At 54.1% G+C, this 60,948-nt stretch overlaps 1 protein-coding gene across 1 annotated transcript; it reads right to left on the bottom strand.

The window, feature by feature from the left end:
* Positions 1-12,013: 12,013 nt before the first annotated feature.
* Positions 12,014-53,805, bottom strand: LOC128901564 (neuronal acetylcholine receptor subunit alpha-10-like). The gene is made up of 6 exons (XM_054183647.1): positions 53,782-53,805; positions 20,693-20,844; positions 20,070-20,328; positions 14,567-14,662; positions 12,655-12,832; positions 12,014-12,498 (listed from the first exon to the last, which is right to left on the bottom strand). Exons 1-6 carry the CDS (start codon positions 53,803-53,805, stop codon positions 12,014-12,016), a joined length of 1,194 nt encoding a protein of 397 aa, XP_054039622.1.
* Positions 53,806-60,948: the final 7,143 nt, after the last annotated feature.

The raw sequence follows: 60,948 nt of genomic DNA, 5'->3' as shown, positions 1-60,948 counted from the left end.
ATGAGGAAGAGCAAGAGAAGGAGGGCTCTTGCCCCAAGCTGCCAACAGGACTATTTCATAGCATGAACATCACGTTCAATATAAATTATAAAGTCTGCTGTGTAGTTCGACTCTCCCTTGATGGCGGTGGTCCAGAGAACTCCTTGCTGTAGTCTCGGAGCCCTGAGCCCTTCCCTTCCTCGTGAAGCCGCAGCGCTCGCAGTGTCCCCCATTGGCTGTCCCCTGCTGGGAGTGCACGGCTTCCTGCTGATGGAATGGGCTGGGTGTAGTCCTTGGGTATTTTATATTGATATCGGGATCGACACTGCTTCTTTAGCATTATTAATGTTAATTCTTTAGTTTTATCCTATTAAATCTATTTCTATTGCAACCCTCCTGTTTCCTTGTTTTTCCCCAATTCCCCTTCCCGGGTGGGGAGGGGTCATCAGGTGAGAGAGTAATTGTCTAAAGGATAAGAAATTGTGGTGGGTTTCTCAAACCATAACAAGAAGGGAGGGAGAAGGAGAAGGGGAAAAGGAGAAGGAGAAGGGCCCCACCCCTTCCGGGCATGGTTTGGGTGGGAAGGGACCTCTAAAGGCCACCCAGTGCCACCCCCTGCCCTGGGCAGGGACACCTCCCACCAGCCCACCTTGCTCCAAGCCCCGTCCAACCTGGCCTTGAACCCCTCCAGGGATGGGGCAGCCACAGCTTCTCTGGGCAACCTGGGCCAGGGGCTCACCGCCCTCACAGCCAAGAATTTCTGCCCGAGATCTCAGTTCAATCTCCCCTCTTGCAGTGGATACCCCTTCCCCCTCGTCCTGTGGCTCCCCTCCCTCATCCAGAGTCCCTCCCCAGCTTTCCTTGAGCCCCCTGACGGACTGGAAGGGGCTCCAAGGTCTCCTCAGAGCCTTCTCTTCTCCAGACTGAACTTTTATAGATATTATTCAGTATTCCTGCTGAAAAATGAGAACCCCTGTCTGACCGTCTGGTTTCATTTCAGTCAGTATCTGGGAATGATTTCCCACAAAAGTGCTTTGACCATTCCTGGGGGATCAGCTTTCCTGGTAGGAAAAGCTTCTACTCCTCCTGAGGGTTGATCCATGATTACCAGCAGGTGCTTAACACCTTCCACAGGAGGCATGTCAGCATAAACGATCTGCAGCCTTTGGAATGTGTTTCTTTCCCATCTACAAGAAGGGTCGGAAGGAGGATCCGGGGAACCACAGGCCTGTGAGCCTGACGTCGGTACCAGGGAAGATCGTGGAGAGGATCATCTTGAGTGAGCTCTCACGGCAAGTGCAGGGCAGCCACGGAATCAGGGCCAGCCAGCATGGGTTTAGGAAAGGGAGGTCCTGCTTAACCAACCTGATCTCTTTCTATGACCATGTGAGCCGCCTGCTGGATGCGGGGAAGGCTGTGGACGTTGTCTCTCTGGACTTTGGTAAGGCCTTTGACACCGTCCCCCACAGCATTGTCCTGGAGAAGCTGGCGAATCCTGGCATAGACAAGTGTACTCTTTGCTGGGTTAAAAACTGGCTGGATGGCCGTGCCCAGAGAGTTGTGATTAGTGGGGTGAAATCCTCTTGGCGGCCGGTCACCAGTGGTGTCCCTCAGGGCTCAGTTTTGGGGCCAGTTTTGTTTAAAATCTTTATCAATGATCTGGATGAGGGGATTGAGTGCACCCTCGGTAGGTTTGCAGATGACACCAAGCTAGGTGGGAGTGTTGATCTGCTTGAGGGAAGGAAGGCTCTCCAGAGGGCCCTGGACAGGCTGGATGGATGGGCCAAGGCCAATTGGATGAGGTTTAATAAGGCCAAGGGCCGGGTCCTGCATTTCGGTCACAACAACCCCAAGCAACGCTAGGGGCTTGGGGAAGAGTGGCTGGAAAGCTGCCCCGCAGAAAAGGACCTGGGGGTGCTGGTGGCCGGCCAGCTTACCATGAGCCAGCAGTGTGCCCAGGTGGCCAAGAAGGCCAACAGCATTCTGGCTTGTATGAGGAATAGCGTGGCCAGCAGGAGCAGGGAAGTGACCGTGCCTCTGTACTCGGCACTGGTGAGGCCTCACCTGGAGTGCTGTGTTCAGTTCTGGGCCCCTCTGTACAAGAGGGACCTTGAAGTGCTGGAGCGTGTCCAGAGGAGAGCTACCAGGCTGGTGAGGGGTCTGGAGACCAAGTCCTATGAGGAGAGGCTGAGGGAGCTGGGCATGTTTAGCTTGGAGAAGAGGAGGCTGAGGGGAGACCTCATTGCCCTCCACAAGTCCCTGAAAGGAGGTTGGAGAGAGGTGGGTGTTGGCCTCTTCTCCCAGGTGAATAATGACAGGACCAGAGGAAATGGTCTGAAGCTGCGGCAGGGGAGGTTTAGATTAGATAGTAGGAAGAATTACTTCACTGAAAGAGTGGTCAGGCACTGGAATGACCTGCCCAGGGAGGTGGTGGAGTCACCATCCCTAGAGGTGTTTAAAAAACATCTAGATTTGGCACTTCAGGGCATGCTCTAGTGGCAGAGATTGCAGGTTGTTTGTTTGTGGGTTTTTTGGTTGTTTGGTTTTGGTTTTGGGTTTTTTTGGTGCGTGTATGGTTGGACTCGATGATCTCAAAGGTCCTTTCTAGCCATGAAGAGTCTCTGATTCTATGATTCCCAGTTAGGCTTACTTCCGCCTCCAGTACAGTCAACTCTTGGGATCCCCCTGTGACCCCAGAAATACAAATGGGTTCTGATCCTCTATAGCTTGATGGTATTAGAGTGCACTGTGCACCTGTGTCCGCTAGAGCCTTATACTCCTGAGGGTCTGATGTGCCAGGCCATCGAGCCCACACCGTCCAATAAACCCGGTTGTCCCTTTCTTCCACCTGGCCGGAGGCAGGGCCCCTCTAATACCAGTCATAGTATCCATTACTCACTCACTTCTTGCAGAAATGACTTGGAAGTTCCTTCAAGAGGATCAGAAGCAAGATCAGGCCTTCTGCTCTGTCTGGGGAACTGCCCGCTGGAAAGTGGGGCGGCACTTTTCCTGGAGGGATCCCCTTTTGTGGTTGTCCTTCCTTGCAACTCCTGTACCCGTGTCCGCAGGATCCAAGTAGGTTGTTGTCGTGGTTTAGCCTCAGACGGCAACAAAGAACCACGTGCCGCTCGCTCGTGCCTTCCAAATACAGGAAGAATCATAAGAAAAGGCAAGACTCTTGGGTTGAGACAAAGGCAGTTTAACAGAACAGCAAAGGGAACAGGCAAACAACAACAACACGGATAGGGGAATATACAAATGCGATTACGGAACCGCCGTTCCCCCCGCCGCTCGCTGCTCGCCGGCCGGACCCAGGCCGCCCCAGCCCGCTTTTAAGCAGCTACTTCCTGCCCCCTCCCCCGGCAGCTCAGGGTGGGCGTGGCTCACATGGCATGGAATACCAGGAAAAGTTAACCCTATCCCCACCGGAACCAGGACATTATCCACCCCTTATTCCATACCATCTATGCCATGCCCAGCAGGTTCCAATGAATTGCCACCACTTTCCCCTGTTATATATATATATATATACACACATATAATGCCCTTAGTTTATGGGTCATCCCTCCAAAGTGTCCGTTGAGTTCTTTTAATCCACGGCTTTGGGCTCCATCTGTTAGAACAGTCTCTCAGGGCAGGTGAGATGCTGGGTGGTGCTGGTCTGTTGCATGCTGTATTTTTTTTCGGAGCTTGTGACTGGTGCACCTGGTGTGGCTCATGCACGCAGTCCGTGGGCTGAAGATGTAGATCTTGAGGAAACTGCTGGGCGCCGGCTGCTGAGATCAGTTCTTATCCCATCATCCCTGTGCCTTACTTGTAGTACAACTGATAGCAATTATAGCAATGAGGACATACAGTGACGGTGTTACTTAGCAATTAACAGCACACAATCTGATTCATTGGCTATTCTCACCCAAAATCAGATCTCCATGAGGTACACATTGGACTTCCCCATCCTTCCGCATCACCCACCAAGTGCACCCAGGTCCTTGGGCAAAAGCAATCCCACGGATGGGTTTGCCTTTGCCTGAGGCAGGACTAACCCAGACTGTCTTCCCTAGCATATTCTTCATGTGCACTACGGGGACTTTATCCCCTTCTACAGTACGTGGAAGTTTTGATTGGGCAGGGCCAGCCCGATTGTTAGATCCCCTGGTGTTAACTAGCCAGGTAGCTTTTGCTAAATGCGTATCCCAGTGTTTGAAAGTCCCACCACCCATTGCTCTCAGTGTAGTTTTTAACAGTCCATTGTATCGTTCTATCTTCCCAGAGGCTGGGGCGTGATAGGGGATGTGATACACCCACTCGATACCATGCTCTTTGGCCCAGGTGTCTATGAGGCTGTTTCGGAAATGAGTCCCATTGTCCGACTCAATTCTCTCTGGGGTACCATGTCGCCACAGGACTTGCTTTTCAAGGCCCAGGATAGTGTTCCGGGCAGTGGCATGGGGCACAGGGTATGTTTCCAGCCATCCAGTGGTTGCTTCCACCATTGTGAGCACATAGCGCTTGCCTTGACGGGTTTGTGGCAGCGTGATATAATCAATCTGCCAGGCCTCCCCATATTTGTATTTCAGCCATCGCCCTCCATACCAAAGAGGCTTCAAACGCTTGGCTTGTTTGATCGCAGCGCATGTCTCACATTCATGGATGACCTGTGCAATAGTGTCCATGGTCAAGTCCACCCCTCGGTCACGAGCCCATCTATATGTCGCATCTCTCCCTTGATGGCCTGAGGAGTCATGGGCCCACCGAGCTATGAATAGTTCACCCTTATGTTGCCAGTCCAGATCCACCTGAGCCACTTCAATCCTAGCGGCCCGATCCACCTGCTGGTTGTTCTGATGTTCCTCCGTGGCCCGATTCTTCGGTACGTGGGCATCTACATGGCGTACTTTCACAACCAGATTCTCTATCCGGGCAGCAATATCTTGCCATAGGTCAGCAGCCCAGATGGGTTTGCCTCTGCGCTGCCAGTTGCCCTGCTTCCACTGCTGTAACCACCCCCACAGAGCATTTGCCACCATCCATGAGTCAGTGTAGAGATAAAGTACTGGCCATTTTTCTCGCTCAGCAATGTCCAAAGCCAGCTGAATAGCCTTCACCTCTGCAAACTGGCTCGATTCACCCTGTCCCTCACTGGCTTCTGCAACCTGTCGTGTAGGACTCCACACAGCAGCCTTCCACTTTCGATGCTTTCCCACAATACGGCAGGACCCATCAGTGAACAGGGCATATTTCTTCTCATTTTCTGGCAGTTTATTATATGGTGGGGCCTCTTCTGCACGCGTCACCTCCTCCTCTGGTGACATTCCGAAATCCTTGCCCTCTGGCCAGTCCATGATCACTTCCAGAATTCCTGGGCGACTGGGGTTTCCCATTCGAGTTCGCTGCGTGATCAGTGCAATCCACTTACTCCATGTAGCATCGGTTGCATGATGTGTGGTGGGGACACTTTCTTTGAACATCCAACCCAGCACCGGCAGTCGAGGTGCTAAGAGGAGCTGTGCTTCTGTACCAACTACTTCCGAAGCAGCTCGAACCCCTTCATATGCTGCCAATATCTCTTTTTCTGTTGGAGTGTAGCGGGCTTCGGATCCTCTGTATCCACGACTCCAAAACCCTAGGGGTCAACCTCGAGTCTCCCCTGGTGCTTTCTGCCAGAGGCTCCAGGTAGGGCCGTTCTCCCCGGCTGCGGTGTAGAGCACATTTTTAACATCTTGTCCTGCCCGGACTGGCCCCAGGGCCACTGCATGGACTATTTCCTGTTTGATTTGTTCAAAAGCTTGTCGTTGCTCAGGACCCCATTTAAAATCATTCTTCTTCCGGGTTACTTGATACAGAGGGCTTACAATTTGACTGTAATCTGGGATATGCATTCTCCAAAAACCCACAATACCTAAGAAAGCCTGTGTTTCCTTTTTACTAGTTGGTGGAGACATAGCTGCTATTTTGTTGATCACATCCATTGGAATCTGACGGCGTCCATCTTGCCATTTTATTCCTAAAAACTGGATCTCCTGCGCAGGTCCCTTGACCTTACTTCGCTTTATAGCAAAACCAGCGTTCAGAAGGATTTGGACTATTTTACTCCCTTTCTCAAAAACTTCTTCTGCTGTGTTTCCCCATACAATGATGTCATCAATGTACTGCAGATGTTCTGGAGCTTCACCCTGTTCCAGTGCAGTCTGGATCAGTCCATGGCAAATGGTGGGGCTGTGTTTCCACCCCTGGGGCAGTCGATTCCAGGTGTATTGGATGCCCCTCCAAGTGAAAGCAAACTGTGGCCTGCACTCTGCTGCCAAAGGGATTGAGAAGAATGCATTCGCTATATCAATCGTGGCATACCACTTGGCTGCCTTGGACTCCAGTTCGTACTGGAGTTCTAGCATGTCCGGCACAGCAGCACTCAACGGTGGCGTGACTTCATTCAGACCACGATAGTCTACAGTTAGCCTCCACTCTCCATTAGATTTTCGCACCGGCCATATGGGACTGTTAAAGGGTGAGCGAGTCTTGCTGATCACTCCTTGAACCTCTAGTTGACGAATCAGCTCATGGATGGGAATCAGAGAGTCTCGGTTAGTGCGATACTGCCGCCGATGCACCGTTGTGGTAGCAATCGGCACCTGTTGTTCTTTGACCCTCAACAACCCCACAACAGAAGAATCCTCCGAGAGACCAGGCAAGGCAGACAACTGTTTAACTTCCTCTGTCTCCAAAGCAGCTATGCCAAAGGCCCAGCGGTACCCTTTTGGGTCCTTAAAATACCCTCTCCTGAGGTAATCTATACCAAGGATGCATGGAGCCTCTGGGCCAGTCACAATGGGATGCTTTTGCCACTCATTCCCAGTTAGGCTCACTTCTGCCTCCAGTACAGTCAACTCTTGGGATCCCCCTGTCACCCCAGAAATACAAATGGGTTCTGCCCCTCTATAGCTTGATGGTATTAAAGTACACTGCGCACCCGTGTCCACTAGAGCCTTATACTCCTGTGGGTCTGATGTGCCAGGCCATCGAATCCACACCGTCCAATAAACCCGGTTGTCCCTTTCCTCCACCTGGCCGGAGGCAGGGCCCCCCTAATACTGGTCATAGTATCCATTACTCACTTCTTGCATAAATGACTTGGAAGTTCCTTCAAGAGGATCAGAAGCAAGATCAGGCCTTCTGCTTTGTCTGGGGAACGGCCCACTGGAAACTGGGGCGGCACTTTTCCTGGAGGGATCCCCTTTTGTGGTTGTCCTTCCTTGCAACTCCTGTACCCGTGTCCGGCGGATCGAAGTAGGTTGTCCATCCCACTTCCTCATGTCCTCTCCGTGGTCCGGCAGGTAGAACCACAGGGTGCCTCGTGGTGTGTACCCTCCGTACTCTCTCTCTTGAGTGGGGAAGTGCCTGCTTCTAATAGCTGAGATGCTGGCCCGTGCAGGTGGGGAGTAGGACATATTCTCTTCAAGTTGCTGGACCTTCCGCGACAGTTTCTCCACAGCTGAGACAAGGGGGGAAGAGAGACTTTCTTCATATCGCCGGAGCCGGCCAGCCACCTCATCCACCGTTGGTCCCTCTTCACCTTTCCATTCCATTACTGCCAGGGAGTTGGCATATGACGATGGTGCGCTCCGTACAAACTTCCGCCATATGGGCCTTGTGCATCGCACCTCATCAGGGTCTGTGGGTAAGTCTGCATTGTCCAAGTCATAATAAATCATCTCCCGCACGGCTAATTCTCTCAGGTACTGGATACCTCTTTCCATGGTAGTCCACTTGCTTGGCTGACATACAACATCCTCGCTGAAGGGGTACCTCTCCCTCACGCCTAACAGGAGTCGTTTCCAGAGGCTGAGGGCTTGGGTCTTTTTCCTGATCGCCTTGTCAATGCCGCCTTCCCTAGACAGGGATCCCAGCTGCCTGGCTTCCCTACCCTCTAATTCCAGGCTACTGGCCCCATTATCCCAGCACCGGAGCAGCCAGGTGACAATGTGCTCGCCTGAAAGTCGGCTAAAATCTTTTCGCATATCCCGCAGCTCACTCAAGGATAGGGATCGAGTAATTATCTCTGGTTCTGCCTCTTCCTCCTGCTCTCGTGATGGCCCTGGTTCATCATCATCTCTTACTAAGCGAACTGATTTCTTTGTGTACTTCTTCTTCTGTATGGGGGCAACTGATACTGGCATGGGTTGGTTCCCTGGTTCAGTGGCAGTGGCTACCACGGGGGTTGCAGTAGCCGCAGTGTCTGTCGCAAGGATTGCAGTAGCCGCAGTGTCCGTCGCAAGGATTGCAGTAGCCGCAGGGGCTGCCGCAGGGGCTGCAGCAGCCGCAGGGGCTGCAGCAGCCGCAGGGGCCGCCGCAGGGGCTGCAGCAGCCACAGGGGCCGCAGGTCTGGTTTCCATCTCTTCCCCTTGAGGGTGCTGCATAATTCTGAGCAGTGCCTGGTAGATACTGGCCAGGGCCCAGCACAGCGCGGTGAGTTGTGCCTCTCTAGAATAGCCACAGCATTTTCCCTTCAAATATTCTACCACTTTATCAGGGTCCTGTAATTGTTCAGGGGTGAAGTCCCAGACCATTGGAGGTGAGTAGTTCTCTAGGTACCTGCCCATGCTCTCCCACATGCCATGCCACCCCTGACTATCCAGCCTCGGAGCAGATCTCCGGGTGGTAGTCTTAAATAGTCGCTTAACCCTAAACAAGACCTGGAACGTATTCAGGAGACATAGCACTACGAACACGCTAGTTTGAGTATCCCAAGGATATTCAAAATTCTCAAAAGCTGTCATACCTGACCCGAAGGAGAAAAGGGAGGCAAAAGGGCTGGGGAAATTATTAACAAATTCTGAGAGACGGTGTCCAATGTACGGACAGGACAGCAAAACCACATAAACACCCCAAAATAGCCGTCTGAACAGTGATGTTATCATATCATAAACAGATATCGCACAGGACAGCAGAATGATAATCCTCATCCCTGTTCCAGACATGGTAAACAGCATCGCAGGGAGTACATAAGCCATATAGGAATTTATGTAACACAGCCATGAGAACAAACCAAGCAACATGATGACCAGTGACTACTTACCTAATAAAATAAATGCATACAAAAAAAAACCCAAAACCGTTTTTTCCACGTTCTAGTTGGATTCTGTCGTTATCTCAACCCTTCGAGCCCCACGTTGGGCGCCAAAAAAGGACTGTCGTGGTTTAGCCTCAGACGGCAACAAAGAACCACGTGCCGCTCGCTCGTGCCTTCCAAATACAGGAAGAATCGTAAGAAAAGGCAAGACTCTTGGGTTGAGACAAAGGCAGTTTAACAGAACAGCAAAGGGAACAGGCAAACAACAACAACAACAACAACAACAACACGGATAGGGGAATATACAAACGCAATTACGGAACTGCCGCTCCCCCGCTGCTCGCTGCTCGCCGGCCGGACCCGGGCCGCCCCAGCCCGCTTTTAAGCAGCTACTTCCTGCCCCCTCCCCCGGCAGCTCAGGGTGGGCGTGGCTCACATGGCATGGAATACCAGGAAAAGTTAACCCTATCCCCACCGGAACCAGGACAGTTGTCCATCCCACTTCCTCATGTCCTCCCCGTGGTCACGCAGGTAGAAGCACCACAGGGTGCCTCGTGGTGTGTACCTGAGATGCTGGCCCGTATAGGTGGGGAGTAGGACATATTCTCTTCAAGTTGCTGGACCTTTCGGGATAGTTTCTCCACAGCTGGGACAAGGCGGGAAGAGAGACTTTCTTCATATCGCCGGAGCCGGCCAGCCACCTCATCCACCGTTGGTCCCTCTTCGCCTTTCCATTCCGTTACTGCCAGTGAGTTGGCATATGACGATGGTGCGCTTCGTACAAACTTCCGCCACATGGGCCTTGTGCATTGCACCTCATCAGGGTCTGTGGGTAAGTCTGCATTGTCCGAGTCATAATAAATCATCTCCCGCACGGCTAATTCTCTCAGGTACTGGATACCTCTTTCCATGGTAGTCCTCTTGCTTGGTTGACATACAACATCTTCACTGAAGGGGTACCTCTCCCTCACGCCTGACAGGAGTCGTTGCCAGAGGCTGAGGGCTTGGGTCTTCTTTCCAATTGCCTTGTCAATGCCGCCTTCCCTAGACAGGGATCCCAGCTGCCTGGCTTCCCTACCCTCTAATTCCAGGCTACTGGCCCCGTTATCCCAACACCGAAGCAGCCAGGTGACAATGTGCTCGCCTGAAAGTGGGCTAAAATCTTCTCGCATATCCCACGGCTCACTCAAGGATAGGGATCAGGTAATTATCTCTGGTTCTGCCCCTTCCTCCTCTTCTCATGATGGCCCTGGTTCATCATCATCTCTTACTAAGCGAACTGATTTCTTCGTGTACTTCTTCTGTATGGGGGCAACTGATACTGGCACGGGTTGGTTCCCTGGTTCAGTGGCAGTGTCTGCCACAGGGCTTGCAGTAGCCGCAGTGTCTGCCACAGGGCTTACAGTAGCCGCAGTGTCTGTCACGGAATCACGGAATCTTCAGAGTTGGAAGGGACCTCTAGAGATCATCTAGTCCAACTCCCCTGCTAGAGCAGGATTGCCTAAAGCACATCCCTCAGGGCTGCATCCAGGCGGGTCTTGAAAATCTCCAGAGAAGGGGACTCCACAACCTCCCTGGGCAGCCTGTTCCAGTGCTCTGTCACCCTCACCGTGAAGAAGTTTTTCCGTGTATTTGAACGGAACTTCCTATGTTCTAGCTTGTGCCCATTGCCCCTTGTCCTGTCACTGGGAACCATTGAAAAGAGCCTGGCTCCGTCCTCCTTAAACCCACCCTTTAGGTACTTGTAAACATTAATCAGGTCCCCCCTCAACCTTCTCTTCTCCAGGCTAAAGAGTCCCAGCTCTTTCAGCCTTTCCTCGTAAGGGAGATGCTCCAGTCCCATAATCATCTTGGTTGCCCTTCGCTGGACTCGCTCCGGTAGTTCCCTGTCCCTCTTGAACTGGGGAGCCCAAAACTGGACACAATACTCCAGTTGTGGCCTCCCCAGTGCAGAGTAGAGGGGGAGAATGACCTCCCTCGACCTACTGGCCACAGTCTTCAATATGCAGCCCAGGATGCCATTGGCCTTCTTGGCGACAAGGGCACACTGCTGGCTCATGGATAGTTTGCTGTCTACTAGGACCCCCAGGTCCTTCTCCTCAGAGCTGCTTCCCAGCATGTCCGCCCCTAACCTATACTGGTGCTGTCGGTCTGGTCTCCATCTCTTTCCCCTGAGGGTGCTGCATAACACTGAGCAGTGCCTGGTAGATAGTGGCCAGGGCCCAGCACAGTGCGGTGAGTTGTGCCTCTCTGGAAGAGCCCCAGTATTTCCCCTGCAGATATTCTACTCCTCTCTCAGGGTCCTGTAATTGTTCAGGGGTGAAGTCCCAGAGCATTGGAGGCGAGAAGTTCTCTAGGTACCTGCCCCTGTTCTCCCACATGCCATGCCACCCCTGCCTGTCCAGCCTCAGAGCCTCAGAGCTGGGGAGGGACTCTGGATGAGGGAGGGGAGCCATGGGACGAGGGGGAAGGGGTTTCCACTGCAAGAGGGGAGATCGAGCTGAGATCTGAGGCAGAAATTCTTGGCTGTGGGGGCGGTGAGCCCCTGGCCCAGGTTGCCCAGAGAAGCTGTGGCTGCCCCATCCCTGGAGGGGTTCAAGGCCAGGTTGGCCGGGGCTTGGAGCAAGCTGGGCTGGTGGGAGGTGTGCCTGCCCAGGGCAGGGGGGTGGAATGAGATGATCTTTAAGGTCCCTTCCCACCCAAACCATTCTGTGGTTCTGTGATTCTATATCTATATTTCTCTACGTCACAACCCAGACAACTGCTTGGGGGGCCGTGACCCCTCAACCCTGCAGCTTTGGCAGCCCCAGCCGAGTCAGGTTCCCGCTCTCAGGCTCCTCTTCCCTGGCGCTGGTGGATCTTCCACCCTGCAGGTCCATGAAGGGCCAAGGGGGGCTCAGGACGAGCCACCCCCATGGGGCACCCGTGGCCACCACTTTCCCTGGGGGCAGTGAGTCCACAGGGCCATCAGGCAGCATTGCCCAGGACCAGCACACTCATGAGGAAGACCATGAGGAAGAAGACCCACATGAAGAAGCGGTCCATCACCTTGGCCACCTTCTTCCACTCGCCGGTCCGGCGCTGGGAGGCTTGGTGATGCCGGCAGCAGCCGGCGACGTAGCCCACGTTCCTCAGCAGGCCATCGTGGTGGCACAGGCAGCAGTCCCGGGGACAGCCCCCTGCCTCGGCACCCACCTCCCCCTCCATGGGGCTCTCCCCCGGCCCCCCAGTGTCCTCCCTGCCCGCCCGCCTGCCTGGCACCCGCCGGGGGCTCTTGCAGCTCTCGCCCACCTCGTAGACACAGCAGAGCCAGGCCATGTGGTGGAGGATGAGCCACCTGGCCCAGGGGGGCACGGGCCGGGCCCCCGGGCCGCAGTGGTGGACGTTCATGATGAAGATGGTCAGCGCGGTGGAGGCCGTGATCATGGTCATGGTGGCGATGTAGTACTTCCCTGCGTGGGTAATGGGTGGTGATGCCGCAGCGGGGTGGGGAGAGACCTGTGCCCACCTCCCCCCATCGAAACCCCCCCTGGCATGGGGGGGTGCCCACCACCCCGGTGCAGACGCCCTGGTCCCATGGGAGGGTCCTGGGTGCCATCAAGGCTCACCAATGAGCGGGACGCTCTCCGAGGGCTGCATGCTCTCCGCCACCAGCAGCTGGAAGACGGTGAGGGCCAGCAGCACTGTCACCCCCAGTGAGACCTTCTCCCCGGAGTCGGCCGGCAGGTAGAAGCCAAGGGGTGCCAGGAAGGAGACCATGATGCAGGGCAGGAGCAGGCTGAAGATGTGAACATAGTGACCAAGGATGAGGAAAAGGCTGAGGTACTTAATGCAGTCTTTGCCTCAGTCTTCAGCAGTAGGACCAGTTGTTCCCTGAGTACCCAGACCCCTGAGCTAGAAGACAGGGATGGGGAGCAGAATGAAGCCCCTGTAATCCAAAGGGAAACGGTGAGGGACCTGCTTCAGCACCTGGAGCTGCACAAATCTATGGGGCTGGATGGGATCCACCCAAGGGTATTGAAAGAGCTGGCGGAAGTGCTTGCCAGGCCACTTTGCATCATTTATGAGCAGTCCTGGACAACCGGGGAGGTCCCAGCTGACTGGAGGTTAGCAAATGTGACACCCATCCACAAGAAGGGTCGGAAGGAGGATCCGGGGAACTACAGGCCAGTCAGTCTGACCTCGGTGCCTGGGAAGGTCATGGAACAGATCCTCCTCAGTGCCATTACACGGCACATGCAGGAGAACAGGGTGATCAGGCCCAGTCAGCATGGGTTTGTGAAGGGCAGGTCATGCCTATCAAACCTAATATCCTTCTACGATAAGGTGACCCACTTAGTGGATGAGGGAAAAGCTGTGGATGTTATCTACTTGGATTTTTGCAAAGCTTTTGACACCGTTTCCCACAGCATTCTCCTGGAGAAACTGGCTGCTCATGGCCTGGACAGGTGTACTCTTCGCTGGGTAAAAAACTGGCTGGATGGCCGTGCCCAGAGAGTGGTGGTAAATGGAGTTAAATCCAGTTGGTGTCCGGTCACAAGTGGTGTCCCCCAGGGCTCGGTGCTGGGGCCGGTTCTCTTTAATATCTTTATCAATGATCTGGATGAGGGGATCGAATGCACCCTCCGTAAGTTTGCAGATGACACTAAGCTGGGCGGGCGTGTTGATCTGCTTGAGGGGAGGTTGGCTCTGCAGAGGGATGTGGACAGGCTGGACCGATGGGCTGAGACCAATGGTATGAGGTTCAACAAGGCCAAGTGCCGGGTCCTGCACTTGGGTCACAACAACCCCATGCAGCGCTACAGGATTGGGGCGGAGTGGCTCGAAAGCAGCCCGTCAAAAAAGGACCTGGGGGTGTTGGTTGACAGCCGGTTGAATAGGAGCCAGCAGTGTGCCCAGGTGGCCAAGAAGGCCAACAGCATCCTAGCCTGTATCAGGAATAGCGTGGTGAGCCGGACTAGGGAAGTGATCATCCCCCTGTACTCGGCACTGGTGAGGCCCCACCTCGAGTACTGCGTTCAGTTTTGGGCCCCTCGCTACAAGAGGGACATTGAGGTGTTGGAGCGTGTCCAGAGAAGGGCTACAAAGCTGGTGAGGGGTCTGGAGGACAAACCTTATGAAGAACGACTGAGGGAGCTGGGGTTGTTTAGCCTGGAGAAGAGGAGGCTGAGGGGAGACCTTCTCGCTCTCTGCAACTCCCTGAAAGGAGGTTGGAGAGAGATGGGGGCTGACCTCTTCTCCCTGGTGACAAGTGATAGGATGAGAGGAAACGGGTTCAAGTTATGTCAGGGGAGGTTTAGATTGGATATTAGGAAACATTTTTTCACTGAAAGGGTTATTAAACATTGGAATAGGCTGCCCAGGGAGGTGGTGGATTCACCATCCCAGGAGGTGTTTAAAAAAAAGGGTAGATGGGGCACTTAGGGACATGTTTAGAAGTGGCTTTTGTCAGGGTAGGTTAAAGGTTGGACTTGATGATCTTAAAGGTCCCTTCCAACCTCAGCGATTCTATGATTCTATGTAGAAGGAGGCGCGGCGGCGGAGGAGCAGCGTGTAGGTGACATCAGGGTAGGGCTCAGAGCAGCAGCCATAGGTGATGACGTTCCTCGTGGCCGGTGTTATAGATTGTGGCCCAATAATTGACAGGAACCAGTCCGATTAATCAAATTAGTTTATTAAGCAAGCGGCAGCAAGCAAAACAGCGCTGGGCGGCCGGGGAGTCTTTGCTCCGCCAACGGCGCACAGCCACTTCCCGAAAGTAGTTGATTATATACTCTTCTGGTTCCCGTATATGTGTCAATCCTGGTATATTCTGTGTCTGAGCGACGTGTTGCTAGGGGGTCGGTCTTGTCCCGCCTCCTGATGGTGGTGGGGCTGAAGGCTCCTCATCTTTATCAGTGTCCTTGGGGAGACTCTTTTCAGCTTATCTCACAACTTAGCTCTTCCCTTTGAAGTGTTAAAACACACCAGATGCCTGTGATTTAGGCCTTGAGGTATCAAAGTGCCCCAGACAGCACACCGGATGCCTGTGATTTAGGCCTTGAGGTGTCAAAGTGCACCAGATAGCACGCTGGATGCCTGCGATTTAAGTATGTGAAGAGTCGAAACAGTGTAAGTTTTCACCAGCCTTTAAGAAAGCCTGATTTGATTAACAAACATGATTCTATTTATTACAATCCCCCCCCCCCTTTTTTTTTTTTTTTTATTTACCATTTTGTTCATCAAATCTTTGGAGTTCAGCGTGACTTAAAGCTAATGTTTCTTCTATTGCTGGTTCCTGATCTAATGACTCGTATTTAGCCCTGAGAAGCATTAAATGGGCAGCTTCCAGTCTGCCCTTTACAATTTCAATTACTCTGTTCAATATACAAGGGCCAAATGTTAATCCCAAAATTAATAGTAGCATAGGTCCCGCAATGGTAGACAATAGCGTAGTCATCCATGGGGAATAATTGAACCAGGATTCATACCAACTTTGCTGTGCTTCTCTTTCTTTCTTTCTTTTTTCTAATCCTTCTCGTAGTTTTGTCATGGTGTCTCTAACTACTCCAGTGTGATCTGCATATACGCAGCATTCCTCATCCAGAGCAACACACAACCCCCCTTGCTGTGCAAACAATAAGACACCTACAAGATTTAGTAAAATTAAAATTAGAGTGTGGCGAGAAGGGTGGAAACCCGGCCGGCTAATAAGTTTAGTTTGAACACTCACTCCAATTACCCAGTCCTTTTCAGTGCTATCACTCCTCCCGGGGCATTTCGTGCGATTCCCTTGGTTAACACTGAGGCAGTCCTCCCAGTGTCTTTGTACAGTCCCACTCTTTGGGTTCTGTTCTCCACAGCTTTGTACTCCTCTGCCTCGCTCGTCAACTCGGTTGCTTTGAGCCACGAGGGGTATCATCTTCTCGGCAGCAGGGGTAGTCTTCAGGGACTGCATCGATTCCAAAATCCTTCCAACACTCATAACATGGGAATTCGTCTGATTCCTTTCCACAAGTTATACAGTCCTCCCGAGTTCTTTTAGTCTGGATCACCATTAATGCCGCTCTTTTTGCTTCTTGATCAGCAAGATTGTTTCCTCTGACTAATGGGCTTAATCCTTTTTGGTGTCCTTTTAAATGTACTACGGCTATTCCCGCTGGTCCTCGTAATGCTTGTAAGACCTGGATTATTAATTCCTGGTGTATTAATCCTTTTCCTTGAGAATTTATTAAACCCCTTTCTTCCCAAATTTTTCCAAAAGTATGCACTACGCCAAAGGCATATTTTGAATCCGTATATATGGTTCCAATTTTACCTTTTAAAAGTTGCAAGGCTCTTAATACAGCATGTAGTTCACAAGCCTGTGCAGACCAACTAGGACTCAGAGGTCCTGATTCTATTACACTAAATGTTTTCCCATCAATGATTGCAAATGCTGATTTTCTCTTTCCTTCAACTACCCGGGATGATCCATCTACAAATAGCTTTTCTCCTTCTCCAAGTTCTTCCTCATCTAAATCTGGTCTGATTTTTGTTTGCTCCTCAATGTTGTAAAGACAATCACGAGTTATTTTGTCACTCGGCTCCCCATACAAAAACTGTGCTGGATTCTGCACGCTTGTTACCTCGAGTTCCAGTTTGGGAGAGGAAATTAGGATGCCTTTATATTTTAGGAGCCGGGGCATCTGTTATCCATTTGTCAGCTTTTTGTTGCAAAATTCCCCTGATGTTGTGAGGTGATAATACCCTCAATTCTCCTCCAAAGGTAATTTTATGGGCTTCCTCTACCAAAAGGGCTGCGGCTACTACCACTTGAAGGCAGGTAGGCCAACCCCTACTTACAGGGTCCAGGAGTTTAGATAAGTATCCCACAGGTTTCTTTCTTCCTGCCCATTCTTGTGCTAATACCCCAAATGCGGTCCCTTCATCAACATTGATAAATAGATAAAATGGTTTCTTTACATCTGGCAGGCTCAAAACTGGGGCATTTACTAAATCAGTTTTTAGTGTTTCTAATTGTTTATCATCATCCTCCGACCATTTCAATAATCCATCCTTAGTTAATTTGGTATAGAGGAACTTCACCTTTTTGCTATAGTTCTCAATCCATTGCCTGCAATAGCCAAAGAGACCTAATAATTGCCTAACCTGTCTTTTAGTTCTAGGAGCCGGTAATGACAATATGCCATTCACCCTTTCGGGGTCTAATTTCTTAGTTCCCTTGCTTAGTCTGTGTCCCAGATATTTTACTTCTTTCTCAACAAATTGTAGTTTTGATTTTGATACCTTCAATCCTTGTAAACTCAAAAAATTTAGTAACTTAATACTTTCCTGCCTCACTTTTTCTTCGCTATCACCAGCTAGGAGCAAATCATCCACAGATTGGACCAGTGTGACTCCTTCACTTAACTCATACCCCTTCAGGATTTGTTCTAAGGCTTGTCCGAACAAGTTCGGAGATTCGGTAAACCCTTGGGGCAATACCGTCCGCCGTAATTGTTTCCGATGGTTATCTGGGTCTTCCCATTCAAAAGCAAAGTAATCTCGGCAATCTTCTTTGAGAGGGCATGCCCAGAATGCATCCTTCAGATCTATTACACTATACCATTGATTATCGGGCCCTATTTGACTCAGGAGGGTGTGTGGATTCGCCACCACCGGGAATCTAGCTATTGTTCTCTGGTTAATTTCTCATAAGTCATGTACTAACCTATATTTTCCATCCGGCTTTTTTTTTTCGTTTGTTTGTTTTTTTGTTTTTTTTTTTTCAGGCAGGATGGGAGTATTAAAAGGAGACATACAGGGTTCTAGCAACACCTTTTCAAGTAATCTTTGGATCTCAGGTTTCAAACCTAGCCTCCCTTCTCTAGGAAGGGGGTATTGTTTTATTCTGACTGGTATTTCTGGGTTCCTTATTGTTACTGAAAAGGGTTCAATATCTAACTTACCTACTGTTTCCGGGGTGTACCAGACTTCAGGATTTATTTTCTCTTCATCTATTACTCGTAAGGGACACAGTTTAATTTTTTTTAGTGTTTCATTTTTTACTTCTAAGCCAATTCCTAATTCAATCATCAAATCTCGGCCCAATAAATTATAGTCTGCTTCAGGCATGAGTAGCAGGGACCCCACCCCTACCTTAGAATGGGTTTCAAAAAACACATCCTTTATTACGGGTATTCCAAAAGGTTCTCCTTTTGCTCCAATAACCTGTGTAGTCGCCGAGGATATTTTACATCCTTGGGGCAATTTTTGAACGGTAGATCTTTCTGCTCCCGAGTCCACTAGGAACTCAATTTCTTGTTGCTGGGGACCCACTTTTAGTTTTATCAAGGGCTCTCGTGTTTTTTTTTTTTGTTTTTTTTGTTTTTTTTTCCTCGGGTTCCCAGCAAATAGAGCCCCTGACACCCCTAGTCTTTGAACATTTTCTCATCCATCATTCTCTTTCTGCAGTCCTTTTTAACATGCCCTTTTCCTCCACAATAAAAACAAACCACAGTTCCCCATTCTCTCCCTCTTAAAGGTTTTCGGGTCTCCTGTCTTATCTGGCGAGCTTCAAACCCTTTTCCAGGGGTTGACGTCCTTTGCCCTTCTCTGACTGCAGCTACCAACATTCTGGCTTGTTTCTTATGTATTTCCTCCTCCCTGCGGACATACACTTTCTGGGCTTCCCTTAACAATTCATCCAAACCCCTATCCTGCCAATCCTCCACTTTCTCCAGCTTCTTTCTAAAGTCCGTCCATGATTTAGCTACAAATTGGTTTTTTTCCTACCCCCCTGTTTCTTCTCTCTCAAGTGATATAGATTTACTCTAGTCTCTGACCTTATCCACAAGTGTGCATATTCACTCTCCTCCAGGCTAAAGGGTTCCTTAGAATTAACATAAGTATGTAAAGCCTGGCATATCCAATCTTCAAAGGACCCAAAACCGGGCCAATACAGGTGGTCACTTCTAATTTGTTTCCCACCCCAAACTTCCATACAATAACGTATCATTTTTGCTTTATCCTTACCCTGCCTAGAAGGGTAATCATCCCAATATTTAATCATTAATCCTAACAAACTGTCTGGCGGTATCTGGGGTAACCTAACCTTAGGCATCGACCCACCCATGGGATCAGAAGGCTTGCTTTTCTTCTGTCCCATCTTCCGGAGTGCCTTCACACACGCACACAATCTTTTCCCCCTGTTCGTGGCCCAGTCCCTCGCGGGAGATGGGAACCGCACTACTAAGGGGTCCGCACTTGCTTCGTCCTCAAGTGGACGTCTCACACAGGCACACTCCAGGATACCCAACCCCAACCGAACGGATCACCGGCCTATACTTACTCACTCCTGAGTCTTCGTTCGGGTCTTCGTGCACAAAGTTTACGGGGTTGCCGGCTTTTATTTGCTTGCTGCCGAATTTCGAGTTCGTCGGTAGAGGTTTTGGGTGTAAAAACCCCCAACAGGGGCCGCTTACTCAGCGGGGCGCCCCCCTGTGAGGTTTACAGCCAAATTGCCTCTATCCGAGTCACGGCACCAAATTTGTTATAGATTGTGGCCCAATAATTGACAGGAACCAGTCCAATTAATCAAATTAGTTTATTAAGCAAGCGGCAGCAAGCAAAACAGCGCTGGGCGGCCGGGGAGTCTTTGCTCCGCCAACGGCGCACAGCCACTTCCCGAAAGTAGTTGATTATATACTCTTCTGGTTCCCGTATATGTGTCAATCCTGGTATATTCTGTGTCTGAGCGACGTGTTGCTAGGGGGTCGGTCTTGTCCCGCCTCCTGATGGTGGTGGGGCTGAAGGCTGCTCATCTTTATCAGTGTCCTTGGGGAGACTCTTTTCAGCTTATCTCACAACTTAGCTCTTCCCTTTGAAGTGTTAAAACACACCAGATGCCTGTGATTTAGGCCTTGAGGTATCAAAGTGCACCAGATAGCACGCTGGATGCCTGCGATTTAAGTATGTGAAGAGTCGAAACAGTGTAAGTTTTCACCAGCCTTTAAGAAAGCCTGATTTGATTAACAAACATGATTCTATTTATTACAGCCGGCATGCCCAGCGCCTCCCACTCCACGTTCTCCACGAAGTCCGTCAGGTCCCCGGTGTCCAGCCGGTTGCGGAGGTCGATCTGGTTCCCGTTGTAGGTCCAGGAGCCGAAGGTGAGGCGGCACCGCTGCCCGTCAAAGGGGAAGTAGGAGACATCCACCTTGCAGGAGCTCTTGGTGATGGCGGGTGAGTCCCACGTGATGTGCCCGTCGGAGCGCAGCACCACGTTGGTCTCCACCGAGCCGCCAAAGCCGTCGTCGGTGCTGGGGGAGGGATCGCTGTGGGGCCAGGATGGCCCCGAGCCCCACGTGGGGCAAGGGTCTGCGGGGCCGGGGCCGAGCACTGGTCCCCAACCCCGTGTCCCCTCCCCACGTCACCCCCAGGAAGAGGGGGCTCGCTGCCCCTGGTCACCCCCGTGGTGGCACATCCCAGCTGCCAGGTGGGTGGCACACCAGGCTGATGCCAGCACCTCCTGCCGCCGCCTTCTCACCCAGTCGAGGTGACCGTCTCCCCACATCCCCCACACCAGGACCCCCCTGCTCCCCGTTGGCAACACCCCCAGCCCCAGCCTCAGCCCCCCCAGCTCCGGGAGCAGCCGGGGGGTGGGGGAGGGCGAGCAGCACCCACTCGTTGTAGAGGATGATGATGTGCGGCCGCCAGACGTAGCTGCTGGGGATGCGGATGCTGTCGATGCCGCCGTAAGCGTCCTTGTCCCAGGCGAGGTGGGCGTCCAGCCAGGCCTGACGGACCCACAGGTAGGAGGTGAGGACCTGGTCCCTCTCCTCCTGCCGAGGGCAGAGGGTGGGGGATGGGGACAGGGACAGACCTCGCTGCCCCCCTGTGGAATAAATACTACATTGGCTAAAACCACAAAAGTACAGCATTGTTCACACAGGAAGGAAAAGTAGAAAATCAAGAGGCTTCTGAGGGAGAAAACAGCTGCAGCTGGCATGAAGAATACAACACCTGTGGTTCCCTGATAAGCTACATGAGGTACGGGACGGGATGCAATTATTCCGCGGCTTTACCTTAGGATGTATAGCGGATACGGGAATGGGATGATACCAGGAAACAGATAAGCTGCCAATTAGCTGCCCGCTCCATACTCGGAGCCAACATTTTGCCAAATTTTGATGAAATGCTGTCCTTTGTGCGAACTTTGCTCATTAGAATGTCATTATAATACCAAAACACACCTCCACCCCGAAGGCTACCCGCCTCCAAGGTGCGACCGCTCCTTCTTGAGCCTGCGCCCTGAGCTTCTCCTAAACTAGACCTTTAATTGTGAAGCGAGAAAAATTTACACCACTGATGGTAAAAGTATGTACGACTAAAGTCACTCAAACTCCACCTCGAAGATAACAAATAGTAGAAAAATAGCCCGAGAGAGGGGGGATACCCAGGGAAGACACCATCGCAAAGAATTCCATCACTGGCTTCTGGGAGCAGGTGACGGGCTGAGCCTCTCTTCCCCCCATAGGGACGCCTTTGGGTAAGACTTAGATTATACCGAGGGCTTCCTCGGGAAACTTAGAAATTTCTCTAGAGACTCTCTTTTCTGCATGTATAGCCAGGCTGTATCGTTAGAACTTTGTCCCGCGTTTTGTAGATGTAACAATACTTTCATTTGCACGTGCTTTGCAGACAGTGTATTTATCACCGGCTGCCCTAAGAACCTATCTATCTGTTGCTTAAATAAACTGCACTTTTTGAAGTAGCTTGTCCTTTTGGTTTCTCACCGAACGCGACCAAAGACTCGAGAGTGGCCGTGCTAGTTCATGAGCACGACTGGACTGAAGGTGCAGTCCAGTAGTAGTGTATCCATCCAGCCAGCCAGCCAGCCTGTCCAGGGCCCTCTGTAGAGCCTTCCTTCCCTCAAGCCAATCAACACTCCCACCTAGTTTGGTGTCGTCTGCAAACTTACTGAAGGTGCACACAATCCGCTCATCCAGATCATTGATAAAGATATTAAACAAAACTGGCCCCAAAACTGAGCCCTGAGGGACACCACTGGTGACCGGCTGCCAAGAGGATTTCACCCCACCAATCACAACTCTCTGGGCACGGCCATCCAGCCAGTTTTTAACCCAGCAAAAAGTACACTTGTCTATGCCACGATTCGCCAGCTTCTCCAGGAGAATGCTGTGGGGGACGGTGTCAAAGGCCTTACCAAAGTCCAGAGAGACAACGTCCACAGCCTTCCCCGCATCCAGCAGGCGGCTCACATGGTCATAGAAAGAGATCAGGTTGGTTAAGCAGGACCTCCCTTTCCTAAACCCATGCTGGCTGGCCCTGATTCCGTGGCTGCCCCGCACTTGCCGTGAGAGCTCACTCAAGATGATCCTCTCCATGATCTTCCCTGGTACCGACGTCAGGCTCACAGGCCCGTAGTTCCCCGGATCCTCCTTCCGACCCTTCTTGTAGATGGGCGTCACATTAGTCACCCTCCAGTCATCTGGTACCTGCCCTGTTGACCAGGATTGTTGATAAATGATGGAGAGAGGCGTGGTGAGCTCTCTCGCCAGCTCCCTGAGTACTCTTGGGTGAATCAGTCAGGACGGACAAACGACAAGACTCTCCTTGAAGAGTTAAGTTAAGCTCTCTCTTTATTACAAACTTGGCTTTCTTATATATCTAATCTTTTGTTCATGTGTTCTTTCTACGCATTAGCGTAGCTTCCTCAAATAATGTCTGCCCTAGGTTTGTCCATTGCGTTACACTAAATGCCGTAACCGACGTTACTTCTACTCCCTCTTCCTTTCCCCACAATAGCATTTTTCGCAAGGTCACTTCAGGGAGGATTACGCCCTGCCGCTTTAACAGCAGCGTCCATGTGGAGAGTACAGTCTGCTCTTCCTTAGTTAACTTCTCTCCCATGTCCCCAGTGGCTCACCTACTACAGGTGTCTTCTGAAATATGATCCGGATCCGTCAACAGCTCTGCCCGCTGTCTTCAGCTTCACTGGGCTCCGTCCCCACGACTATTTCCAGTCGTCTTCTTCCTCAGTATCACGTCGGGGTCACCAATTGTCGTTTCAGTCGGGACGGACAAACGACAAGACTCTCCTTGAAAAGTTAAGTTAAGCTCTCTCTTTATTACAAACTTGGCTTTCTTATATATCTAATCTTTTGTTGACACTCCGTTCACGTGTTCTTTCTACGCTTTCAATTGGTTAGGTTACATAGCACACGCGCTCGTAGCTACAATACGATTGGTTATTGAAATCCTGTTCGCATTGCTCAAAATCTGGCTTCCTCACAGCCTAACTCTCCTTCTTCTCTGAAGCGATCTTCTTCTTTCTCCTTTTTGTTACTTTGCCCTTATATGACGCAACTCGCGGCCTTCTTACGGCTACACTGCAATCTCTATCTCTTCTGTCAAAGGGTCTACGGGCCCGCCGCATCCCCCAACATGTATGTTATTGCATGCCTTAGTAGATTGCTCTGTGTTATGCCCTGCGAGACTAAAATGAACCCAGCAGAAGCGGTCTCCTGAGCAAGGGGGTGGAATATGGGAAAGCAACGGCAGATCGGCGAGGAGGATTGTAAATACACTCAAGGGACTCGCACCTGGGTGCTGGAAAACACATATATCACACCAATCGTTATTCAGTCTCGGGTGCTGGCAAGAAAAACGTTTGGATGACATAAGCCTGTGATGGACTCACAGACACCTCATCTAGCTGCTTGAGAATCTTGGCCTGTTGTGGAAGAAGATCAAAGCACAGTACCAGCAAGAACAGGGAGTCCGCATGCGCTCCTGCTAACGAGGACTCTTTTGCTGCCAAGGATTCGTGATAACAAGGACTCTCTTGCTGCCAAGGATAAGTTTAACAATGCTACTAGTACCGCTATTTCTGAGTTGTTGCTGGATGTAGATAGTATTCGATATGCGATGTTGCAAAACAGAACTGCTACTGATTTTTTGCTTTCAGCTCACAGACATGGTTGTCAAGATTTTAAAGGACTGCATTGTATGAATCTAAGTGACCACTCCAAATCCATCCATGCCCAGTTGCAGGAACTGCACCGACCGAACCAGCAACTTGTGGAGACCACTGGGTGAAATCTCTTTGCTGGCTGGACTTGGGGGTGGGGTTGGTTGAAGCAAATTATACTCATTGCCTGTGTGGAAGGAATTTGTCTGTTATGTTTAGTATGCTGTTTGCCGTGTGTAATAAGCATTATACGATCAGTTGTAAATGCCGCTTTGCATCGTACCCTCGTACGAGTTGTAGAATATGTTGCTCTAAAAACTATGTGTGTATCCATGAGAACCCGACCTTCACAGAAGCAGCTAAGACGGGATTACAACAATGTAGTCACGTATCAGACAGCCGCTGTTAGCAAAGCTGGATCATGAGTTTGGTGAGACTCGCTGCATACGCTGGCCACGCGTGCAGCGACTCTGGCCTGTACTTTTCTACTCAGTCCAGTGCAGGAGAGTCTGGTGGGACTTGCTGCGTGCACTGGCCACGCGTGCAGTGACTCTAGCCTGTACTTCTCCACTCAATCCAGTGCAGGATATAAGGGGGCTGTCTCGGGTCAGAGACGGGGAGAGAGACATGAGCGAGGGGGAGAGAGACATGAGCGCACTTTGAAGATACAGGGGATGCCCTGAAGCACTGTGTCTGCCCCCGCCCCCCCCCCCATAAGTTCTATGTTCATTAACCCCAACAGCTCCGAAGGCATTACAGCATGTTGCAAGATAAGATATAGTCTACTACTGCTGCAAGACGCATTGAACACCTTCCTACAAGAATTTCAACTTTATGCCCTGATAGGACAGTGGGATGATGCACTCGCAAAGAGCCTGACTGCACTAGAGTGGGTATTTTTGCCACATACCTTTTCAAAACCAGTAACTACGATGATTGAAATGTTACCGCGATTGTTTTTCCAGGGTCGTTTGTGCTGTCAGCAGCTTTCTGGAATGGATCCAAGCCACATACATGTCCCCACCAAAAAGGATGACCTTGACCCTTGGTTAGCACAAAGTCTTAACCTCCTTAGTACATTATATTGGGCAAATAAATTATTCTTTCCCCTGGCACAGACTATTACAGTCACTTTCACAAATTCCTTTACAGCCGCGCATCCTGCTAGCACCAAAGCCTCTTGATGGCACCTGTTCGGTGTTTGCAGATGGTTCAGGGACACAGTAAAGGCTTTGGACTTATTTCAACAGGAACTGCTAAATGTAGGCAGAATCTCAATGTGTTACTGGTATTGTTCAAAGACTTGAAGGAGCATTTCTAAAACAAGTAGAGAACCAATGGTTATTTAGTCTCTTACTGCAATTACTGTTGCTTTTATGAAAAAGACTGTTTCCTTATTTTATTGTCCAGATACGCTCTCATAGCTGTTTACTTGGCCCGTTAACTGAGGGAAACACAGTTGCGGATTATCACACTGTTGGTAACAACTCCCAACATTATGCAGCAAGCTAAAATGTCGCATGATTTTTTTTCATCAAAATGCAAAGGCATTGAGGAAGCAATTTTCTTTGACACAACAACAAGCACGTGATACTGTGTGAACGTGTGCCGGTTGTCAGCAGCTGGCTCCTCTGCCATCCTTTGCGGGGGTTAACCCACGAGGGCTTACGCCTGATGAACTTTGGCAATCCGATGTTACGCGCATTATGGAATTTGGACATGTTTCAGTTGATTTGTTTTCTCACTTTGTTGTAGCTACTGCTCATACAGGAGAGAAGGCTTGTGATGTTATTCGACGTTGGTTGCAATGCATCGCAGTCGTGGGAGTACCGAAAACTATAAAAACTGATAATGAACCAGCTTATGTGTCCGCTAAAGTACAGGTCTTTTTTTTTTTACAGATATGAGGTATTAAACATGTCACCAGTATTCCTCATTCCCCGACTGGGCAAGCAATTGTGGAGCGTATGCATCATACTTTAAAAACCATGCTTGCTAAACAAAAAAGGGGGAATCCCGTAGGTATGACACCTCAAGAGTGAGTGTATAAAGCAACTCATGTTTTAAGTTTTCTAAACATGTCTTCTTTGTCATCCACAGCAGTAGAGCGACATTTTGTAAGAAGTGTTGAATGGCCTGAACAACCAAAGGTGTATTATAAGCACCCTAAATTGGGGTGCATGCTAACCACAGATAATACTGCAACAAATAGAAGTTGCGAGCAAGACAATTCTGTAATGATTTGTACTTCTCATCCGTCTCTTTGCTTCGGCTCAAAATGCAAGTATACAAGAATGTAATCAATCTTATTGTGTAAAGTTAATGCTAGTAAGGTATAAAACAGCAGTAATATGGATAGGGAATCGGCAAAACGCATTAAAAACACGTCTTTCTCTGTATTGTGATTGGGAGTACAACTCTCGAAGACTTTGTGTTACATCTCTCCCCTGGAATACGTTGCTACATGGCTGAGAAATGGTTAAACACCATCTCCAAGGTGCTTTTGACATGTCGTTGCAAGAAAATATTCGTCCTTTACATGACCAGCTAAAAGCTCAAATACTAAACATTCAAGACTTAATGAACCGCAATGTATTTGAAATATTACAAAAGGATTTCTCGTGGGTAAATCCAAAGAAATTGGCTTTCTGGGCTAAGTTTAGGAATCTGGGTATTTATTGCCTTAGCAGGGTTCTTCTTGATTCTGTTTTTAATTGTGTTCAGTATGATATATAACCTGCTAAGAGCGTCACAACGAGTAGAAGCACGAGTCATGGCCACCTTGTTAATAAATGGTCTGGTGTTAAACAAAAAAGGGGGAGATGGGGCAGATCTACGAGCAGAGGCCTGCGTACGGCCAAAGACACAGTGAGCAGAGCACACAGTAAACACAGAGCCAAGAGAACAGTTCGTACCTTCACTCCATCCTGTGACGACCATATAACGTTCCCGAATCTCGGACAAAGAATAGGGCTAAGTATTCTTCCTTCGCTGGGAACAGCCATGGCATTGAATATGTTGAATAAGATAGGGTGTTGGGCAAGTAAACAGATAAACCTTACAACTGAAATCATATCTAGCTTGCTCACTGATGTTGATAGCATTCAGCATGCTACGTTGCAAAATCGAGCGGCTATTGATTTTTTGCTGTTAGCTCAGGGTCATGGATGTGAAGATTTTGAAGGTATGTGTTGCATGAACCTTTCCAACCACTCATCATCCATTCATAAGCAGTTGCGGGATCTGAAGGATAACATGTCCAAATTAAAAGTGGTCAAAAAGCTTTCGATGATTGGTTAAGCTCATGGGGTATAACGGGATGGTTATCAGATTTACTAAAGCAAGGGCTCATGCTATTGTTGGTTATATTACTATTGGTTATGGTAGCCTCGTGTGTTCTCCGCAAAGTGACTGACATGATAGAAAATGCCATGCATAAGGTCTGGCTGGCTCAAGAAGAAAAAGGGGGGATTGTAGGAATGTGTCTGAGAGAAAATGGTCACGTGAGCCAGCCTCCCTACTATGAGAGATTAGAGCAAGAGCAAAACAGGTGGTAGAAGATGGAATCAGTACATGGCAAAAACGGGAACTGAGAAGGCAGAAAACATGTTGTGCTAATGACTAAGCAATTTACTATGCGAATTCTTGTAACCAATCTGCTGTGTGAACGAACTGCATGGACAGCGCGTGGACAGCGTAACTAGCTAATCAGAAATAAGCGAGTCGCGTGTACGGCGACAACACAGGGTATAAAAGGTGATGATCTGTGCTTAATAAACGGCTTCTGTTGGTTCACATTGGATCGTCTGGAGGCCAGTTATTTCTCCTCACCTAGCCAGCCTCGGAGCAGATCTCTGGGCGGTAGTCTTAAATAGTCGTTTAGCCCTAAACAAGACCTGCAACGTATTCAAGAGACATAACACTAGGAACATGCTGGTTTGAGCATCCCAAGGATATTCAAAATTCTCAAAAGCTGTCATGCCTGACCCGAAGGAGAAAAGCCGTTTCCATCAGAGGTGACACGGTAAGGGAATGACTGAGACAAAGAGGCTCCAGCAAAGGCTTGTAGAACATCTCTTATCACACAGACAAAAGGACAAAGTGATTCCTACTGGATTAGCGTCTGGAAGGGTAGTCATACATTTAACCAGGGCTAATGACATTGAGCAATTTTTTTACCAAAAAGGAAAGAAATCAACCAGTCAGATAATCCCTTTAGGTGTAGCATAAAGAGAAGCAAACAGCGGCAGGACATGCGGCAAGAATTTTAGGCGCCTCGCACAGACTGTAAACCCTGGAGTACCCAACCAACAGGAAAGAGGGGAGGGAAAAATTGGGCCGGGATTAGGAAACAAAAAGGTGTGGTGTTTCAAGAACGGAAAGTGTGCCTACTTGCTAGGTCACCCGCTCTTGCAAGAGCGTGAATAAAAATGTGCCTCCCAGAGGATTCTGCCTGAGCCTATTTCATTCGGACCGGAACTTATTTCTCCCACCATTCTGTGTGTCCAGAGAAGGGCAAGGGAGCTGCTGAGGGCTCTGGAGCACAGGCCACGGCGCCGGGCCCTCAGCCGCCCCACAGCCGGCCGCAGCCCCGCCCCAGGCCCCGGCCCCGGCACCGCCCCGGCCCACAGCGGCGGCTGATGGCGGCGCTCGGGGGTTCCCTCACAGGACGCGGCGGTGTTCCCCCGCCTCCGATTATTAACTGCTCCTAATTTTTCAGACAGGCAGAGATGATCTGTTACCGAGCATCCCAAGGGAGATCAAGAGAGACTTCTGGGCCTTGGGATGACTAGGAAAGGGCTCAGGAGCGCAAGTCGTGTTCTCCTCTGTCGTTGCAGGCCCAGGGAAGGATGAGGAAAGCAACAGGAAGAGCCAGCAGATCAATACCTGGCTGCGAGCCTGGTGTCAGCGGCAGGACTTTGGGGTTTTTGATCACAGCATGGTTTGACAGGACAGCAGGCCTGTTGGAGACAGATGGGATACACCTGCCTCAAAAGGGGAAAAGGATCCTTGCACAGGAGCTGGCAGGGCTCATCAAAGGGGCTTTCAAGTAGATTTGAAGGGGGAAAGGGATGAATCCGGCAGCAGAGACACAAGGGTCGTTGATGGGTTAGAAGCTACAGCTGCTCCTGGGAATGGTCAGGTAGGAGTGAAGCCTTCTTCCAGCAAAAAGGTGTCAGGACCAGTAGGCCAGCTGAAGTGCTTCCACACCAATGCCTGCAGCATGGGCAAGAAAGAGGAGGAGCTGGAAGCCATTGTGCAGCAGGACAGCTATGACGTAGTCGCTGTCACGGAAACGTGGTGGGCTGACTCGCACGACTGGAGTGCTGCATTAGATGGCTACAAACCCTTCAGAAGGGACAGGCAAGGAAGGAGAGGAGGTGGGGTGGCCCTGTATGTTGGGGAGTGTTGTGAACATCGAGACCTTAATGATGGTAAACACTGGGGTTGAGTGTTTCTGGGTAAGAATGAGGGGGAGGGCCAACAAGGCTGATATGATGGTCTGTTATAGACTGCCCAACCAGGACAGAGAGGCAGGTGAAATATTCTGTAAGCAGGTGGGAGAAATCTCACGATTGCTGGCCCTTGCCCTGGTGGGAGACTTCAACCTACCAGATATCAGCTGGGAACACCATACACCTGAGAGGGAAGAGTCTTGGAGGTTTCTGGGGTGTGTGGGGATAAATTCCTGACACAGCTGGTGAGGGAACGCACCAGGGAAGGAGCCCTGCTGGACCTGCTGTTTGTGAACAGAGAAGGACTTGTGGGGGATGTGATGTTGGAGGCCGTCTTGGGCACAGTGACCATGAAATGACAGAGTTTTTGATTCTTAGGGAAGCAAGGAAGGGTGCCAGCAGAACTGCCACCATGGGCTTCTGGAGGGGGGACTTTGGTCTTTTCAGGAGCCTGCTGGAGAGAGTCTTCCTCTAGGTTTGGCTCAACACCCAGAGGAGAAGTGAAAAACTGTCTTCTCAATGGAAGACGACAGCGAAGCTGAGCAGAATCGCTGGGCTCACCTACCTGATGGCTGTCTGAGACGTGTCTTCCATTGGTCAGACGACAGGGACAGATGTAACGCTGCCTTGCTCTGTAAAAATGGAATTGGGCCCTGCACTCGGGATCCCTCCCTCCTCCACGAAAGATGAAACTGGAATTTGGACTACTGGGGGAAGCCCCGTCTTAACAAGAAAATACTCAATGGCTTTGGCTAGGCGGTTTTGTGATAAAACACATGGACGCGTGTGCGACGAGCGAGGGAAACAAGCAGTCGACTCAATATGAGTGATAAAGCAAGCTTCAGCTTTATTGCAGCTTCATCAGACTTTTATACTCTTATACTTAGATATGCCTATTTGTCTTACAACTATTGGCTGTGCGCTAAAGATTACATTATTCATACTCCTCCTACATGCAGTTTCTTGGGTCCAGGTTTGTTCCTGTTCTCTCACAGTCTACTTTCTCAAAGTTGTTTATCTGACTTAAGGAAGGTCAGCACGGCCTTCAGCATCTTTCTTATCAGCGTGACTCGGAATTCTCCATGCAGGCAGGCATAGCTTACTTCTGACAATCCTGCATGGCGCCGTGTCCGTTCTCATATAGCCATTCCTCAACACGGGTGACAATTTTTAACCAGATTGAGAAAAGGTGGACAGTCCCCGGAAGACATATGGCAGTAAAGGGGATTGTGAGTTCTTGGCCCACAGGTTGGAAGTTTTCCGGTGCAAAACCCAAGCAGGAGGCTGGAGGGCAACCGTGGTCATACTTCCCATTCCAAAGGCTGCAGATGGGTTATGCTGACGTGCCTCCTGTGGAAGGTGTTAAGCACCCGCTGGTAATCATGGATCAACCCTCAGGAGGAGTAGAAGCTTTTCCTACCAGGAAAGCTGATCCCCCAGGAATGGTCAAAGCACTTTTGTGGGAAATCATTCCCAGATACTGACTGAAATGAAACCAGAGGATCAGACAGGGGTTCTCATTTTTCAGCAGGAATACTAAATAATATCTATAAAAGTTCAGCCTGGAGAAGAGAAGATTGCGGGGAGACCTTGGAGCCCGTTCCAGCCCCTCAGGGGGCTCCAGGAAAGCTGGGGAGGGACTCTGGATGAGGGAGGGGAGCCATGGGACGAGGGGGAAGGGGTATCCACTGCAAGAGGGGAGACTGAGCTGAGATCTGAGGCAGAAATTCTTGGCTGTGAGGGCGGTGAGCCCCTGGCCCAGGTTGCCCAGAGAAGCTGTGGCTGCCCCATCCCTGGAGGGGTTCAAGGCCAGGTTGGCCGGGGCTTGGAGCAAGCTGGGCTGGTGGGAGGTGTCCCTGCCCAGGGCAGGGGGTGGCACTGGGTGGGCTTTAGAGGGCCCTTCCCACCCAAACCATGCCCTGAAAGGGTGGGGCCCTTCTTCTTCTCCTTTTCCCCTTCTCCTTCTCCCTCCCTTCTTGTTATGGTTTGAGAAACCCACCACAATTTCTTGTCCTTTAGACAACTACTCTCTCACCCGATGACCCGTCCCCACCCGGGAAGGGGAATTGGGGAAAAGCAAGTAAACAGGAGGGTTGCAATAGAAATAGATTTAATAGGATAAAACTAAAGAATTAACCTTAATAATGCTAAAGAAGCAGTGTCAATCCCGATATCAATATAAAATACCCAAGGACTACACCCAGCCCATTCCATCAGCAGGAAGCCGTGCACTCCCAGCAGGGGACAGCCAATGGGGGACACTGCGAGCGCTGTGGCTTCGGGAGGAAGGGAAGGGCTCAGGGCTCCGAGACCGCGGCAAGGAGTTCTCTGGACCACCGCCATCAAGGGAGAGTCGAACTACACAGCAGACTTTATAATTTATATTAAATGTGATGTTCGTGCTATGAAATAGTCCTGTTGGCAGCTTGGGGCAAGTGCCCTCCTTCTCTTGCTCTTCCTCATCCCTTGCTGCGTGTCACCAAGGGGGGCCCTGACTGCCCTGTGATGTCACAAAGCGGGGCTCTGACTGCCCCACGATGTCACAAAGCGGGCACGTAAACCCCGGCCACACTATAAAAGGGGGACGCGGTCCCCACTGGAGCTGTCAGCGGATGCTGGGCACCGCAGTCTGGCATTGTCTGGGCAGACTGCAGCCTCGGCCTCTGACACCCCAGCAGTCTTGCGGGTCCCGTCACTGGGGACCCAGGAGGACACTGGGGAGCCGCATCGCGGTTCTGTGCTGGTGACTCGGAGCACCGCAGCCACACCGGAGTCTGTGCCATGGGGCGCTCTGACGCCGTGTCTCCCCTGGGCCCTCTCATCCTGATCGTGACAGGGCTCAGCATATTCTCATCCGTGCTGCAGAGCAAGCGGCTTCAGGTAGGTGACTGTTGCACCACACTGTGCTGCGGCATGGGGTGGCGAGGGATGGCATGGGGTGGTGTGGGGTGCCGTGGGGGGCTGTGGTGTGGGACTGGGAAGTGCTCCCGTCTCACCCAGCTCCTGGGGACCTTGCAGAAGTGGTGGAAGAAGAAGAGTAAGAAGAAGCGTCAGACAAGCAAGACAGGAGCCCGGCCAGAGAAGCAGAGCGGTGAGTGGCCCCAGTATGGAGCACCCTGCAAACGGCCGACACCCCACGGCAGCCCTGAGCCGGGGCTGTGCAGGGGGCTGCCGGCCGCTCAATCTGTCTCCTCCCGCTGCAGCTTCTCGGGCAGTGGATGGAAGAGTGGAGAAATCCCGGCCCAAGCAGGAGAAGCGGTGAGTGTGGGGGAGACCCCAGATGCTGCCCCAGACCCTCACCCCGTGCCCTGCCCCTGCCTGCGCTGGGCAGCCCTGCCCACCGGCCAAGGAGGGGTGCTGCCCGCGGGTCCCGCTGGGCTCCGGGGTGCAGCGGGGTCGCTTTCTCCTCCTCTGCAGGGCGAGTGTGGAGGACTCAAGTAGGAAGCCCCTCTCCCCACAGGCCCCGCTGGCCACCATGGACTCTCTGACAGACAGAGGCTCCTCTTCCTTCAGCTCCCTCTACTCCTTCCCAGAGCCCTGGCCTGGTGCGATGGCGGACCTGGCAGCGCTCAACCGCTCAAGACCCCGCCATCCCCCCAGGGCTGTCAACGGGAGGGTGGAGGAGCCAGGGCCAGCCCTCTGCCAGGAGCCCCCACTGGAAATGCCTAGAAGGACCAATCAAGAGCCGGTCCCCAGGGAAAGCAGGGACAGGGCGCAGAGCCCTGTGCACACGCAGCCTTCACCCTGCAGCCCCCCAGCCATGGCCTCGGACCAAGGGGAGCTGGTCATGGAGCTCCTCCACTGTTTCGAGTGCACCCAGGAGATGGCCAGGCAGTGCTGTGAGATGCTGAAGGTGCTGCAGGCCCGTTGGCAAGGGGCAGCGGGAGCCTGTGACCAGAACCTCCCCGGGGAGCCCTTCCATCCCCTGGGCAGGATGGAGGCGCAGCAGCAGCTGGGGGCCACAGTGAAGCCCCAGCACCTGGGAGCGGAGCGGCCGTGGGTGGATGCAAACACGGATAAGGCTGAGGATGGGGACATGGACAAGGAGAAGGACACAGGACCAGAGAGAAGTGTGAAGGAGAAGGAAAGGAGCAGCCCTGTGGAGCTCGGCAGGGGGAGCCTGGCGGAAGTGAAGAGAAACAGCAAGATGGGGCCGGGCGAGAACAACTCCATGGGGCCAAGCACCAGCAGCCCCCCAGGCTCAGGCAGGAGCACCCCCATGGATGTGGAAGGGAGGACGGACAGGGCGCAGAGCCCCGTGAACGTGCAGCCGCTCACCAGCAGCCCCCTAGCCAAGGCCACAGACGAGAGGGAGCTCTACTTGGAGCTCTTGGACACTGTCAAGACCTTGGAGGAGGAGAGGCAGCACCACAGCGAGCCCGTGGACAGGGAGTGTGACCAGGCGTCCCCAGGGCTGTGCCCGCTAGGACGGTGCCTGTGTCACTGCTGCACCCGGCTCTGCCACCGCCTGAAGGACTGCTGGAGACGCTGCTGCCGGCTGCGCCGCGTCCGCTTCAGCAATTTCCCATAATGGGTGGGAAGTGTGGGGCCGGGAATCCCCTGGGGTGCCCCTCTTGTCAACCAATAAAAAAGTCAGTATTTTCTCTATCCCTGGTGCTGTGGTTCATCCACCCTTCCCGCAGCTGGGGGTGTTACCCCCTCAGTGCCCAACGCCAGTGCGACAGGCTGGCACCCACGAAACTCGGGGGGAGGTGGTGGCTGATACACCCCGATGGGTGTGTTGGCGCCTGACCCCTGTCCCAGTTGAAGTGGCTGCAGGTCCCCCTGGACAGAGGGAGATGGCCAGGAGAAGGACCCAGAGGGAGACGGCCGGGACAGGGACCCTGGCGCAGCTGGGGATGCTGAGGATCGGGCCCTGCTCCTGGCTTAAGGATGCGGAGGAGAAGTGATCCCCCCGTCAGGTGCTGCCCGTGGGCCCTGCTGGGGTCCAGGGCGCAGAGGGGTCTCTTCTCTCTCCTCCTCTGCAGGGCGAGTGCGGAGGCATTGAGCAGGGACAGGGTGCAGAACCCTGTGTACATGAAGCCTTCACCCCAGAGCGCCCCACCCCACCCCACCGCCCCCCAGCCATGGCCTCGGACCAAGGGGAGCTGGTCGTGGGGCTCCTCTGCTCTTTCGAGTCCACCCAGGAGATGGCCAGGCGGTGCTATGAGATGCTGAAGGTGCTGCAGGCCCGTTGGCAAGGGGCAGCGGGGGCCTGTGATTGGAACCTCCCCGGGGAGCCCTTCCATCCCCTGGGCAGGATGGAGGCGCAGCAGCAGCTGGGGGCCACAGTGAAGCCCCAGCACCTGGGAGCGGAGCGGCCGTGGGTGGAGCTCTACAGACCCCGATGGCTGCGGGTGTTTAGAGCATCGAGGGGTTGAGTCGTAGTCGGGTTTTCTGCTGCGTTCAGGCTGTTTCAGCCACTTACCAGCCCGATCTCCAGCCGAAACAGGGCTGAGTTTTGGTTTTGGTGCTGAGCTTTCGCTGACGGCCTCACGCAAGAGCATTAACTTGGGTTTGGCTGAGCATCTGCCTGCACCCAAGTGCGGTTCGCTCACACAGCAGGGCTGCACCCCTCACCGTCCCCTACCCGCGCAACAACCTGCACCCGCCCCTGAACGTGGCGGCTTCCCCTTGTGCGGCTCCAACGGCAGCTTCCCCTTCAAATTCCCCCACTCCAACCCGGCGAGAGCCCTGCAGCTGCTGCGGGACCCTGCCAGCCACCCGCGGCACCCAAGTGCTGCCCCACACCCGCCATGGGTGTTATGATGGACCCCAGCACTGACCTGCCCTGCCCTGGGTGGGCAGCAGCCCCAGAGCTCCACGAGCCCCGCACTCTGTCACCAAAGGCATCGAGGACCAGACCCCTCCGTCCCTCCTGGGCACCATCCTGGCCCCAGCCAGCACCCGGAGGGGACGGGGTGGGGGCTGCCCCGCTCCCCTGGGACCCTCAGCAGGGCTGCCGGACACTGGAGTGGCATCTCGGGGGGCTGCAGCAGACCCGGCCCCTGGCCAGGCAGGGTGGCAGGCACCGGTGGGGACACAGGAGGAGCGGAAGGTGTCCATGTGTATATATATATACGGTCCAGAGGAGGCCCCGGAGATGCTGGGAGGGCTGGAGGCCCTCTGCTGTGAGGACAGGCTGAGAGAGTTGGGGGGTTCAGCCTGGAGAAGAGAAAGCTCCGCGGAGACATTGGAGCCCCTTCCAGTCCCTCAAGGGGCTCCAGGAAAGCTGTGGAGGGACTCTGGATGAGGGAGGGGAGCCATGGGACGAGGGGGAAGGGGTTTCCACTGCAAGAGGGGAGATTTTGCTGAGATCTCGGGCAGAAATTCTTGGCTGTGAGGGCAGTGAGCCCCTGGCCCAGGTTGCCCAGAGAAGCTGTGGCTGCCCCATCCCTGGAGGGGTTCAAGGCCAGGTTGGCCAGGGCTTGGAGCAAGCTGGGCTGGTGGGAGGTGTCCCTGCCCAGGGCAGGGGGTGGCACTGGGTGGGCTTTAGAGGTCCCTTCCCACCCAAACCATGCCCTGAAGGGGTGGGGCCCTTCTCCTTCTCCCTCCCTTCTTCTTATGGTTTGAGAAACCCACCACAATTTCTTGTCCTTTAGACAACTACTCTCTCACCTGATGACCCCTCCCCACCCGGGAAGGGGAATTGGGGAAAAACAAGGAAACAGGAGGGTTGCAATAGAAATCGATTTAATAGGATAAAAATAAAGAATTAACATTAATAATGCTAAAGAAGCAGTGTCAATCCCGATATCAATATAAAATACCCAAGGACTACACCCAGCCCATTCCATCAGCAGGAAGCCGTGCACTCCCAGCAGGGGACAGCCAATGGGGGACACTGCGAGCGCTGCGGCTTCGGGAGGAAGGGAAGGGCTCAGGGCTCCGAGACTACGGCAAGGAGTTCTCTGGACCACCGCCATCAAGGGAGAGTCGAACTACACAGCAGACTTTATAATTTATATCGAACGTGATGTTCATGCTATGAAATAGTCCTGTTGGCAGCTTGGGGCAAGTACCCTCCTTCTCTTGCTCTTCCTCATCCCTTGCTGAGTGTCGCCAAGGGGGGCTCTGACTGCCCCACGATGTCACAAAGCGCGCACGTAAACCCCGGCCACACTATAAATGGGGGACGCGGTCCCCACTGGAGCCGTCAGTGGATGCTGGGCACCGCAGTCTGGCATTGTCTGGGCACACTGCAGCCTCGGCCTCTGACACCCCAGCAGTCTTGCGGGTCCCGTCACTGGGGACCCAGGAGGACACTGGGGAGCCGCATCGCGGTTCTGTGCTGGTGACTCGGAGCACCGCAGCCACACCGGAGTCGGTGCCATGGGGCGCTCTGACGCTGTGTCTCCCTTGGGCCCTCTCTTCCTGATCGTGATGGGGCTCAGCGTGTTCTCAGCTGTGCTGCAGAGCAAGCGGCTTCAGGTAGGTGACTGTTGCACCACACTGTGCTGCGGCGTGGGGTGGCGAGGGATGGCATGGGGTGGCGTGGGGTGCCGTGGGGGGCTGTGGTGTGGGACTGGGAGGTGCTCCCGTCTCACCCAGCTCCTCGGAACATTGCAGAAGTGGTTTAAGAAGAAGAAGAAGAAGCGTCGGACAAGGAGGACAAGAGCCCGGCCAGAGAAGCAGAGCGGTGAGTGGCCCCAGCACCGAGCACCCTGCAAATGGCCTACACCCCACGGCAGCCCTGAGCCGGGGCTGTGCCGGCAGCTGCTGGCCGCTCACTCTGTCTCCTCCCTCCGCAGCTTCTCAGACAGTGGATGGAGGAGTGGAGAAATCCTGGCCCAAGCAGGAGAAGCGGTGAGTGTGGGGGAGACCCCAGATGCTGCCCCAGACCCTCACCCCATGCCCTGCCCCTGCCTGCGCTGGGCAGCCCTGCCCACCGGCCAAGGAGGGGTGCAGCCCGCGGGTCCCGCTGGGCTCCGGGGTGCAGCGGGGTCTCTTTCTCCTCCTCTGCAGGGCGAGTGTGGAGGCCTTGAACAGGAAGCCCCTCTCCCCATGGGCCCCAATGGCCACCATGAACCCAATGACAGACAGAGGCTGCTCTTCCTTCAGCTCCCTCTACTCCTTCCCGGAGCCCTGGCCTGGTGCAATGGCGGAGCTGGCAGCACTCGACCGCTCAGGACCCCGCCATCCCCCCAGGGCTGTCAACGGGAGGGTGGAGGAGCCAGGGCCAGCCCTCTGCCAGGAGCCCCCACTGGAAATGCCTACAAGGACCAAGCAAGAGCCGGTCCCCAGGGAAAGCAGGGACAGGGCGCAGAGCCCTGTGCACACGCAGCCTTCACCCTGCAGCCCCCCAGCCATGGCCACGGACCAAGGGGAGCTGATCATGGAGCTCCTCCACCCTTTTGAGTCCACCCAGGAGATGGCCAGGCAGTGCTATGAGATGCTGAAGGTGCTGCAGGCCCGTTGGCAAGGGGCAGCGGGAGCCTGTGACCAGAACCTCCCCGGGGAGCCCTTCCATCCCCTGGGCACGATGGCGGCGCAGGAGCAGCTGGGGGCCACAGTGAAGCCCCGGCACCTGGGAGTGGAGTGGCCGTGAGTGGATGCAAACACGGATAAGGCTGAGGATGGGGACATGGACAAGGAGGAGGACACAGGACCAGAGAGAAGTGTGAAGGAGAAGGAAAGGAGCAGCCCTGTGGAGCTCGGCAGGGGGAGCCTGGGAGAAGTGTAGAGAAACAGCAAGATGGGGCCGGGCGAGAACAACTCCATGGGGCCAAGCACCAGCAGCCCCCCAGGCTCAGGCAGGAACACCCCCATGGATGCGGAAGGGAGGAGGGACAGGGCGCAGAGACCCATGAATGTTCTTCCGCCGCCCAGCAGCCCCCTAGCCAAGGCCACGGACGACAAGTTGCTCTACTTGGAGCTCTTGGACACTGTCAAGACCTTGGAGGAGGAGAGGCAGCAGCATGGCAAGCCTGTGAATAGGGAGTGTGACCAGGCGTCCCCAGGGCTGTGCCCACTAGGACGGTGCCTGTGTCACTGCTGCACCCGGCTCTGGCACCGCCTGAAGGTCTGCTGGAGACGCTGCTGCCGGCCGCGCCGTGTCTGCTTCAGAAATTTCCCCCAATGGGTTGGAAGTGTGGGGCCAGGAACCCCCTGGGGTGCCCCTCTTCTGAACCAATAAAAAAGTCAATATTTTCTCTATCCCTGTGACTGTCAGCAGATCAGTTTTGTCCCTTGACAGGAGCAGAGAATCAGTTTTGGGTAACGACAACAGTAGATGCTACAGTAATGCCCACTCTCCCGTGGAGATGGGGGGGCCCTTGAGCATTACACCCCACCCAGAGAGATGGACAACTTCTATTACCGTTAGAAGATGTCGTACCCTCAGCTCATGCCATGATCTTACTTGACATATTGGAAATTATCCCCGGTACGAGAGTAGATCCAAAGACAATTTCTAGAAAGCTTTGCAGATCCCGGCTGTTCCTTGGAAGGTCTGCAGCGCAACAGAACCTAAAGAGCGCTGTCAGCAACCATCAGGCCGTGTGCTTCCCTCAGGCGTGCAAAGACCTGATGCTCATTGACGCGGGTCAAGGCTGTCGCACACCTTTGGTGGCACATCCTGCGTGACACCAAAGGACTGTGACATGGGCACCAGTTAATTTACATCCGCTCTCTGTCACTGCTGCACCCGGCTCTGCCACCGCCTGAAGGACTGCTGGAGACGCTGCTGCCGGCCGCGCCGCGTCTGCTTCAGCAATTTCCCCTAATGGCTGGGAAGTGTGGGTCCAGGAACACACATCCTCCGTGACACCAAAGGGCTCTGACATGGGCACCACTTAATTTACATCCGCTCTAGACGTTTGTGTTTTGCCAAAAGGGAGCAGAACCACGAGTGCAGGCTGACGCAGGCTACAGCTCTGCAAGCAAACAGGGTGCACGGACTCCTCTCCTCATGAGCACATTTCCCTGCAAAAGGGTGGGGTTCAGAAAAATCGGAAAGGATAAGAAAGTTCCCAGTTACTAAACGCCTAAAAAAACCCCAACAAAACAACCAAAACCAGCCCAATGAGTGAAAAAGAATCACGGTACAAGCACAGGCCACATCCTTTAACTTTTTGGCCTTCGGTCTAGCTAAACAGTGAAATGGTCTCCGCTGCTGAAGTTCAAGTGCCAAGTCTGGGCAGGGCTGGGAGTGCTCAGCCTGGAGAAGAGGCGGCTCAGGGGGATCTCCTCCACGCACATCAATACCTGCAGGGAGGGTGCCAAGAGGACGGAGGCTGGAGCTGGTCATCACCGCCGTGAGCAGTGGCAGCAGCTCGGGGCGCTGCTGAGTTCATGGGAGGTTTTGGGATGGTGTGAGACCCGTGAAGGGGTAATGCCAAGTCCTCCTGTCCCTTTGCTGAACATCTCCTTCTCTCCCTTTGGGGCGCACAGGCCTCAGACTTGTGCTCCCACACTTTTCTGTGGGCCCAGAAGGCAAATGTGTGGAGCCTCTGAAAGCATTTTGCCTGGAAGGGATCGACTCAAAGGTGTGTCTTCTCAGGGATGCCCGCACCTCCCCTTCTATCCCTTGCTGACCCTCCACCCCCTTCCCTTTCTGTCCGCAAGCCTTCCCTCTTGTGTCTGCTCTTCCCCAGGCTGCTCCTGCCTGCTCCTGTGTCCGTGTCCCTGTCCTTGTTCACGTCTGCATCTGCGTCCATGTCCCTGTCTGCCCCCAGCCCCAGTTGCTCCCTCCCAAGGCACTGGGGTGTCACGCTTTCGGCTGGGGTGGGGATGACTTCCTTGCGAGCAGGTGGTGTAGCGCTGTGTTTTGGATTTGGGATGAAAACAGTGTTGGTAGCGCACTGGTGGTTTTAGCTGTTGCTGAGCTCTCAAGGCCTTTTCTGCTCCTCACGCTGCCCGACCGACAGTGGCCTGGGGGGCACAGGGAGTTGGGAGGGGACAGAGCCAGGACAGCTGACCCCGACTGAGCAAAGGGACATTCCGTGCCATTTGACGTCACGCTCAGTATATAAAGCCGGGGAAAGAAGAAGGAAGGGCTGATGTTCAGAGTGATGGCGTTTGTCTTCCCAAGTCACCGTCACGCTGCCGGAGCCCGGCTTTCCTGGAGACGGCTGAACCCCCGCCTGCAATGGGAAGCAGCCAACGGGTTCCTTGTTTGGCTTTGCTTGTGCGCGCGGCTTTTGCTTTGCGTATTAAACTGCCTTTCTCTCACGCCACGACTTTCCTCCCTTTCCCACTTCCCATTCTGTGTGTCCAGAGAAGGGCAAGGGAGCTGCTGAGGGCTCTGGAGCACAGGCCACGGCGCCGGGCCCTCAGCCGCCCCACAGCCGGCCGCAGCCCCGCCCCAGGCCCCGGCCCCGGCCCCGGCCCCGGCCCGGCCCGGCCCGGCCCACAGCGGCGGCCGATGGCGGCGCTCGGGGGTTCCCTCCGAGGAGGCGGCGGTGTTCCCCCCGCATATCCCTGCAACGTGATCAGGAACTAGTGCTGAAGGGCCGTCTGTGTCTTCTCGCGAATTCTCACTCGCCAAGGGACAGCTTCGGGGCAGGTACGTCCGCAAGGGAGCGGGGGTTGGTGGCGAAAAAAGGCAAAAAAGGGGCTATTCCGGAGCTGCCCGGGGCCGGGGAAAGGCCGGGAGGGCGCAGGCCGGCCGCGAGGGCCGGCAGCTGGCGGGGGGGCGCTGACGGGCCGGGCCGGGGCGAGCAGGAACGGCGCTCAATTTAAACGGGGTGTAACGGCCCCCACCGGTCGCTTCCCGAGGGACAGCTTCGGGGCAGGTACGTCCGCAAGGGAGCGGGGGTTGGTGGCGAAAAAAGGCAAAACAGGGGCTTTTCCGGAGCTGGGGAAAGGCCGGGAGAGCGCAGGCCGCCCAGCAGAGCCAGCAGCTCCCAGGGGGAGCTGAAGAAGGTAACTAAGAGGACAGGGTAACTAAGGTAACTAAGAGCTGCCTAGCTGAAGAAGGTAACTAAGAGGACAGGGGGCTGTGGGAACATGTTCCTGCCCGGCGAAGCAGGCGTGTCTCCCCAGTAACTCCCTGGCCTTCCAGGTACCCTGAAAAACCAGGTACGAGGCTCTGCAAGGGGAACCTAATGCTGACGAGGAAGATAATGCAGTGTCCACAGAGGTGTTGCCAAGGTTAAGCCAAACCACACCTCGCATCAAACGTCTTCAGTTAAGAAGAAAAGACGGGTCACTGTTGTAGGCGACTCCATCCTGAAGGGAGCGCAAGGCCCGATATGCAGACCAGACCCACTTCTCAGGGAAGTGTGCTCAGGGAAGGGGCCCGGGTTAAAGATACCAGAAGAAAACTTCTCTCCCTGGTAAGCCCCTCAGATTATTAACCGCTCCTCATTTTTCAGACAGGCAGAGATGATCTGTTACCGAGAATCCCAAGGGAGATCAAGAGAGACTTCTAGGCCTTGGGATGACTAGGAAAGGGCTCAGGAGCGCAAGTCGTGTTCTCCTCTGTCGTTGCAGGCACAGGGAAGGATGAGGAAAGCAACAGGAAGAGCCAGCAGATCAATACCTGGCTGCGAGCCTGGTGTCAGTGGCAGGACTTTGGGGTTTTTGATCACAGCATGGTTTGACAGGACAGCAGGCCTGTTGGAGACAGACGGGATACACCTGCCTCAAAAGGGGAAAAGGATCCTTGCACAGGAGTTGGCAGGGCTCATCAAAGGGGCTTTCAAGTAGATTTGAAGGGGGAAAGGGATGAATCAGGCAGCAGAGACACAAGGGTCGTTGATGGGTTAGAAACTACAGCTGCGCGTGGGAATGGTCAGGTAGGAGTGAAGCCTTCTTCCAGCAAAAAGGTGTCAGGATCAGCAGGCCAGCTGAAGTGCTTCCACACTCATGCCTGCAGCATGGGCAACAAAGAGGAGGAGCTGGAAGCCATTGTGCAGCAGGACAGCTATGACGTAGTCGCTGTCACGGAAACGTGGTGGGCTGACTTGCACACCCTGCGGGAGCACAGCACTCGTTCCCTGTGCACCTTGAATATCCAATGTCATATCCACGACCCTCATGGGCAAGTGGTCACGGGAATGTCGTGGGCCAACTTGGCCAAGAGAGCCCCAAAACTGCGCGTGAACCTCTTCTTTGAAAGAGTCACGAAGCACGATCACCTAGCCAGGATCCTGCTAGCGGAGATGCCAGTCAGCAGCATAAGAGTCTGCGGAGCTACAGTTTCAGAGACCCAGGCTGGAGAATGAGACGCACCCTCACCAACCTCCTCCCAGCCTCCTGGCGTGTTCTGCAGGTACGGGAACCCAGAGTGACATCTCACCGCGGTACCACAAAGCTAAGCAAAGTGATCCTCCAGGCCTTCTGCATAGCAGCGCTCAGCAGGAGGAATTCCTGACCACTTCAGTGTTATGGCCAGAGGGTCATTTTCATAAGCGAGCCACTGCGGTGTTCCACTCTAGCCTGGTTGAGGTCGTTGTCCTTGTCCAGTTGCGATGCCTGTTATGCCAGTCTTCACTGTCAGGCTGATGTCAGGTTGCCCTCATAAAAAGCTAAAACGCCCAAAATACTGGTGCTGGGATGTCAGCTGTGAGCAAAAAGAGCTTTTCAGGCAGGAAAACCTCAATTTTGTGAAAAAGCTTTAGGCTTGTTCTAGTAACTGACAACTTTCTTATCCTTTCCGATTTTTCTGAACCCCACCCTTTTGCAGGGCAATCTGCTCATGAGGAGAGGAGTCCGTGCACCCTGTTTGCTTGCGGAGCTGTAGCCTGCGTCAGCCTGCACTCATGGTTCTGCTCCCTTTTGGCAAAACACAAACGTCTAGAGCGGATGTAAATTAAGTGGTGCCCATGTCAGAGCCCTTTGGTGTCACGGAGGATGTGTGTTCCTGGACCCACACTTCCCAGCCATTAGGGGAAATTGCTGAAGCAGATGCGGCGCGGCCGGCAGCAGCGTCTCCACCAGTCCTTCAGGCGGTGTCAGAGCCGGGTGCAGCAGTGACACAGGCACCGTCCTAGCGGGCACAGCCCTGGGGACGCCTGGTCACACTCCCTGTCCACAGGCTCGCTGTGGTGCTGCCTCTCCTCCTCCAAGGTTTTGAAAGTGTCCAAGAGCTCCAAGTAGAGCTTCCTCTCATCTGTGGCCTTGGCTAGGGGGCTGCTGGGGGGCAGCTGCACGTTCACAGGGCTCTGCGCCCTGTCCCTCCTCCCTTCCACGTCCATGGGGGTGCTCCTGCCCAAGCCTGGGGGGCTGCTGGTGCTTGGCCCCATGGAGTTGTTCTCGCCCCGGCCCCATCTTGCTGTTTCTCTTCACTTCCGCCAGGCTCCCCCTGCCGAGCTCCACAGGGCTGCTCATTTCCTTCTCCTTCACACTTGTGTCTGCTCCCGTGTCCTTCTCCTTGTCCATGTCCCCATCCTCAGCCTTATCCGTGTTTGCATCCACCCACGGCCACTCCGCTCCCAGGTGCTGGGGCTTCACTGTGGCCCCCAGCTGCTGCTGCGCCTCCATCCTGCCCAGGGGATGGAAGGGCTCCCCGGGGAGGTTCTGGTCACAGGCTCCCGCCCTTGCCAACGGGCCTGCAGCACCTTCAGCATCTCACAGCACTGCCTGGCCATCTCCTGGGTGGACTCAAAAGAGTGGAGGAGTCTAATGATCAGCTCCCCTTGGTCCGTGGCCATGGCTGGGGGGCTGCAGGGTGAAGGCTGCGTGTGCACAGGGCTCTGCGCCCTGTCCCTGCTTTCCCTGGGGACCACTCTTGCTTAGTCCTTGTTGGCAGTTCCTGTGGGGGCTCCTGGCAGAGGGCTGGCCCTGGCTCCTCCACCCTCCCCTTGACAGCCCTGTGGGTACAGTGGGGTCTTGAGCGGTTGAGCGCTGCCAGGTCCACCATCACACCAGGCCAGGGCTCTGGGAAGGAGTAGAGGGAGCTGAAGGAAGAGGAGCCTCTGTCTGTCAGAGAGTCCATGGTGGCCAGCGGGGCCCGTGGGGAGAGGGGCTTCCTACTTGAGTCCTCCACACTCGCCCTGCAGAGGAGGAGAAAGCGACCCCGCTGCACCCCGGAGCCCAGCGGGACCCGCGGGCAGCACCCCTCCTTGGCCGGTGGGCAGGGCTGCCCAGCGCAGGCAGGGGCAGGGCACGGGGTGAGGGTCTGGGGCAGCATCTGGGGTCTCCCCCACACTCACCGCTTCTCCTGCTTGGGCCAGGATTTCTCCACTCCTCCATCCACTGGCTGAGAAGCTGCGGAGGGAGGAGACAGAGTGAGCGGCCAGCAGCTGCCGGCACAGCCCCGGCTCAGGGCTGCCGTGGTGTGTAGGCCGTTTGCAGGGTGCTCAGTGCTGGGGCCACTCACCGCTCTGCTTCTCTGGCCGGGCTCTTGTCTTCCTTTTCCGACGCTTCTTCTTTTTCTTCCACCACTTCTGCAAGGTCCCCAGGAGCTGGGTGAGACGGGAGCACCTCCCAGTCTCACACCACAGCCCCCCACGGCACCCCACACCACCCCATGCCATCCCTCGCCACCCCATGCCGCAGCACAGTGTGGTGCAACAGTCACCTACCTGAAGCCGCTTGCTCTGCAGCACAGATGAGAATATGCTGAGCCCCATCACAATCAGGATGAGAGGGCCCAGGGGAGACACGGCGTCAGAGCGCCCCATGGCACCGACTCCGGTGTGGCTGCGGTGCTCCGAGTCACCAGCACAGAACCACGATGCGGCTCCCCAGTGTCCTCCTGGGTCCCCAGTGACGGGACCCGCAAGACTGCTGGGGTGTCAGAGGCCGAGGCTGCAGTCTGCCCAGACAATGCCAGACTGCGGTGCCCAGCATCCGCTGACGGCTCCAGTGGGGACCGCGTCCCTCTTTTGTAGTGTGGCCGGGGTTTACGTGCCCGCTTTGTGACATCGTGGGGCAGTCAGAGCCCCCCTTGGCGACACTCAGCAGGGGATGAGGAAGAGCAAGAGAAGGAGGGCTCTTGCCCCAAGCTGCCAACAGGACTATTTCGTAGCATGAACATCACGTTCAATATAAATTATAAAGTCTGCTGTGTAGTTCGACTCTCCCTTGATGGCGGTGGTCCAGAGAACTCCTTGCCGCAGTCTCGGAGCCCTGAGCCCTTCCCTTCCTCCCGAAGCCGCAGCGCTCGCAGTGTCCCCCATTGGCTGTCCCCTGCTGGGAGTGCACGGCTTCCTGCTGATGGAAGGGGCTGGGTGTAGTCCTTGGGTATTTTATATTGATATCGGGATTGACACTGCTTCTTTAGCATTATTAATGTTAATTCTTTAGTTTTATCCTAGTAAATCTATTTCTATTGCAACCCTCCTGTTCCCTTGTTTTTCCCCAATTCCCCTTCCCGGGTGGGGAGGGGTCATCGGGTGAGAGAGTAGTTGTCTAAAGGACAAGAAATTGTGGTGGGTTTCTCAAACCATAACAAGAAGGGAGGGAGAAGGAGGAGAAAAGGAGAAGGAGAAGGGCCCCACCCCTTCCGGGCATGGTTTGGGTAGGAATGGACCTTAAAGGCCACCCAGTGCCACCCCCTGCCCTGGGCAGGGACACCTCCCACCAGCCCAGCTTGCTCCAAGCCCCGGCCAACCTGGTCTTGAACCCCTCCAGGGATGGGGCAGCCACAGCTTCTCTGGGCAACCTGGGCCAAGGGCTCACCGCCCTCACAGCCAAGAATTTCTGCCCAAGATCTCAGCTCAATCTCCCCTCTTGCAGTGGAAACCCCTTCCCCCTCGTCCCATGGCTCCCCTCCCTCATCCAGAGTCCCTCCCCAGCTTTCCTTGAGCCCCCTGACGGAGTGGAAGGGGCTGGAAGGTCTCCGCGGAGCCTTCTCTTCTCCAGGCTGAACTTTTATAGATATTATTCAGTATTCCTGCTGAAAAATGAGACCCCTGTCTGACCCTCTGGTTTCATTTCAGTCAGTATCTGGGAATGATTTCCCACAAAAGTGCTTTGACCACTCCTGGGGGATCAGCTTTCCTGGTAGGAAAAGCTTCTACTCCTCCTGAGGGTGGATCCATGATTACCAGCAGGTGCTTAACACCTTCCACAGGAGGCATGTCAGCATAAACGATCTGCAGCCTTTGGAATGTGTTTCTTTCCCATCTACAAGAAGGGTCCGAAGGAGGATCCGGGGAACTGCAGGCCTGTGAGCCTGAGGTCGGTACCAGGGAAGACCGTGGAGACGATCACCTTGAGTGAGCTCTCACGGCAAGTGCAGGGCAGCCACGGAATCAGGGCCAGCCAGCATGGCTTTAGGAAAGGGAGGTCCTGCTTAACCAACCTGATCTCTTTCTATGACCATGTGAGCCGCCTGTTGGATGCGGGGAAGGCTGTGGACGTTGTCTCTCTGGACTTTGGTAAGGCCTTTGACACCGTCCCCCACAGCATTGTCCTGGAGAAGCTGGCGAATCGTGGCATAGACAAGTGTACTCTTTGCTGGGTTAAAAACTGGCTGGATGGCCGTGCCCAGAGAGTTGTGATTAGTGGGGTGAAATCCTCTTGGCGGCCGGTCACCAGTGGTGTCCCTCAGGGCTCAGTTTTGGGGCCAGTTTTGTTTAAAACCTTTATCAATGATCTGGATGAGGGGATTGAGTGCACCCTCAGTAGGTTTGCAGATGACACCAAGCTAGGTGGGAGTGTCGATCTGCTTGAGGGAAGGAAGGCTCTCCAGAGGGCCCTGGACAGGCTGGAGGGATGGGCCAAGGCCAATTGGATGAGGTTTAATAAGGCCAAGGGCCGGGTCCTGCATTTCGGTCACAACAACCCCAAGCAACGCCAGGGGCTTGGGGAAGAGTGGCTGGAAAGCTGCCCCGCAGAAAAGGACCTGGGGGTGCTGGTGGCCGGCCAGCTTAACATGAGCCAGCAGTGTGCCCAGGTGGCCAAGAAGGCCAACAGCATTCTGGCTTGTATGAGGAATAGTGTGGCCAGCAGGAGTAGGGAAGTGACCGTGCCTCTGTACTCGGCACTGGTGAGGCCTCACCTGGAGTGCTGTGTTCAGTTCTGGGCCCCTCTGTACAAGAGGGACCTTGAAGTGCTGGAGCGTGTCCAGAGGAGAGCTACCAGGCTGGTGAGGGGTCTGGAGACCAAGTCCTATGAGGAGAGGCTGAGGGAGCTGGGCATGTTTAGCTTGGAGAAGAGGAGGCTGAGGGGAGACCTCATTGCCCTCCACAAGTCCCTGAAAGGAGGTTGGAGAGAGGTGGGTGTTGGCCTCTTCCCCCAGGTGAACAATGACAGGACCAGAGGAAATGGTCTGAAGCTGCGGCAGGGGAGGTTTAGATTAGATAGTAGGAAGAATTACTTCACTGAAAGAGTGGTCAGGCACTGGAATGACCTGCCCAGGGAGGTGGTGGAGTCACCATCCCTAGAGGTGTTTAAAAACGCCTAGATTTGGCACTTCAGGGCATGCTCTAGTGACAGAGATTGTAGGGGGTTTTTGTGTGTGTGTATGGTTGGACTCAATGATCTCAAAGGTCCTTTCCAGCCATGAAGAGTCTCTGATTCTATGATTCCCAGTTAGGCTTACTTCCGCCTCCAGTACAGTCAACTCTTGGGATCCCCCTGTGACCCCAGAAATACAAATGGGTTCTGATCCTCTATAGCTTGATGGTATTAGAGTGCACTGTGCACCTGTGTCCGCTAGAGCCTTATACTCCTGAGGGTCTGATGTGCCAGGCCATCGAGCCCACACCGTCCAATAAACCCGGTTGTCCCTTTCTTCCACCTGGCCGGAGGCAGGGCCCCTCTAATACCAGTCATAGTATCCATTACTCACTCACTTCTTGCAGAAATGACTTGGAAGTTCCTTCAAGAGGATCAGAAGCAAGATCAGGCCTTCTGCTCTGTCTGGGGAACTGCCCGCTGGAAAGTGGGGCGGCACTTTTCCTGGAGGGATCCCCTTTTGTGGTTGTCCTTCCTTGCAACTCCTGTACCCGTGTCCGCAGGATCCAAGTAGGTTGTCCATCCCACTTCCTCATGTCCTCCCCGTGGTCACGCAGGTAGAAGAACCACAGGGTGCCTCGTGGTGTGTACCTGAGATGCTGGCCCGTATAGGTGGGGAGTAGGACATATTCTCTTCAAGTTGCTGGACCTTTCGGGACAGTTTCTCCACAGCTGGGACAAGGCGGGAAGAGAGACTTTCTTCATATCGCCGGAGCCGGCCAGCCACCTCATCCACCGTTGGTCCCTCTTCGCCTTTCCATTCCGTTACTGCCAGTGAGTTGGCATATGACGATGGTGCGCTTCGTACAAACTTCCGCCACATGGGTCTTGTGCATTGCACCTCATCAGGGTCTGTGGGTAAGTCTGCATTGTCCGAGTCATAATAAATCATCTCCCGCACGGCTAATTCTCTCAGGTACTGGATACCTCTTTCCATGGTAGTCCACTTGCTTGGCTGACATACAACATCCTCGCTGAAGGGGTACCTCTCCCTCACGCCTGACAGGAGTCGTTGGCAGAGGCTGAGGGCTTGGGTCTTCTTTCCAATTGCCTTGTCAATGCCGCCTTCCCTAGACAGGGATCCCAGCTGCCTGGCTTCCCTACCCTCTAATTCCAGGCTACTGGCCCCGTTATCCCACCACCGAAGCAGCCAGGTGACAATGTGCTCGCCTGAAAGTGGGCTAAAATCTTCTCGCATATCCCACGGCTCACTCAAGGATAGGGATCGGGTAATTATCTCTGGTTCTGCCCCTTCCTCCTCTTCTCATGATGGCCCTGGTTCATCATCATCTCTTACTAAGCGAACTGATTTCTTCGTGTACTTCTTCTGTATGGGGGCAACTGATACTGGCACGGGTTGGTTCCCTGGTTCAGCGTCAGTGTCTGCCACAGGGCTTGCAGTAGCCGCAGTGTCTGTCACGGAATCACGGAATCTTCAGAGTTGGAAGGGACCTCTAGAGATCATCTAGTCCAACTCCCCTGCTAGAGCAGGATTGCCTAAAGCACATCCCTCAGGGCTGCATCCAGGCGGGTCTTGAAAATCTCCAGAGAAGGGGACTCCACAACCTCCCTGGGCAGCCTGTTCCAGTGCTCTGTCACCCTCACCGTGAAGAAGTTTTTCCGTGTATTTGAACGGAACTTCCTATGTTCTAGCTTGTGCCCATTGCCCCTTGTCCTGTCACTGGGAACCACTGAAAAGAGCCTGGCTCCGTCCTCCTTAAACCCACCCTTTAGGTACTTGTAAACATTAATCAGGTCCCCCCTCAACCTTCTCTTCTCCAGGCTAAAGAGTCCCAGCTCTTTCAGCCTTTCCTCGTAAGGGAGATGCTCCAGTCCCATAATCATCTTGGTTGCCCTTCGCTGGACTCGCTCCGGTAGTTCCCTGTCCCTCTTGAACTGGGGAGCCCAAAACTGGACACAATACTCCAGTTGTGGCCTCCCCAGTGCAGAGTAGAGGGGGAGAATGACCTCCCTCGACCTACTGGCCACAGTCTTCAATATGCAGCCCAGGATGCCATTGGCCTTCTTGGCGACAAGGGCACACTGCTGGCTCATGGATAGTTTGCTGTCTACTAGGACCCCCAGGTCCTTCTCCTCAGAGCTGCTTCCCAGCATGTCCACCCCTAACCTATACTGGTGCTGTCGGTCTGGTCTCCATCTCTTTCCCCTGAGGGTGCTGCATAACACTGAGCAGTGCCTGGTAGATAGTGGCCAGGGCCCAGCACAGTGCGGTGAGTTGTGCCTCTCTGGAAGAGCCCCAGTATTTCCCCTGCAGATATTCTACTCCTCTCTCAGGGTCCTGTAATTGTTCAGGGGTGAAGTCCCAGAGCATTGGAGGCGAGAAGTTCTCTAGGTACCTGCCCCTGTTCTCCCACATGCCATGCCACCCCTGCCTGTCCAGCCTCAGAGCCTCAGAGCTGGGGAGGGACTCTGGATGAGGGAGGGGAGCCATGGGACGAGGGGGAAGGGGTTTCCACTGCAAGAGGGGAGATTGAGCTGAGGTCTGAGGCAGAAATTCTTGGCTGTGAGGGCGGTGAGCTCCTGGCCCAGGTTGCCCAGAGAAGCTGTGGCTGCCCCATCCCTGGAGGGGTTCAAGGCCAGGTTGGCCGGGGCTTGGAGCAAGCTGGGCTGGTGGGAGGTGTCCCTGCCCAGGGCAGGGGGGTGGAATGAGATGATCTTTAAGGTCCCTTCCCACCCAAACCATTCTGTGGTTCTGTGATTCTATATCTATATTTCTCTACGTCACAACCGAGACAACTGCTCGGGGGGCCGTGACCCCTCAACCCTGCAGCTTTGGCAGCCCCGGCCGAGTCAGGTTCCCGCTCTCAGGCTCCTCTTCCCTGGCGCTGGTGGATCTTCCACCCTGCAGGTCCATGAAGGGCCAAGGGGGGCTCAGGACGAGCCACCCTCATGGGGCACCCGTGGCCACCACTGTCCCTAGGGGCAGTGAGTCCACGGGGCCATCATGCAGCATTGCCCAGGACCAGCACACTCATGAGGAAGACCATGAGGAAGAAGACCCACATGAAGAAGCGGTCCATCACCTTGGCCACCTTCTTCCACTCGCCGGTCCGGCGCTGGGAGGCTTGGTGATGCCGGAAGCAGCCGGCGACGTAGCCCACGTTCCTCAGCATGCCATTGTGGTGGCACAGGCAGCGGTCCCGGGGACAGCCCCCTGCCTCGGCACCCACCTGCCCCTCCATGGGGCTCTCCCCCGGCCCCCCAGTGTCCTCCCTGCCCGCCCTCCTGCCCAGCACCCGCTGGGGGCTCTTGCAGCTCTCACCTGCCTCGTAGACACAGCAGAGCCAGGCCATGTGGTGGAGGATGAGCCACCTGGCCCAGGGGGGCATGGGCCGGGCCCCCGGGCCGCAGTGGTGGACGTTCATGATGAAGATGGTCAGAGCGGTGGAGGCCGTGATCATGGTGGCGATGTAGTACTTCCCTGTGTGGGTAATGGGTGGTGACGCCGCGGCAGGGTGGGGAGAGACCCCTGCCCACCTCCCACCATCGAAACCCCCCCTGGCATGGAATCCATCGGGTCCCCGGTGTGCAGCCGGTTGTGGAGGTCGATCTGGTTCCCGTTGTAGGTCCAGGAGCCGAAGGTGAGGCGGCACCGCTGCCCATCGAAGGGCAAGTAGGAGACATCCACCTTGCAGGAGCTCTTGGTGATGGCGGGCGAGTCCCACATGATGTGCCCGTCGGAGCGCAGCACCACGTTGGTCTCCACCGAGCCGCCAAAGCCGTCGTCGGTGCTGGGGGAGGGATCGCTGTGGGGCCAGGATGGCCCCGAGCCCCACGTGGGGCAAGGGTCTGCGGGGCCGGGGCCGAGCACTGGTCCCCAACCCCGTGTCCCCTCCCCACGTCACCCCCAGGAAGAGGGGGCTCGCTGCCCCTGGTCACCCCCGTGGTGGCACATCCCAGCTGCCAGGTGGGTGGCACACCAGGCTGATGCCAGCACCTCCTGCCGCCGCCTTCTCACCCAGTCGAGGTGACCGTCTCCCCACATCCCCCACACCAGGACCCCCCTGCTCCCCGTTGGCAACACCCCCAGCCCCAGCCTCAGCCCCCCCAGCTCCGGGAGCAGCCGGGGGGTGGGGGAGGGCGAGCAGCACCCACTCGTTGTAGAGGATGATGATGTGTGGCCGCCAGACGTAGCTGCTGGGGATGCGGATGCTGTCGATGCCGCCGTAAGCGTCCTTGTCCCAGGCGAGGTGGGCGTCCAGCCAGGCCTGACGGACCCACAGGTAGGAGGTGAGGACCTGGTTCACCTTGTCCTGCCGAGGGCAGAGGGTGGGGGGGGGGACGGGGACGGGGACAGGGACAGACCTCGCTGCCCCCCTGTGGAATAAATACTACATTGGCTAAAAACACAAAAGTACAGCATTGTTCACACAGGAAGGAAAAGTAGAAAATCAAGAGGCTTCTGAGGGAGAAAACAGCCACAGCTGGCATGAAGAATACAACACCTGTGGTTCCCTGATAAGCTACATGAGGTACGGGACGGGATGCAATTATTCCGCGGCTTTACCTTAGGATGTATAGCGGATACGGGAATGGGATGATACTAGGAAACAGATAAGCTGCCAATTAGCTGCCCGCTCCATACTCGGAGCCAACATTTTGCCAAATTTTGATGAAATGCTGTCCTTTGTGCGAACTTTGCTCGTTAGAATGTCATTATAATACCAAAACACACCTCCACCCCGAAGGCTACCCGCCTCCAAGGTGCAACTGCTCCTTCTTGAGCCTGCGCCCTGAGCTTCTCCTAAACTAGACCTTTAATTGTGAAGCGAGAAAAATTTACACCACTCATGGTAAAAGTATGTACGACTAAAGTCACTCAAACTCCACCTCGAAGATAACAAATAGTAGAAAAATAGCCCGAGAGAGGGGGGATACCCAGGGAAGACACCATCGCAAAGAATTCCATCACTGGCTTCTGGGAGCAGGCGACGGGCTGAGCCTCTCTTCCCCCCCACAGGGACGCCTTTGGGTAAGACTTAGATTATACCGAGGGCTTCCTCGGGAAACTCAGAAATTTCTCTAGAGACTCTCTTTTCTACATGTATAGCCAGGCTGTATCGTTAGAACTTTGTCCCGCGTTTTGTAGATGTAACAATACTTTCATTTGCACGTGCTTTGCAGACAGTGTATTTATCACCGGCTGCCCTAAGAACCTATCTATCTGTTGCTTAAATAAACTGCACTTTTTTTTTTAAGTAGCTCGTTCTTTTGGTTTCTCACCGAACGCGACCAAAGACTCGAGAGTGGCCGTGCTAGTTCATGAGCACGACTAGACGGAAGGTGCAGTCCACTAGTAGTGTATCCAAATCGTAACACTTTAATACACATTAAATGCCATTGGGCTGATAGTGCTGAATTGGGCATCCCTCAGGATTTAAACCCAGCCGCACCTGGCCTCCCACCTCGGTGAGGAGTGTTAGAACACAAGGGGGTTTCTTTTCTGCCAAAACCGCTTTGCCCCTTTCCATGCGACACCCCCGACCCGCCCCCTGGGCCCCAGCCTGGCGGCCTCTGCAAGGGTCCCGAGGGCTGGGCTGCCTTTGGGGGGTTGCGCTGGTCTGGGGGGGCTGGGCAGGGTCGAGCTGGACGCCAGCGGTCCCAGCTCATTTTGGGGAAGGCTGTGCTGCTTTGGGGGGGTTGGAGAGAGCTGAGCAGGTTTCCAGTGATCCCAGCTCATCTGGGGGAGGACTGGCTCATGTTAAGCTGGCCGGCCACCAGCACCCCCAGGTCCTTTTCTGCGGGGCAGCTTTCCAGCCACTCTTCCCCAAGCCCCTGGCGTTGCTTGGGGTTGTTGTGACCGAAATGCAGGACCCGGCCCTTGGCCTTATTAAACCTCATCCAATTGGCCTTGGCCCATCCCTCCAGCCTGTCCAGGGCCCTCTGGAGAGCCTTCCTTCCCTCAAGCAGATCGACACTCCCACCTAGCCTGGTGTCATCTGCAAACTCACTGAGGGTGCATTATTGTTACACATAACAATACATGATCTGATAAAGATAGTAAACGCAATAATAGACGTTGTCTCTCTCTTCGGGTGGGGTGTAATGCACAAGGGGCAAGGGCCCCCCCATCTCCACAGGAGAGTCGGCATTACTGTAGCACATCCTGTTGTCATTACACAAAACTGATTCTCTGCTCCTGTCAAGGGACAAAACTGATCTGCTGACAGTCACAGGGATAGAGAAAATACTGACTTTTTTATTGGATCAGAAGTGGGGCACCCCAGGGGGTTCCCGGCCGCACACCTCCCAGCCATTAGGGGAAATTTCTGAAGCAGATGCAGCGCGGCCGGCAGCCGGCTCTGGCCATGGGCTGTCTGGCCATGGCAGTCTGGCCATGGGCTCGCCGCGCTGCTGCCTCTCCCCCCACGACCTGAAAATGCGCAAGAGGTCAAGTAGAGCTCTTGCGTGGTCCTTGTTGGCAGTTCCAGTGGGGGCTCCTGGCACAGGGCTGGCCCTGGCTCCTGCACCCTCCCCTTGACAGCCCTGGGGGGATGGCGGGGTCCTGAGCAGTTGAGTGCTGCCAGCTCCGCCATCCCACCAGGACAGGCCTCCGGGAAGGAGTAGAGGGAGCTGAAGGAAGAGGAGCCTCCATCTGTCTTGCAGTCCATGGTGGCCAGCGGGGCCCATGGGGAGAGGGGCTTCCTTCTTGAGTCCTCCACACTTGCCCTGCAGAGGAGGAGAAAGAGACCCCGCTGCACCCCGGAGCCCAGCGGGACCCGCGGGCTGCACCCCTCCTTGGCCGGTGGGCAGGGCTGCCCAGCGCAGGCAGGGGCAGGGCACGGGGTGAGGGTCTGGGGCAGCATCTGGGGTCTCCCCCACACTCACCGCTTCTCCTGCTTGGGCCAGGATTTCTCCACTCCTCCATCCACTGGCTGAGAAGCTGCGGAGGGAGGAGACAGAGTGAGCGGCCAGCAGCTGCCGGCACAGCCCCGGCTCAGGGCTGCCGTGGTGTGTAGGCCGTTTGCAGGGTGCTCGGTGCTGGGGCCACTCACTGCTCTGCTTCTCCGGCTGGGCTCTTGTCTTCCTTGTCTGACGCTTCTTCTTCTTCTTCACTTCTGCAAGGTCCCCAGAGCTGGGTGAGACGGGAGCCCCAACCAGTCCCACACCACAGCCACCCACACCACTCCACGCCATCCCTCGCCACCCCACGCCGCAGCACAGTGTGGTGCAGCACAGTGTGGTCCAACAGTCACCTACCTGAAGCCGCTTGCTCTGCAGCAGAGATGAGAATATGCTGAGCCCTGTCATGATCAGGATGAGAGGGCCCAGGGGAGACAAGGCATCACAGCGCCCATGGCACGGACTCCAGTGTGGCTGCAGAGCTCTGAGTCACCACCACAGAACCGCGATGTAGCTCCCCAGTGTCCTCCTGGGTCCTTGTTTTTCCCCAATTCCCCTTCCCGGTTGGGGAGGGGTCATCGGGTGAGAGAGTAGTTGTCTAAAGGACAATAAATTGTGGTGGGTTTCTCAAACCATAACGAGCAGGAGAGGGAGAAAAGGAGAGGGAGAAAAGGAGAGGGAGAAAAGGAGAGGGAGAAAAGGAGAGGGAGAAAAGGAGAGGGAGAAAAGGAGAGGGAGAAAAGGAGAGGGAGAAGGGCCCCACCCCTTCAGGGCATGGTTTGGGTGGGAAGGGACCTCTAAAGGCCACCCAGTGCCACCCCCTGCCCTGGGCAGGGACACCTCCCACCAGCCCAGCTTGCTCCAAGCCCCGGCCAACCTGGCCTTGAACCCCTCCAGGGATGGGGCAGCCACAGCTTCTCTCGGCAACCTGGGCCAGGGGCTCACCGCCCTCACAGCCAAGAATTTCTGCCTCAGACCTCAGCTCAATCTCCCCTCTTGCAGTGGAAAACCCTTCCCCCTCGTCCCGTGGCTCCCCTCCCTCATCCAGAGTCCCTCCCCAGCTTTCCTGGAGCCCCTTGAGGGACTGGAACGGGCTCCAAGGTCTCCGCGGAGCCTTCTCTTCTCTTCTCCAGGCTGAACGTTTCATCGAATCACAGAATTTCAGAGTTGGAAGGGACCTCTAGAGATCATCTATCCAACTCCCCTGCTAAAGCAGCATTGCCCACAGCACACTACTCAAGACTGCAGCCAGGCACGTCTTGAAAGTCTCCAGAGAAGGAGACTCCACAACCTCCCTGGGCAGCCTCTTCCAGTGCGCTCTCACCCTCACCGTGAAGAAGTTTTTCCTCATGTTTGATCGGAACTTCCTCTGTTCCAGCTTGTGCCCGTTACCCCTCGTCCTCTTACTGGCAGCCACTGAAAAGAGTCTGCCTCCATCCTCCTTCAGCCCACCCTTCAGATACTTGTAAACATTAATAAGGTCTCCCCGCAGCCTTCTCTTCTCCAGGCTGAACAACCCCAACTCTCTGCTGCTCTGCCCTCTCCCTGACGCTCCGCAGCCTTTCTGCTCCCTCTTTGACCTCTGCCGCCAGGCCGAGCGGATCAGCCGCCTGCTCGCACCTCACGCACCCGGCATCCCTTCTACCCTCCGCTACCCGGCAGAGGTGAAGGCGCTCCCTGCAGACACAGCCCGGGGGGGCTGCAGGCGTCCAGGGGGGCTCTGTCTGCGTGGCCGCGTCTCCTCTGGAAAGTGCGCAACACGCGGGAGGCTGCGCCTTTCGGGCACAGGCCATGGCTGAGCTCCCCCGCCTCGCCCTGCCTCGGCGTCCCGCGCGAGCTCAACTCCCGCGCGAAATCCCGCGCGAGCTCAACTCTCGCGTGACCTCCCGCGCCCTGGCTGCTCGCCCCGCTCCCGCTCCCGCTCCCGCTCGCCGCCCTCCCCGGGGCCGCCTTTGACGGGGGTGGGGTCTGGCCGCGGCGGCTGCAGGCCCCGCCCCCGCCTCGCCCCCCGCCCTCGCGCCAGCTGCGGCCGAGCTGCGGGTGCCCGCGGGCGAGCTGCGCTTCCCCGCCGCTGCCCGGGCTTGTGCCGGCCTCAGCACAACCCGCCTGGGTGATGCTGCCTCGAAGGGAGCCGGGAGAGACCTGGGAGCCGCCCCCCCCCGGCACTGCCTGGTGGCCCCCGCAGCCCCCGCCCTCTCTCCCCAGCTGTGGCTGAGCCCGTCCCCGCCGGACGGGGGCTGAGATGGGGCTGGGGACCCCCCTGCCGCTGCCGGGACCTGGCTGTGCCTGGGGGCCCTGCTGGGACCCCCCTGTGAGAAATAAGTTCCGGTCCGAATGAAATAGGCTCAGGCAGAATCCTCTGGGAGGCACATTTTCATTCACGCTCTTGCAAGAGCGGGTGACCTAGCAAGTAGGCACACTTTCCGTTCTTGAAACACCACACCTTTTTATTTCCTAATCCCGGCCCAATTTTTCCCTCCCCTCTTTCCCGTTGGTTGGGTACTCCAGGGTTCACGGTCTGTGCGAGGCGCCTAAAATTCTTCCCGCATGTCCTGCCGCTGTTTGCTTCTCTTTATGCTACACCTAAAGAGATTATCTGACTAGTTTATTTCCTTCCTTTTTGGTAACAAAAAAATTGCTCCATGTCATTAGCCCTGGTTAAATGTATGACTACCCTTCCAGACGCTAATCCAGTAGGAATCACTTTGTCCTTTTGTCTGTGTGATAAGAGATGTTCTACAAGCCTTTGCTGGAGCCTCTTTGTCTCAGTCATTCCCTTACTGTGTCACCTCTGATGGAAACGGCTTTTCTCCTCTGCAAAAGCAACACCTGCCTTTCTTACAATTTCCCCCTTTCCTTTCTCATAATCTTATTGTCTTTTGCATTTCCAGGGCATGGTTCCATATGAGGCCTCTGGAGCCGACAGCGTGATGTTACATTCTTCTTCTTCTCGACAGTTTTTATTGTCTTCTAGATGAAGCATTTTCCCAGGGTATGGGGGAGGGTCTACTTCCATTCGTTTCGTGAGGGCAGTTTCAATTAATCGTTGAACTAATCCTCGCACACAGGGAATGATACAGCGTCCGACAGCCGCTAACATTCCCGCTACCGTTATAAGAGAAGTCAATATTGATACCACCATACCTTTCCGTTTCCCAAACCGGGAATCCAGCCAACTTGTCAGTGAGGTGTCTATTCCAGAGTTCTCAGCTAACTCATCAGCTAGACTGGTGAGCCCTTGAAGGGCTTTAGTTATAGCACCATCTGGAGCTGTATTGTTGGGGATGAAGGTGCAGCACCGGTTCCCTAACATTACACACACACCTCCCTTCTCTGCTAAGATCACGTCCGGGGCAATCCTATTTTCCCATGCCATCCGCTGGTTGCATCCAATCGTTCAGCTATTCCTTTCAATGCATCTCTGGTATAATTAATAAACCTCTGTCGGTTATAGTACATATAATTTATCCAATCTACATTTTTGCTTATAGTTATCCACCAGAAAAAGACAGACTCGAATCCTGCTCCTGTCTGATTCCTTGCTTTGTGTTCATCTGGGACTCCTCTAGGGACTCCAATGGGATCTATATATATCCGTTCATCAAAGGATACACCCACACTTCTTTCTACTCTACTGCCTGAGCTCAGGGTTCCTGTTCCTTTTTCAAATGCTAGGGTGAATGGTATTGCCAATTGTACCATTCCACATGTACCTTTCCAGTTAGCCGGCAACACAGATCGCAAGGTCTTCCCTCCACAATACCACCAGAGATCCACCCAAGGCACTCGTATCGCTGAGTAGTTTCCTTTTACATCCTTGGTCCCATTCAGAGTTTCAGTGCACAGGGTAAATCCCCCCCCAGGTTTGGTAGCATTCACACCCTGCCGTGAGAGGCACGCTGGATGGTTACCAATTGCTGTGGAAAATGCTGGTGGCACTTTAACATCTCTAGATTCCAAGGCAGGAAACAGTAAGGAAAGTGAATGACAAGCCTCGTTTCCCCAGGCCGTCCTTTCTTGGTATAATGCTATCATACACCACATCCCTAGGGAATCTTTCGTCCACCCTAAGGGAAAAGGGACAATCTGTGCTGTGGGCCTTCCTGAGGCACAAGCAGAGCAATTGCTTTGGTTCAAACTATTAACAGTATATTTTACCCATTCTACCCAAGCATTCGTCTCACCGTACCCTGTCTCAATCTCAAATGTTTGTCTAAGATCTGTAATCTCAGCAACCGTTACCAAAGCTGGATCATTCAGTGGTTCCCACTGTTGTATTACTGGGAGTTTTAGTAGTCATAGCTGTCCCTTCTGCTTAACTGCTATTTTCCAGTAGGTCTATTCTAAATCTTCCCCTTGGCTCTCTTCCAGACACATCTGCTCCTATTCCATACCTCAGGTTAGCTGTATCGTCCCTCTGGGTTATAGTTATCAACCGAGGAGTCCATTCAAAAAGGCCACGCTCTGGGGAAGGTGATCCTTTGTAAAAATGTATTTTCTTTTTGAGAGGGTAATAATAAGAAGACTTGAACCACTTGTCATCAATGGCCCACCCTCCAATTTGGGTGGTCCACCACGCTTCACTCCATCGATCACAAGGTGCAGCCTCCTGATATCCCTCTGCGACCCTCCAAATTTCTGGGAACAGGTAACTGTTTTCACCACTCAACCGTCTTTGGGCCTCTAGCTTCCCACACTTCAGTACTTGACAGGCATCAAAGCGTACAGTCTGTGGGGTATCTCCTTTAGTGATATTTATGATAAGCCTAACCGGGTAATCTGGGTGTGCACTTCGTAGGTGATCTAGGTGTACACTCCAGCTTCCTAGTGGGAAGCTCAACACCGCCCCTATGACCAGTATCATCGCAAAACGCTTCTTAAAATTCATGGCATGCACAGATTTATGTCTCCCAACTGGATCATCCCGCCCCAACCCACGGCTTATTGTCTCTTTAGGGTTACTCGCAGTGGGCTGTCAGTAGAATGTACAGTCCACCGTTCTACCGGATCTGTTGGCGGGGGTTCAACTGCTCCTTTTTGCTGAGTGTAGTGAGCCCATCCTTTTTCTGCTGTCCTTACTGCGGTTTCAGTAGTGAGGAGGACTTGGAATGGTCCTTCCCACTCCGGTTGTAGCTTACTCTCCGTCCAGGATTTGACTAGTACCCAGTCCCCTGGTTTATACGGATGGACGACAAATTCCAACGGCGGAGTTTGAGCAAGAAATCCTTTATTTCTGAGGAGAGAGAAAGAAGACGACAACCCCAGTATACGGTTCTTAAGAAACATATCTTTAGTTTCAAAAGTGGGCAAGTCTTCTCTGTTACCCATATAAGGTAGTCCAAAAAGCGTCTCATAGGGCGAGAGACCTGTATCTTTTCTAGAAGCCTGGATCCTCAACAATGCTATGGGTAAACATTTAGTCCGTGGTAATTTCGACAATTGTCTCTTACTGAATTGTCTCTTAATGGTCTGGTTCATCCTCAACTTTTCCTGATGACGGGGGATGCTAGGGGATATGAAATTCCCACACCATCCCTAAACTTTCCAGAATTCCTTGAAGGATTTTAGATAAAATGACTGCCGCGATCTGAGTTTCTATTCTCCACTAACCCGTATCTGGGAATAATCTGTTCGAGTATTATCTTAATTACCCCTGCTGCAGTAGCTGACGCCAAGGGGTAGGCTTCCACCCATCCAGTAAGACGGTCCACTAGGACTAAAAGATCTTTTCGCCTGCCTGTTGGTGGTAGTTCACTGAAGTCTACCTGTATACTTTGGAATGGTCTCAAGCCGGGCTCTCCTCCTCCCGAAGATTGCTTTCTCAAGGCTTTCTTGTTTACTTTCTTACAAATAGCACATCCCTCACAAATTTGTTTGGCTACTGTGTATATGCCAAAGCACCTGTACTTCCACAAAACTATTCGCACGTTGCATGCGTTCCCCAATGGCTTCCCTGTTGTAACACTGTCACTGTTTCTCTCATTGTTTGTTGACCATTTCCCTTCCGTCAGGCAGAATCCATTTACCACCTTTCTCCACTGCCCCTGCTTCTGTCATTGCTTCTCCTGCCCCAAGGCTGCCTCTTTTGCCACCTTGTCCGCTAATCTGTTTCCCCTTGCGGTAATGAATTGTCTCTCTGGTGACCTTTAACATGTAAAGCTGCTATTTCACTTGGTATTAATATATTAGCTAACACCTGCTGTGTAAGTTCTTTGTGTAAAAGTTCTTTCCCTTTGCTGTTTATTAGTCCTCGTTCTTCCCAAATTTTACCAAAG

This window comes from Rissa tridactyla, chromosome 1, assembly GCF_028500815.1.
Source record: "Rissa tridactyla isolate bRisTri1 chromosome 1, bRisTri1.patW.cur.20221130, whole genome shotgun sequence".
In the NCBI taxonomy this organism is placed as follows: Eukaryota; Metazoa; Chordata; class Aves; order Charadriiformes; family Laridae; genus Rissa; species Rissa tridactyla.
Note: the sequence above shows the minus strand (reverse complement) of the source record. Positions and strands in the feature narration are given on the sequence as shown.

Bases quoted from the DNA above. Each gene is read 5' to 3' on its own strand.
- LOC128901564 (XM_054183647.1), bottom strand. From the start codon at position 53,805: ATGTGTAACAATAATGCACCCTCA. The intron at 20,845-53,781 runs GTGAGTTTGCAG...CGGCAGGAGGAG, and splicing joins GTAACAATAATGCACCCTCA to AGGGACCAGGTCCTCACCTC. The intron at 20,329-20,692 runs GTGGGTGCTGCT...TCCCTCCCCCAG, and splicing joins ATCATCATCCTCTACAACGA to CACCGACGACGGCTTTGGCG.